Source organism: Mercenaria mercenaria, chromosome 11, assembly GCF_021730395.1.
Source record: "Mercenaria mercenaria strain notata chromosome 11, MADL_Memer_1, whole genome shotgun sequence".
Classification (NCBI taxonomy): Eukaryota; Metazoa; Mollusca; class Bivalvia; order Venerida; family Veneridae; genus Mercenaria; species Mercenaria mercenaria.
The window spans coordinates 21916084-21988172 of NC_069371.1; the positions used below are offsets into that span (position 1 = coordinate 21916084).

General features: G+C 35.7%; 2 protein-coding genes across 2 annotated transcripts; both read left to right on the forward strand.

The window, feature by feature from the left end:
- The first annotated feature begins 20833 nt into the window (after positions 1-20833).
- Positions 20834-37654, forward strand: LOC128546717 (uncharacterized). Its single transcript, XM_053517984.1, has 5 exons — positions 20834-21048; positions 21367-21402; positions 25597-25687; positions 30404-30470; positions 34908-37654. The coding sequence occupies exons 1-5, from the start codon at positions 20834-20836 to the stop codon at positions 36443-36445; spliced, it is 1947 nt and encodes a 648-aa protein (XP_053373959.1). The 3' UTR covers positions 36446-37654.
- A 19396-nt stretch (positions 37655-57050) lies between these two features.
- On the forward strand, positions 57051-67151 carry LOC123532176 (uncharacterized). The gene is made up of 6 exons (XM_053518724.1): positions 57051-58138; positions 58537-58693; positions 59413-59470; positions 61690-61750; positions 62581-62608; positions 65621-67151. Exons 1-6 carry the CDS (start codon positions 58136-58138, stop codon positions 66685-66687), a joined length of 1374 nt encoding a protein of 457 aa, XP_053374699.1. The 5' UTR covers positions 57051-58135; the 3' UTR covers positions 66688-67151.
- Positions 67152-72089: the final 4938 nt, after the last annotated feature.

A 72089-nucleotide genomic window follows, 5' to 3' on the forward strand; every position in this document is an offset into this window, starting at 1 on the left:
AGATTGTGTATCACAGCTGAGCTTACTGGCAAAAACAGCCCCCCCCCCCCCCCCCCCCCCCGCTATATAAAGAATGATTGAATGATTTAAATGTACATCACTGCCTGCTGAATGTTCCAAACTGGCTACATTTCTGCAAATACCTTTATAATTATCAACCCGAGAAACTACAACTTGTTCTCCTAATTTTTCCAGTGGCTAGTGTGAATTCCAGTGACTGAACCAGCAACTTGTGTGAGACTGAAAGGCATGCGGCCGAACAAAATTAGAAAAATGATTAAATCTAGTCATAATATCATAGATTAAATATCTTAACAGTATAAATGATTGCATGTATGTGCAAAATATGTCTCAAAACAATCTGAACCCAACAGAAGTGTGATATGTAAAAAAAGTGCACATCACAGCAACTTTTCTACGAACATTTATATCACAATCTCCTTTCCCCACATGGAAATTGTCAAAATGTAATATAAACGAACCAAGTCTTACATAAATCATATAACCTGTGCCATAACATGCAGTTTAAATAATTCAATCACAAACAGTTTGTTCATATTCCTTGCCTTCCTGTCTCCTAGATCTGAAGAAATGTTTACTGTTGTCAGGTAAAATTTACTACAATCTGAACTGAATATTTTCACTGGGAATACAGCTTACTGTACCAACTATTATGAACAAAATCCTGTCAAATTTCATGGTAACCGATTATTAATGTAATCCCACTACCACATGCTTCAGAATGTAGTCATTATGGTAAAACTGGCTGAAATAATATTATTCTACTATAATTCTATTTTCTATCTTTTTTTTCCGCTTGCCGTTGCAATTTTACGAATTCTATCACATTTTACAATATCACAGGAAAAGTACATAATTTTGATTGATAACATCTACAAAGCTATTATATACCCATTCATAACACCGAACAATAGTCTTCGGTCAAATCTGAGAAGTTGTAGACTTATACATTGTATATACAAAGGCGGTCAACTCCCATCTATGCGTCAAACTTCTCATTGTCCGAGCGCTCTAAAATCCAATAGAATAAGTAATTATACAAATCAGGACCTCAGATATGACGATTTATTTTTTTCAGGTCTGTTATTTCAATCTTCTCAGATCGTTCATCACGACTTTTATGTCGTGTTATTGGTACTGTTTAATTTCTCAGCATGAACATTTCGGCCTGGGTTGTTCCAATACTCCCGCTTTCATAGCTTTGAGTATTGTATAATCACCCCTTGGATATGGTGCCTGCTTTTTAATTTTGTATTTCGGCAGTTCCTGTGATATGCAGGCTCCATAACCTCAGATCCCCTTTCTAAATTCCAGTTTGTTTAGTTCTGCCCATTGTTCTCTCGTTTAGGGCAAACCCATTATTTTAACTGGGGACCATACGCCGCTTTTCATGGAATTACACACTAGTGTAGCATTGAAGTTTCAATGTGCACCGCCGCGGATGTTTCTAAATTGCTTTTTGTACTTTTAGCATGTGTAAATGTTGAGTTCTGCTCAACCCGGGGCTAGAGGGCGTGGACGGTAGCATGCAAATCCTCTACCGTCCATGAACAGGCTCAATCAAATCGAGCCTGCAACATTTTCTTTTGTGTTGTGTTGAGCGACCTGTGGAGTTTCCACATTTTCTATTTTATACCCAATTACGGGTAAAGGCAGCCAAGGAAGTCTAGTGTATGACCATCTGCCTGTTTTCCATCAAAAGCAATTAAAATATGCCCATTTCAGGCCCAGTCTGTTTAGTTTTCAAGTCCTACAATTGATGTTTTGCACAAATCATGATAGTATATATATATATCTCTTTTCAGACTGTGTGTACTGTGTAAATTCAAGATTTTCTGGATAAAAATGGATTGTAAATCATTTTATCTTTAATGTATTTCATTTCATCTAGGTACAAAGTTAACCAACTTTATAATGTTTGATAAATCGAATATATGCTACACTTCTTTGATCCGTTTAGACGTGGAAAAAGCTTTGATAGTAAAAATGTAAAATGTCAGAATATTGAATGTTGAACCTCAAATGACAATGTTTTTCATGTCCAATTATTTGAACCTACTCTAGTTCAGATTTCTTTGCCGTGGCTTAAATTTCTAAATAAAAAAAAAAAAAAAAAAATCGCGACATTTGTAATACACAATTATTTTTTTTTGCATACCAGTTTCAAACATAAAACTTACAAAAAATGCATTTCATGCATAAATACCTGCAAATTTAGAAACTTTCTAGAAATATGTAAACTGAATGTAGGATTTTTCACATTTTTCAAGTGGATGTATACATTTTACATATTCAGATTGCACGCGTGCATAATACACTTATAGATCCTGTCACCTCAGAAAAAAACAACTTGGCATGGATATTTCAAGCGATCTCTCGTTGGACGCCCACACAAATAGGTCAACTAAAATGGCAAATCAAACCCTAGGTATCCTTCGCAGGAATATAAAGGACACAGCTAGGATATAGCTGCGAAGAATGTTCTCCATACACACAGGCTCAAATAGATCAAATAAAAGCGGATCAAAGACAGCATGCTAGGCTATGTCCTACTTTGGCAGCACTTCCAGTGTCACTGAATGCTATACAGTATAAATTGGTTTTACTCTTAGATTCTATCACTGGTTGTGGATGCAGATGGGAATATCCGGCTCCAGGGAAACTGTTTAGGCAGTAACGAGACTCTGCCGAGTTACCACGTAATCAGTTATTCGAGAGTTGGATATTACCATCTGCACCTACAACCAGTGAAAAAATTCTTTTCTTGCTTGTCATATTCCATGAATAATGGTATAAAATAAGATCAAACAAAAGACTTTCTTGTAGGACTTTTTTCTCACAGAAGAATGAGTTTTAAAGCGCGAGATCCTTACGCCCGTAAACAGGAAATACGTCACGAAGTTACAAGGCTAAAGTAACGTAATAAATCCGGTTTAATTACATGTATATCATTTGCAATGAAATATCAATATGTTGTTTTCGTAAAATAACGCTTTCTGAATCGAGAAATATGCTATAAGGAATAAAGAACTACATTTGTATATTAAGGCATTTGATTTTCATCTAGTTTTACTACAAATATATAAACATTACTGCATGACTATACTAAGTAAACGTTGTTTAAGATGGAGTTTTCCAGCACCGATGAAAACACCGGAAACAATGTATGTGTATTAGTTTACTTAGGTTGCACTTTTTGCTAACGCTGTACAAAAGCCTTGTTTCTAAAAATGTCTGACTGACATGTGATAATTTCATAAAGAAAAGTTTAGTGTATTTTCTTCTTCTCGTGCAAGTTTGACGCTCAGAGGCAGTATTATATTTTATATATGTTTAATTTTATTCTTTTTGTTAAGTTAAACATTTAATTGTTCTTAGCATACATAAAAGTGCTTTATATTTTTCCGCGAAAGCTTGATATGTAGATTGAATGTCTTAAATGACAGCGCGTAACCATATTAAATACACATTAAGTTTATTAATTTCCATCGTTTGATTTTCATTTGCGATTTATTAATAAATGAAAGACATCTTATATTGTGTGTCTGCTTTAGATTAGCTATATTCAGCCTAAAGTATTTAAATCATACGGATAATTTCATGACATGTTAGTCTTGGGTTAGAAATAAAAATATATAATTGATATTGCTTGTTCATTATTTCCTTAGTTCAAGCACTGGTTTCCGCATAATGAAGCCTGAAAGATGATCAGTTCAGTCATGAATAATTCTTAAGATCTGTGCAGGTTTTGTTGTTTTATTAAGTAAATATTAAATGGCCATATTCAAATCTGACAGCATTCGTGCAATCTGTACATGTTTTTCCACCAATCATGACATTTCTTTCCTGGTACAGTATGTTTCTTCAACGTATTTAAGCCTGTAAATTCTTAACCTTGCCGCTTAACGCGCTGGTATTGTGCGAGACGCATTTCTTAATCTTGCCGATTAACGTGTGTTGGTATTCTGCGAGACAGGTAAATATGTTTATTCTTAATTCATGTTGTTAAGTATTTAAAACTTATTATCGTTATACAAAAATGTTTTGATATGATTTAATTTTAGAATTTGACAACAATTTTCATAGGTACTGATTATTCTATTTATACATATAATATTTGGAAAATCCTTTTCCAAGGATTTGCTGATTTATATATGGATACTTCCTAGAAAAATATACTTATTTAGTATAGATCAGCTCAAGCATAAACCGTAACGTCTAGTCTATTTTGTACAGGTAAACGTTTGTTATTGCCGCCTCGCATGATTCGTAGTAATTTTATTATGTATATGTTTTATTTTTATTGTTTTATTTGGTCCGTATATACTTATATATTTAGTGGAAATTCGCACTTTAAATAGTCAGAAGATTGTAAAACTAATATTTATATATAGATATATATAATATAGAATCCTTCTTCAAAACGCAGTATTCACTTGTTGAAGGAAGGATGATTTTCATTTTCCATAATACTTGTACTAATACAGTGATATCTATTGTTGATAATGTGATTCAAACCAACAGATTTTACAACGGTAAGATTGTTTTTACACTTGCTTTAGTGAACAATGTATCACTGTTACGGGCATAACAAGTCATTTTGTTCACTTTAACAAAGATTTATTTCAACATAAGGACCACCAGCAACTCAAACTTATTTATAATTATCAGCACGTTCGGATCGAAACTTTTTCTAAAATATAGAATTTGATCAAAACCTGATTTTCCAAAACCTCAGAATGTACTTAGAAAATCCAAGATATAATCAAAGCACTGAGAGTACTGATGGGGCGGTGCATTTCAGCTGTTTTTGTAACATTCTTAAATGAAAGTCAAATATTGAGATAGGAACCTGTGGTTTGCGCAAGAGACTTCGTCTGAGTGAGGATGACATTCATGCCAAATATAAGATAGATTGCATGATAAAATGTGAAACACCACATGTTATCAATTATATTCAACGAGTTTAATAAATTCAATGTGGATAGTCACAAATGTAAGATGAATTCTTTTTGTCACATGTTAGCCTTTCTTGTCGAAACACCAAATATTCGACTTTCTTCTGTTATATAAACAAGTCAATTTGACCGACGTCGCCTATACTATAAATGACGTCAATGTCAAAGCTTTATTACAATAGTGTAGTATCGTTTTTATTTAATGGCTGTATTACACTCCTGCAACGTCAAACATGTAATAAATAGAGAATATTAGCTTACTGTCATATAAATTTAAATTTATTAAGTGAGTCAGAGAAAATATAAACAAGAGGGCCATGAAGGTCCTGTATCGCTCACCTGACCTATTGACCTAAAGATCATCAAGATTAACATTCTGACCAAGTTTCATTAAGATATGGTCATTAATGTGGTCTCTAAAGCATAAACTAGTTTTTTCCTTTGATTTGACCCGGTGACCCAGTTTTTGACCCGACATGACCCAAGTTCGAACTTGACCTAAAGATCATCAAGATTAACATTCTGGCCAAGTTTCATGAAGATACAGTCATAAATGTGGCCTCAACAAGCTTTTCCTTTGATTTGAACTAGTGACCTAGTTTTTTACCCCGACCTGACCCAAATTTGCACTTGACATAAAGATCATTAAAATTAATATTCTGACCAAGTTTCATTACGATATCGTCATACACGTGGCCTCTACAGTGTAAATTAACTTTTCCTTTGATTTGACCTGGTGACCTAGTTTTTTTATTCTAGATGACCTAGATTCAAATTGGACCTTACGATCATTAAGATCAACATTCTGACTAAGTTTCATGAAGATATAGTCATAGATGTGGCCTCTACAGTGTTAACAAGCTTTTCCTTTAATTTGAACTGCTGACTTAGTTTTTGATCCAAGATAACCCAATATCAAACACTTCAAAGACTTTATTGAGGGTAACATACTGGCCAAGTTTCATTAAGATTGGGCCCAAATTGTGACCTCTGGAATGTAAACAAGCTTTTCCTTTAATTTGAACTGGTGACCTAGATTTTGACCCCAGATGACCCAATGTCAAACTCTTCCAAGATTTTATTGAGGGTTCCATTCTGACCAAGTTTCATTAAGATTGGGCCAAACATTTGACCTCTAGAGTGTTTACAAGCTTTTCCTTTGATTTGACCTGGTGACCTAGTTTTAGAGCTAAGATGACCCAATCTAGAAATCATCAAAAATTTTATTAAGGGTAACATTCTGACTAAGTTTCATTGAGATTGGCTCAAACTGTGACCTCTAGAATGCTAACAGTCAAATTGTTGACAATGACGACCAACGACCGACACAGGGCGATCACAAAAGCTCACCTTTGAGCACTTTGTGCTCAGGTGAGCTAAAATGAGGCTAAAAAATCATTTTTTACTACATTCAATTTGATCCGAGTCTGCCTTGCAGATAATTCTGGATATCATAACTAAATAAGGTCTTTTATATACTGGCAGCGATCATTTAGTTATGGAATTGTCCTCTTAAATTCAACTGTTTAAGATCAGCACATAAAATGCGAGTTCACTGTTAGAATATTGCAAAAAAGTAATGTCTTCATATAATTGTAATATTATTCAAATGTTTTGTCAAAAGAATTTTGATACTAAACCTACAATTATAACGATTTTATGCTGAAAATTACATTATTTCCCAGGGCTTTTCACCAGCAAATTGGGAAGAGGCCTAGGCCTTTAAAATTGGGAAATTTCTGCGCGATATCTGTCCAGATTGGGAAAAAATGCCATTTATGGAAAGATGTTGTTAGTGTAAAAAAGTTAAACAGTAATAAATATTTTAGACTCAAATTTAATTTTTACTGTTATAGATTAGACTTTACAGCACTTTATTTTTCAGACTTCCAAGTTTCACAAATCTAATCACAGGCCGTATTTTTGGTGTTATTATTACCGGTACCCTCGAATTTACACAGAACATAACGGATTAGGCTGGTAATGCGCAGTACTTTGCGATATAGTAAGACAAAAAATCGATACCGGACAACCGCTTCCCCGATAAAACTAAAATGTAAACAAATTAAACCATTGGTTGGTTTGATTTTGGGAAATGTTATCTTGCATATTGAGAAGTTTCTCTGCCGTATTTTGGAAAATCCTTGATTAAAAAAGAATAGGCTTAGTTAAAAATAGACATCAACAACACCAAATATACAATTTTAAATGTGTTCATGGAAAATATTGATTTATTTATTAATTGCCTAAGATTTAATAGGCGAGATCGTGTTTGTATACAAATCCGTTGTATATTCTATTTATAGAACTGATAAGAAAAGATCGGATGGACAGATGCCGAGCGTCCGTGGTTTTGGTAATTAACAGTGATGTTTTTCTAAAGGCTTATAATTTCTAAAATCACAAATGATATCAATAATTTTTTGATCAATGGAAAGGATATAAAATAAGCATGTATTGATCACTTTTAATTATTATTTTGAAATAAAACGGATTAATTATGAACGCTTAATAGCTTACCGTGTTTTCCTAAAAGTTGAGGGCATCTACGGCGCTATTTAAATCATATGTCATTTAAAACGGTTATTCATTTTCAAAAGATATTTGAATAACGAAACATGAATATCGTAAGCATTTCGTAACTTTTTTGATTTTTTAATTATATGCATTTCTCAAGTAAAAATCAAGCTTAAATAGATGTACATGTAAAAAGGATGGAGGACATTATAGCTTTTAACCCAACATACCAAACTCTTCCTGTTACCAGTACAAAATAATAAGTTTCCAAATATGACTTTTCTTATTTTGACTGGGGCAGTCTTTTTAAAAAACGTCAAACTGCAAGCAGGAGTTTCTTCCCTTCTACTTCAGAAATTTCCATGTTCAGGTAAGGGAGATCATTGCGCAGAAAATTGAAAAAATATCTATTATTTTATCCGTCCGATTTCTTTATTTTTAAAGCATCAACTTCAAATACTAATGCGGCATTATCGTTAATTTAACACATCTAAATGCACAGCAACCGAAAATTGCTTTTATAGAACACTCGCCCAAAACACACTATATGCAGTATTAGATGCGCATAATGCCACTTTAAATGAACGGAATTATTAAGAATTAAAAATTCTAATCCCATACACAATGTAAAATTATTTTTTTGCCCACCACCAGATAAACAGGTGTTGATGCGTGACGTCAGGGTGATCTATCCTATTTGAAAAGGAAAAACTTTGGCTACAAACAACAGTTGATTTCTTTCTTAATTAAGATTTAATTCGACATGGAAAAGGTTGGGAAACCAAAAATCGGTCATGTGGTTTACGGAATACCTAAGTTATTATCGATTCCGAAAATGGCAAATCGACGGGAAAACAGTTAATTGGAGTGGAATTTGTTGCACAAACATTTTGTTTTTCAGTGTACAGTAATAGAATGTGGTCCAATTGATGGGATACCAATTTGTAAATATGTGCGTTTTGTAATATTATTTAACCGAATGCGACTGGAGTCGTACACCTGTTGACTTTCAAAGAACAACTGGCTTTGACGATGGAATTTTATGCTCGTTAATGATGATCATCAAAGACATTCGACTACCTTACATAGAAATCTGAAGATTAATACGTCAAAACGTCATCTATCTATTTATACTGCATTACCCCTCTTTACGAGTATTATGTGCAGCTGCGTGCCTATACAAGAAATTTAAAAGTAGAATGGACAGTAGAATACACAAATACCTGAACAGCTGAATTATTGAATAGAGCCTTTGAAATAAATCAAAAATATTATAAAATAAGAGCTGAAAAACAAACGCAAACCGTGTTTAGCTTTGTGCCCGACCCCTCTGTTCTGCTTAACATGCTTGAATAATTTTGATTTGCTGCCATGCAAAATTTTGTCCGAAGTTCAGTTGTATACCGAATTACCCATCTTCACCAAGCAAACGAATGTCGTGACTTATACACACGCCATAACGCCGCTTGACAGAACAAATAGGCAACCCGTATCCTCGATGATTTTATTCAATAACACTCCATTCCAGATGCAATATCTTCCTAGATTGAATTGCAGAAAGCTAAAATCCTGAACAAATGCTAACATGAGTCACTTTCCGCTTCCTCAAGCGTTTCCGTTATAAACTTTTATGTAGTAATTGCAAATACGGTATGCATACACTATACATTTGTACCATGGTCTCACGAACCTAATAAAAGTCCAGTTTATAATAATAATCGCATAGATATGTCTTTTTTTGCAGTTATTCTAAAGAAAAAGATGGCGTCGTTTTAAGAAATTTTTTTTAAAAAAAGTAGTCCGCCAAGCTTACAAGTCACTGACCTGTATATATTTTTAGAAAATTCTGATTAAAACCAAGTGGGGTTTTCCCTCATGACGTCAGAGTGTAAAAATAGTCTGGCTTAACTGCCCCTTCACTGCCGTACTAAAATACATAGTACGACGGGAACCAGACTAGTCTAAAATAGCCGTAATATAGGTCATATTCATGCGCTTTGTTGTAGGTGCTCTTATTTATGAGAGGATGTAGAAAGTGGATGCGCTTTGCCGTTTTGCACTAAGAAGTGACGGGTTTTCATTTTCCCGTCTTAATTCCATTGGAGGCGGAGCTTACGCACCGCCCCAAAAACGATAGTGTCTTGTGCTTGATTTTTTGCTGGACTGATTCGAAAACTTTGGAACGTTTCATAATGTGCATCTATCAGAAAATCACAACTTTCATAACATTTTCTCGAATAGAAATTTTTCGACAATGTAGATTTTAATAAAACTTCACACAGTCGTAAATAAACGGTGAAATAAAATGAATAGGTCCGTGTGCTTATTTTTGAGATATTTGACAATGATTAAGGTGAACCGCACGTTTCACAAGACATTATTTTGAATTATTTATTATATCAAATGTTTTAATATCATATCTTAACTTGAAAAAGATAGAGCCCGCCCGCTTAGCGCAGTAGGAAGAGCGTCGGTCTACGGACCGAGGGGTCGCGAGTTCGATCCCCGGGCGGGGCGTATGTTCTCCGTGACGATTTGATAAAAGACATCGTGTCTGAAATCATTCGTCCTCTGATAATTCATGTGGGGAAGATGGTAGTTACTTGCGGAGAACAGAATTGTACTGGTACAGAATCTAGGAACACTGGTTAGGTTAACTGCCAACCGTTACATGACTGAAATACTGTTGAAAAAAGGCGTTAAACCCAAAACAAACGAAACGAAATGAAAAAGATAGTAACCATTGTAATAAACTTACTCTCGATTTGCCATTAATTCATAACATGATTTCCACGCCGAATTCTACGTTTTCCAGATAAATGACGTTACGCCATCGTCTTCGGTATATCAAACGTGCAGAACTACCTTAATACTGTTACGCTACTAAATGACCGCGCATTGTTTGCACATGTTAGAATAAGGATTTTTCCGTTTAGGACCGAAAACCGAAACTGCGATATATATGCAAAATCACGCTGAAAATAGAACTCATTTTCCTGTTGAATATCCTTTGCATAATACTATAAGAGAAGTAATAATGAAGACTTTATAAGTAAATCGAACAAGGAAATAAACAGCTTAATTTCTTCCAGATAACTTTCAGGTTTCTTTGCTAGACTATTTCTTGCAATATTCATATTTTTGACAGAAATAGCATTATATGCCTTCATTTTCGTGCTTTTTCAGATCGTTTTGTATTTTTCCTTATTAACATTGCAAGAATAATATATTAGTTTTGGTACGGTGTAAACCCAAACTTAAGAAGTCACGAAATGCATACAGGAATACATACAAGCGAATGAATTTCGTTAAAAGGTGAAAAGAATTTGACAAAAACAAAACAATTTCTTTATGTCATGTCTTGGGAATAAATCAAAATTGAGTTTGATATTTGGCAACATATCAGTAGAACGTTAATATCTTTATAAGTTTTATTAGTATCTAGGGGATGGTGTATTACCATTAATCCAGAAAATACTTGGTAGCCGCTATTTTGTCACCGGGAATCTATGATATCCTGTATATCAAGTGTAACACAGTCAGCGCTTCCGTCTTTCTTCTGGTTAATTCGGACAATAGATAGGTTCTGTGGCTCTGTCTTCTGCTAATAGACCAGTCCGGTGCTCTAAACCTCGATAGTTTTGCAGCACTATAAGGCATTGAGTACATGTTTGGTTCTTAAGGATGGATTGTTTTTATATGGATTTGAAAGAGCATTTGTCTTATGTTTTATTGTGTAACATGCCTTCTGTAGCTTTTGTGTATGTTAGGGATTCACCTGGCGGGACTACTGTTATTTACACTGCCCTCTGACTTTAGAACATGGCGGGGGTAAGAGTTAGGTGCATGATAAACCGGTTTAAACTCCCCAGTGGTGTTTTTATCAATGACCATTCCAAGGTGGTGCCCCATAGTGTTCCTTTATTTGTTCGTTTTGTCCTCGTTAGTTTACTTTGTGTATGAGTGATTGTGTGCATCGATCGTGTCGCAGTATGGGGAGGCTGTGTTTTGGATCGTCGTTATCCATGTTGGATATTTATCCTTACTTTTATGTAAAATAATTCAAAATAATAACATTGAATTCGCAGCAATGTAAACCTTTCAAAATCGAAATCAATCTACAAAATTCATGAACATGAACATTTCCTTCAGATACAGCGATGCTTTGAAAGAAAGTTTAGTTAAGTTCAGCATTTTAGAACATTATGTGTTTCAAATGCACAGAATTACTATAAACTACCTTATTTTCAAATAAGAATATCTTGAATGAAATACGCTACATGTGTCGTTCTTTTGTAATTTTCCCCAAAATAGAATGAATGATTTTAATAATATAAACGAATATTATAAGTGTTCATATATAAATTGGGTCATGTCTCCGTCAATATTGGTCAGATCAGGCTGAAATTTTCAACAAAATAGATAACATGCATGTTATGAGAATTCATTTATTTTATCTGATAGAAAACAAAACTTTAACAAACATGAACAAGAAATATAACTGAGTGAAAAAAGTCAATACCACAATTTTTATTACCAAACCAGACCGACAAATGTCGTTACTTTAGCATCCCGTATGTCCACCGCCACTGTTGACAACAGCCTGACATGGACGTCGCATGGACGTGACGTACCGTTGCACGTAATTTTGAGGAGGATTCGCTCACTCTTGAACAATTTACGTTCTTAGATGGTCAATATGTCGGGGTATAGCGTCGCGCAACCTGTAAATGACACGGACAACACAACATTACAAATCAAAACATACCGATGCAAATTTAATTTTATTTCTATGGATGTGTTCGATAAAAAATAAATTTAGGTGACTTTCAATTAGTCTGATACAAACAATTAATGAGAACGAATTAAACTTATGACGTACCTCTACTTGCTGTCGGTCAAAATTAAAACGAACGACCATCCGTAACAAAAAGTCTATAAATGAGCCGTGCCATGAGAAAACCAACATAGTGGCTTTGCGACCAGCATGGATCCAGACCAGCCTGCGCATCCGCGCAGTCTGGTCAGGACCCATGCTATTCGCTATCAAAGCCTACTGGAATTAGAAAAAACTGTTAGCGAACAGCATGGATCCTGACCAGACTGCGCGGATGCGCAGGCTGCGCAGTCTGGTTTGGATCCATGCTGGTCGCAAAGCCACTATGTTGGTTTTCTTATGGCACGGCTCAAGTACTATTACTACCAATGAATGGGTACAATATTTTAAAGGGCTTCTTAATCCCACCATTGCTGATGATAATAATATAAAAGATATTGATATAGAAATTGAGCGGTCTGATAATGAAATTGAGAATATATATTTGATACAGAGATTTAGGAAGACGAAGTTAGATTAGCCTTTATACATCTCAAACAGGGTAAAAAACCAGGCCCTGATAATATTGTACCAGGATTTCTTTTATATAAGGTATTGAAAACTTTAAACGTGTATTAGTTAAATTGTTATTAGCAGATGGTATTTTGCCAATTTAATAGACCTTTCTTACTTTTCTTGAAAATATATCCTTTGTATTTCAAAAACAAAAGGTTTGTTACTTTAGCGCCAAAAGTTTGCAGCAAATTTGCGGCAAACAAATTTGCATAATTGTTTGCTGCAGAGTCGCCGCAAACTAATTTGCATAAATAGTTTGCCAAATGCTCACCAGAACATTGCCAGAAGTTCGCCAGAAAGGTTTTGGCGAATTTGCGGCAAACTTTTACCATGCAAATTAGCTCATTTGTATAAATTGTTTGCGGCAAAATTTGCCGCAAACTAATTTGCATGGTAAAAGTTTGCCAAAAGAAAGTTTGCGGCAAATTCACCAAAACGTTTGCGGCAAATTTCCCGCAACGTTCGCCGGAAGCCTGATATTTTGGTAAAGGGGAAACTATAGAGGTATTTCACTGAAAATGTGTTAACTAAATATACTTTGGAAGACTTGTTTCAAGATTTTTTTTCGCCCAAATGTATCACAAAATTTCTGAAAACCAATCAGGCTTTAAGGCCGGATATTCAACTGTTGATAACGCATTTATTTATAAAGCTGTTATTGATAGAACTTTAAGAAATAAACGACGTGAACTTTATGTCGCATTCATAGATTTGGAGAAATGTTTTGACTTTTGACACTGTTAACAGAGATCTATTTTGGACTATACTGAAAGAGAATGATGTTAAGGGTAATCTGTTTAGAGCACTGAAAAATATGTGTAACAATGTGAAGACCTGTGTTAGGTGTAATAATACTAGAAGTGAATTTATATACAGTTTTGTAGGCTTAAAAGAAGGTTGTTTAGCCATTCCCATAATATTTTCTTTCAAAGTGACTTTCAATTAGTCTAATAAGAACGAATCAAAATCATGACGTACCTCTGCTTGCTGCACGTAGGCGTCCAATAAACCGACGGCTATTCCACGATGGTTGATTGATACCTATCCCATTTCGTGTTTTCCTTAAGTGTAGATTGATAACCACGCACGATAGAAGTATAAAAATTATTTCGTACCAACTCACGATTTTCTCGTGCAATGTGTGTTTTTCGTCGTTTCATAGTTCCTCGAGCTGTGTAATATAAATTTGTAAATATAATAACGGGATAATACTAGAAATGTAGCGAATAGCCAACACAAAATATTTGTTGCATAAATTCCAATAAATGAAAAAGATATATTGAAATGAAATATGCACACTTATAATATTCGTTAAGTGGACTGTTTATATAACGTTTTTTTCTGTTAAAGTGACAACATGTTTCAGCATAATGGTATGTATCAGTTTACATGTATGAATCATAATCTTTTACTTGTATTTGTGTAATCTTTTTTTCCAGAACAAAATGTTGGTGTTGTTTTGCCTGATAGCTTCTGCCCTACCTTTAACTCTTGTGGAAGGCAAGACTTGCGAGGCAGCCACGACAAGCCCTGGGACTGAATGTCAGTAAGTGCAGCGTTAAAAGGATTTTGGGTTAATTACCAGTATCGTATGTTAATCTTACATCTATCGTTAAGTATTCATAGATCAGTCGTTTGTTATTTTATCGATAACTTTAAACGTTTGTTATTCTCAATTCGTTAACGATGTTGTCGTTATGAAACAATGACTTCGTAGTATTTCGTTAGCCGTTCGTTTTACGCAATATTTCTGCTTTTTTTTTTCAAACTGTTGCGCACTTTGATTCTGATGTGTTCTTATACGGGACATGTTATATTAATTGCTACTTTAATTTCACTTTACTCGACCATCTGTCTTTTTTGTCGCATTGTTTTATTTGCATATCTCTAGTGTTTGTTTTATATAATTTATTCAAGAAATAATTAGTTCCATAGTGTGGTTTATCGTAGAATAACCCGTGTCTTCAGTTCTTATGCGTATGAATATATCACGAAGGCCGTAGGTTATTCTACACGGGTTATTCTACGATAAATCACACTGCGGAACATGTTATTTCGATTCTAACACGACATACTTGAAATCACAGTGTAAGAGTAAATGGTAATTACAGTTTACGCTCTGAACTACCCTTCGTGCATCGCACCTGGATTTGGCTGTTGAAATTTCCTCCCGCAAAATTGTAAAAGTTGCAGATTCATTCATGAAACTTTGCACGCAGTGTATAAATGGAATAGCCGAAACACGATGCGCGAGCAGCACAGTTCAAGGGTGGTTTATTGCAGAATAACCATAGAGGCTGAACACCACTAAAATCCAGCTGTTCTTTATTTCATATAAAATTCACTCACTTCATAACGGTTTTTCGACATTTTCTAGCATATCAGATTTTCAGAGACTTATATTCCCATAAAGAACTATATCGCTACTTTAGAAAAACAAAAAGAAAAGGTGGTGTTAACTTTTATATAAGAAAACTACAGTTCGTTAAATACAACCCCCTGAATTTACTACTTTTGGCTTCTTTCAATTTCTCTTTTCGTGACATTAAATTCTTACGCCGCCATTTTTACCTAGCATGCGATAGGAACATTGAAAGAAGCGAAAAATAGTAAATTCAGCGGGTTGTATTTAACGAACAGTTAAGTCGAACATATCTTTCAGTCCCAATCTAAATTTATTCCAATCTGACTTTGTTTAAATTGAAAATGTTTAAGTCGAACTTCGACTATTTAAAGTCGAAATGTTTACATTGGTCCAACCGACTTCGAGTTATAGAGTTTCAGCTGCAATATGAAACTACTTGATATATACATATCAAACAGATAAAATTCAAAATACCCTTGTTAATCTTAGTTTAAAAACTGCCTTAGAATCTAGTTACCTAAAACACTGAATTACTAATACTATGGCAATAAGCTCAACATTACAAAATGGTCTAAAATAATGAAACATGTCAGACCAAACATATGTTAGATTAACGAGAGCATTTTGAGTGATGGATAAATATCATCAATACTTTTAAACAATGGATAAATTTACACTGGCCTAAAATAGTTTGACATATAAAAATTACTATATACATGTCATTTACTAAGAAATTGACATCTTCGATCAAGTATTGCACAGCAGGTTTTTGCACTTAACCTCAATAATACTGGGTTTGTTAACACAAATTTAAGCTTTTCAGGATCAGACAAAGATTCAAAAGTTGAGTTACAGGAAATTGCCTTCAAAATTAAGGGTTTCCTTAAATCTTCATATAAGTTACAATTCAGTAAGACATGTATTTCATCCTCAACCGTATTACAAAGAAAAGGACAGGTTCTATTTTCAACTTGCAACCCTTCATATCTGCCCGTCTCAAGACGAATGGGAGCTACCCCACATCTGAATTTACACAATGCAGATCTATGGGATATAGGCAATATAAGTTGACAATATTCTTCAACTTTGTATTCAGGTTTCAGTGTACAATAAGTTCTGAGCTTATTTCGGCCTCTACCACTAGCACTTTCTACTCTATTTATACCAGAAAAATAAGCTCTTAGGTAATTTTCTTCAACATTTTTAGTGATCTTATCAGTGACATATTTCTTAGGTACATTTTCCGAGATATTGAAATCAATTTGACATTCCTCAAACTTTTTCTTGACATGGAAAAACCAATTTCTACAAGAAGTACCCAACTTGGAGCTAGCCCAGACTGCTATTCGTGTATTGAGTCTGGTCATTGCAGTGTTACAGATACGAGACACAAAGCCAGAAACAGTTTTCCACTGACATACCATAGTAGGAGTCCAGGCCATCTCCCCGGCAAGAGCCAAATTAGGGGTATATCTTCCAACTCCTAGGAAAAAGCGCATAGCACGATTATGGACCGCATCTATGCATGAAAATGACCTGTGCCCCATATGGCCGCCCCATAGCTGATGACGGGCCAAACAATATCATCATACAACTTGGTGAATACATCATATGGTACTCCGCCAATAAGCTTACATTTAGCAATGACCAGGCCCAGTCCGCGACTAGCACTTTGAGCAACTGCTCTGACAGTAACATTGATATCTAAATGATCATTTAATACAATGCCAAGGTAAGTATAATTGTCAGTTAATGCAATTATATCATTACCACATCTAAAAACAAAATCTGTTCTATGTTTATGAGCTGGTCTAAAATGAACAACAATACTTTTGGTAAAATTAATATTCATATCGTTTGAGATACACCAAGTATTTAAAGCATCTAGAAGTATTTGGAGATCTCTGGCATTTTCTGCCAATAAAACAATGTCATCGGCTAATAACAAAATACAAACATTTTCGTTACCGATATCTATACCAACATTGAATGATTTAAGGTAGATAGCCAAATCATTGATAAACAGGTTAAATAATATTGGCGAAAGAATACAGCCTTGACGTAAACCACAATGTACCTCAAACCAATCTGTAGAAAAGGCATTGACTCGTACAGAAGCTGAAACAGATGCATACAATGACTTAATGGCAGATAGCATTTTCCCCGTGACTCCTGTATCAATCAACCTTTCCCACAGCTTGGCTCTGTTGATATAATCGTATGCCTTTCGAAAATCAATAAAGGCGGCAAAAGTGGACAACTTCTGTGTTCTACGTGTGTCAATTATATTATATAGAGAAGATACTTGATCAATCGTACTGCGTTTCCGCCTAAAACCGTTCTGTTCATCAACTAATATATTATTATGTTCTACCCAATTACTAAGGTGGTCATTTAACACTGAGCAATACAATTTATACATTGCAGGGGCAAGAGCAATGCCTCTGTATGACAAAGGGTCTCTAGGATCCATATTTGATGTTTTAGGAATCGGGTTCACAATGCTTTTGCCCCACTCAGTTGGTGTTACACCACTATTAAAACAGGCATTAAAAAGTACATGTAAAAATACAACAGTGGTGTCATTTTTCAAAATTTCTGCAGGTATACCATCAACACCATTTGCTTTACCTTTCTTAGCTTTATCGACAGCTTTTTTAACCTCTAAGATTGAAATAACATCATTACAACTAAAAAATGTATTATTGATAGGTACATCTCTATCAGGCACATTTACATTATCATCATAAGACACACTATACAAAGACTGTAAATCTAATTTCCATTTTTGTAAAATATCTTCAAGTTTTGTTGATAAAACACCATTATCAAGTACAACTTCCATAGGAATATGTTTTGAGTTACTATGACCTACACCAATTTTACCAATAGATTTCCAAAACATATTTTTATCAACATTACATTCATTTAATAGTTCATTTTGCATATTAAACCAGTAATAACGTTTAGCACGTTGAACCTCACGGTCAAAATCTTTTCTTCGTATAACATAGTTATTTCGTAAAACCTTTTTCTCAGATAAAACTTTACAGGACAACCATTTTCTTTCTGCATCACAGGCACTAGCCCACAAGGAAGACAAATTTTCAGACCACCAAGGTTTACTATGTTTGTATTTTTTGCCTTTATGGCCACAATTAACAGTTTTAAATGGAATATTATCCTTCATATTACATTTTAAAAGATCACACCATTCAGCATAGACATTATCAATTCTACTTTGATTGGAAATATTATTTTCAAGTCTATGTATAAAATCATTCACATGATCAATTACATTAGAACTATTTAAAAAATCATCAGGTATACTATTAACATCATATTTAACATATCTGGAGTGTTGTATGCTAGCATAAGAATCAGGCTGAGAAACAGCATAATTAAATGGCAAACATATGTTCCAAGTTAAATTTGACTGGTCGGGCACTCCCTTTGTTGCAATAGTTTGTAGATTTAATTTATTGACCAAGTCACTCACATATAAAACTGAAAAATCCTTATACATTTGTAGTTGTTCTTGATTAATCAAACAATAGTCGACAACAGCTTTCCCTTTTGTAGAAATTGACGTGAAACCATTGAAAATACTGTTTCTACCATTTAAAATGCAATAATTTAAATTGATAAGAAAGTCTATTAAAAGTTCTCCATAAACATTTTTTTTTAATCTATAATTTCCCTTTCTGGCAAAATATCTACACCAGGTATGAAATCCTCAAGGTCACCAACTCTGCTATTAAAATCTCCGCAGAGGTATATGATTGTGATATACATCTGTTAAAAGTTGGTCAAAAATTAACGACATCAAAATATTTAGAAGTATTTTCAGGAGGCAAATAACACACACATGGTGAAAGAACAAACTTTTCTGCCTTATGTGTACGTTTCAGCCACAAAATACCCTCAACGGATTTCTCATAGATACAAATATCAAAAGTATCAAACAATTCATTTTTAACAAAAAATCCTGCACCGCCAGAACCACTTCTGGCATTTTTATTAATAATAGTACGGTTATGACCAAACCAAGTGTATCCTGGAATATTTAAAGATTCATTATTTAATAGATGGGTTTCGGCAATTCCTAAAATATCTAAATTACAATCTAGAAATAAAGATTTTCGTAGAATAAAATTATCAGTATCACAGTCCAAACTGCAGCCTCTCACATTCCAAAAACCAGCTGAAATCTAATTTCTGCGATTGTTTCTGTTGCTCCAGCTGCTACGACCACGCCCAGGTCCACCATTTCTGTATCTGTCTTATCCACCAGGTCTGTTGTTGAAGTCTCTATGGCCCCTATAACCCCGTGACCTATCACGAGAATAGGAGTCATCTCTGGAACGCCCGTCACTATGGTGATCTCCACTATCACGATGTTCCCGGTCATCACGGTAAGAACCGTGAACACTATCTCTCCTGCTAGAACGACTCTGATCTGAACGCACAACACGCGAGCCTTTAATTTTCACATCTTTATCATTTATAACACTGAGAATGGTGCGAAAATTGCTAGCAACAAGCCTTTCGACTTTACTTTGATCATGCTCTATATACACATCTTCATATTTTTTCACATTTTTCAACTCGCTTTTCTTCGACATGACTTTTGACTTATCACTATACGAATGGTATCTTGCCACCACTACACCAGGTTTACCATTGTTGGATTTCTTGCGTTCGGCGAATTCACACGAGACATCTTTGATCCTTAGCCCATCCTTGATCATGGAGTCAACCTTATTCGTAACGTCTTCTGAGTGATGTTCTGGTAGATCTCGCACTACGATGTTCAGCCCAATATCATGACTACACATTCCAACCATACGATGGGTGTTGGACTGAAGATCAGTGACTTTCTCACGAATGTCCTCCACTTCGTTTGTAAGTTGTGTCTTGATAGAAGATTTGAACTCCTCAACATCTTTGCGAATTTTACCAAGTTCACTATTTATTCTCTTGTCCAAAAGTTAGGACATTTTGTTGGAAATCTTGGTTTCAAGTCCAGATTCTAGCTTATCAAGACGATCAGTTAGCCCGTAAACCTGTTTGCCAGTCTTTGTGTTCATCACATTAAAACAGAAAGTTGACCGATTAACTCCTCTGCTGATTTAGCACCAGGGTTCGCGTGAACATCAGCACCCAAGACTACTGTTTTCGAAGGTTTAATCGGTGAATCCTTGTCATTGTTTTTCTTATTGTAGAGTACACGTTTGGCTTTCAACTGTTTCTTAGTTTGATCAAGGTCAAGGGAGCTGCGCGCCTTCTTGCTGGACAGTTCTACGGATCCAGCCGATCTGTGACGTTTCTTACCACTCGGGACCGGTGTGGATACAAGAACAATGGGGAAATTGGTCATGACTGAGTCAACAAATTCTTTTGCCTGAAGGTGAATCTTATCATGAACTTTATCACTGCCAGTGTTATTAGTGTTTTTCTCGTCCTCTTTAACACCTTTCCCTCTAGGAGCCATTGAAACTGATTGGAAAATGTAAATGTCTCACTAAGAATACTCAAAAAGCATCCAGAAAGACCTCTGACCATCAAAACACAAAAAAAATGTCTCTCGCAAATACCGGTGACAAACGTCTGCGGCCCACTATCCGAGTACTAGAACGTGCTCAGTATTACGCATGTAAAAGGTTTATGTGTGCTAAACAGAAAACATCTAATGTTGCAATTTTAGGAGACTGTGGTAGATACCCATTATACATAACAACATACAAAAGGTCAATTAAGTACTGGATGAAAATTCTTAAAATGCCCAATGATAGGTTTGTGAAGAAATGCTATAATATGATGCTAAATGATGATACGAATGGGCATGTAAACTGGGTAACTGCTGTTAAAAATTGTTTGATGAGTCATGGTTTTGGTCATGTATGGTTAAGTCAAAATGTGCAGTATGAGTCGGGCTTTTTAAAAATGTTTGAAAATAGGTTAAAGGATATTTATAAACAAGATTGGAATGTAAATTTAAACCTAAATGCTAAACTTGTGCATTATAAAGAATTTAAAAATGAGTTTGAATTTGAGCTATACCTGCATGTACTTAATTTGAGAAAGTTCAGATACGTTTATGTTAATTTTAGATTAGGTAGTATGGATTTAGAAATTGAGAAAGGAAGGTATACTAATACCGCAAGAGAAAAAAGAAAATGTAAACTATGCGATACCAATTCTGTTGAGGACGAGTACCATTTCCTGTTGCGCTGTGGATGTTATAGAGATCTCCGTGTATTACATATACCAAGCAAATATTATACTCGCCCAGATGTTAATAAATTTAATATTCTTATGTCTACAAGAAATGAAGAACTGATAAAATCAACAGCGGTATTTCTTTATTATGCATTTGAAAAAAGAAAGAAACTTTTACAAACTTTATTAGCGCAAGATATTTAGATGTTAGATTGATGGAGGTAAATACTTATGAAACAAATACCCATATTGCAACACTGTTATATTATATGTTTATATCTATATACGCACACTATACAGATTTTGAAAGCTTGTATATGTATATTGTATATACCTTGCATGGGCCGGAGGCCTTGAAGCAAATAAAAAATTGTCATTGTCATTGTCATGTCACTTCGAATAAACACTCGCCAAAATGTCAATTTCTGGAATTCAGAGTTGTCCTTGGTCTCAAAATGAGATCTATCGTCTGCAAATGTTCTATAAACGCTGAGTACGCTCTTTTTATCAAATTTTTCTTATTTATCAATTTAGGTATAACACCACTAAAAATTTTATGAGTACAGACTAAAATTGTAGCTTTTGCAAATCTGAATATAATGTGGGATGTCGCTCCTGCGCTAATAGCAAATCCTGAAATGACGCCGATATTTCCAAAAAAAACTTCATTTCTAAAACATACTATTTATGTATCTTTAAAAATTAAAAATATGTTTAAGTGTAGAAAACAAACAGAAAAAAGGTCATTCCCATCGTAAAGAGAACGACAATTTTACATTTGTTATCTGTGCAAGATGTGTCCTGCGCTAATACTAAATTTGAAAAGAATGTCTCTGGTAAACTAGGTTAAGTTTAACTCTGTTTTATGACTACAGACTAAAATTGTAGTTTTTGCAAAATGTCAGTACTGCGCTAACAGCAAATCCTGAAATGACGACGATATTTCAAATATATTTCATTTCTAAAACATACCATCTATGTAACTTAAAAAAAAAAGTTTTAAGAGTAGAAAATAAGTTAAAAAAAAATGATTTCCGTCATAACGAGAATGAAATAATACATTTGTTATCTGCACAAGATGCTTGTCCTGCGCTAATACTTCGATCAAAGCAACAAAGGAAATGAGAACATTGGATATTTCTCAGGCTGCTTTCTTTCTGGATTGAGTGATTCAATTAAATTGAGCCACGCAATGAAAAATCTAACATAGCGCGTTAGCGACTAACATGGATCCAGACCAGCCTGTTCATCAATGCAGTCTGGTCATGATTCATGTTGTTCGCTTTCAAAGCCTTAAATTAGCGAACAGAATTGAGCCTGACCAGACTGCGCGGATGTGCAGTCTCTTCTGGATCCATGCTGGTCGCAAACGCACTATGTTGGTTTTCTCATGGCGCGGCTCAATTCTCTTTAACAATCATAGTTTAACAGAAAGAGTTACTTATAGTTCAATATTTACAATATATATTATTTTTGTTGTAATATGTCTTTATTGTTACAAACAATTCAACGAACAAAAAATGAGATTGTAATTAGACCAATTAATCAATTAATTGTTGAATTCAGAAACAAATAAATACATAGGATATACTTATATCTTTACGATAAAAATCGACAAATGACTGCTTTAATTTATAAATACAGAATAAAATTTTAAAGGAGGTTAAACAACAACAACAACAACAACAGTATTATCAGTTTATCAAGGCTATCTTTCAAATTGAAGTTTGGTCATATTATGAACATTAGAAGATGAAGTTTTGTTCTAAACTATATAAAAATGCCAGATCAAGAAAAAAGATGAACACGCTGGGAATCGAACCCGGACCGCTGCGGCTATATAGTATTCACAATGAGCTTGAATATACAAAACGCTTTTAATTCTTAATCGTAAAAAGAAGTTATAACAACTAATTCTCGTCTGTTTCCGTAACGTTTTGTCTCTTAGTAATTAAGTTTCAAATCATTCTTAAGAAATATAGCATTAATATCCAGCAGTTTAAACAAAAAAAATATTTTTTTGTTGTTGTCGAACGATCTGAAGGCCGGCGCCTTAAATGCCTGTTTTTTTTTGTACACGTTTGAAAATTAACTTAATTTATAGTCTCAAGATTGCACACAATTGCATTAAACATAAAATGATTTATTTGTGTAAAATGTTTTATAACCGTTTAAAGGCAAAGAAAATCTCCTATATAAGTGACCCCCCCAGAATACCAGAATTTTTAATCCCCAATATACAAGATCCTATCTGGTCCAGTCTGATAAGGGTCCATAAAACCCTTGTAGACTTGACATGTAGCCTAATTATTGTCAGAGTATCATAAATGTTATTACCTACAGATAAATTGTTTATTTCCTGTGTTTTGCATTTTATTGATTGAAATGCATTTTTTTTGTTTTTAGAATGTACACAAAAGTATTTTAATTGATGTTGAGTAATGTCCCGGCCAATTAAATTATAACTCTTATAGCAAAGCAATTCTCACTTCATTAAATAATTATTTAAAATTTAATAAAAGAAATTAAAGTTTGTTTATTCAATGATTATGATCTTTTTATTAAAAGTAACAAAATAAAACCAGAAAAAAATGATGATTGCTGGATTTTATTAGAAATTAAAGAAGCGTTCAGTTGCATTTTTAATAGATAAAATGGAATATGGACAGAATGATTTTATATATTAAAAAGAAATATCCTTAAAACTGATGGTCGGCGAATTGTAATAAGGAAATAAGTTTATGAATTTTTCATCTTACATTCATCTTTCATCTAACATATTTCAAAATGCAAAACTAAACACCGCACTTTAACAATTTAAATGGTTCTCTTTTAATTTTTCACAAAGGTTTCGTAGGGTTGCAATTTTGTTTCGTTTATCCTTAGACGAATAATTACAGCAGTAGTTTGATGAAGATTCATGAAGCGGTTCATGAGAAGAGGTCATTAAACGTGTTTATATTTTTAGCTAAATTGGTCCCTACCCCCATTTGTAACAAAATAGCAGGAGATCTTACGATATTGTTACACATCGAGTTTGATAAAAATCCATTACATTTTAGTGGTTAATGCGAAGAAAGGCATATCTACTTTTAGCTATAGTGGTCCCTAATAGGGCCCAAGTTCCTATATAAATAAATTTGGAAGAGGACCTTATAATGATGCACCAGACCAAGTATGACAAAGATCACTTTTGCAGTTTCAAACACTAATGATATAATTATGTGAACAAGGGAAATGCATTCTTTGTAATTATTTACTAGTTAAAAGTTGTTGATTAGAATATTTTCTAAACATATACATACATTTTAACAAAGATTAATAACAACAAAATATAAAGGACCTAGATTCATTTGTTTGATACATACATACTATTTATAAAATCTCTGGTTACTTAAGCATTAATTATTTTATGCTATGTACATGGACAACACACAAAGAATTACATGCAAGTGTTTAATTAGAATATTTACAAATTTATGTATTGATTCATTTGCCAATATTAACTGAATTATATTTTCTTTCCTAATATGGTTTCACAAATTTATACATAACTTGTTAACATTAGACTTTCATTTTATCTTATTGGCTGAACTTGATCACATGATATTGTCAGTCTGGAGCTATTTGTTTTTTGTTGTGTTTAAAATCCCTCGGAAAATGACTTAGTTATTGACATGATTGACAACCAGAAATTTTTCTAAGTGCTACATTTATGCAGTGTCCATGAACATTGCATGAACATTTTGAAAGATATCCAGAGTGATTTCCTGAGTTGTCCATGGAAAAAATTTGTCAGCATTCTGGCGGTGTTATATAATAGATAACTTTTTAGAGGAAAACACCTACTTTCCATGTGAATTTTGGATTTGTCCACAGTTTTTCCACAGTTACTCTGGAATATGTACAGCCTAGCATTCCCACCACCATACCCTATACATCACCCATCAATATTTATTTAGTTGAAACTTTACAAATCAGGTGAGCGGTCTAGAGCCATCATGACCCTCTTGTTTTTGTTTTACAGATGTACAAAATAAAAAAGCAGAAATTCAAAGCAGACCAACTTTATATTTCTTGGGTATATTTAAGATATTGAAAGTAACACTGCATTATTTCAGAGTACCGACATTAAGCCAGGTCGTTAAAGCCAACAAATCAAGACCGCCTGTATCAGATGCACATGTCCAGAATCACTTCATACAATCTCAGGTAAGGTGGCTGTTCTAATTTTAAGATATTAAAAGATAAATATCTGCTTATACAAGCTTAAATACACTTGTAGTATTTCATATTTTTATGAAGTATATTGTTTTGCTCATGTAGGGATGTCTGTCTTTCAGTCGCTTGGTCAGTCCATGTCATTTCAGATCAATAAGTAGAAAACAATTTTGCTTACACTGATAAAACAACTCTTCTTCTCTGAGGAATTGAAAGAGCTGTAGTAATTCTTTTAGAAGACAACATCAATATTAAGCTATATGGAAAGCTGCACATTTGGTATAGGGATGCCTAGTCTTCTTCTGGTAATAATATACCTAGTCACACCCTTAAGTGTTGTCAACTGTTTGTTCTACCTTTTTCCATTAGAAGATATTATCCTTTATTACTCTTTAAATACCGTTCATGTTATACATCATTTTAGAGATTTCTGAGGGTGGTACTAATGTAATAGGAATGTTTTATTTTTTCAAAATATCTTCATTATGCCCCACTTCAAAGAAGGAGGGGTATATTGTTTTGCAGATGTCAGTCGGTCCATAGACCAATCCGTTTCCGGATGATAACTCAAGAACGCTTGGGCCTAGGATAATGAAAGTTGAAAGGGAGGATGATCATGACCAGTAGAAGACCCCTATTGATTTTGAGATTAGTAGGTCAAGGTCACAATGTCCCCAAATAGTTAAATGGTTTACAGATGATAACTCAAGAATACTTGGGCCTAGGATCACAGGGTTTCAGAAATCCCATGTCCGGAGCCCGGGGGCTACCAGAAAATTCTGTCGGGCTACTAAATTTTTTCAGAGCGTGCCCGGCGGGCTACCTTGAAACTCTGTATCGAGTAGCCCGGAAATCAATAATTTAGTCTTCAAATATAATTTTGATAGTTGTCTATAATCCCCTTGTTTATCAAGAGATACATGCCCGATGCTTTTATTATCTTAACACCTACTGTCACAATCGGCAAACAATTAACCGTTTAATCGTACACGCAGGCAAATGTTTACAAACACATGTGCAAGATTGATTTTAGACTGATCCAGTGACATTAAAGTCGCTGATCAGTATTGTTTAAAACAATATGCAAACCAGTCTTAAAATTACGTCATTTTAGCGCCACCTGCCAAAGTGTACTTTCGGTTTCGCTGACCTCAGTATTTATATGTATCGAGCAGTCAGAAAGAACAGATATTTGATACTGAGGCAGTTTAGTTCTTACACTGATTGTTTATGCTTTTCAATTTAAATATTTGCCTAACATGCAAAAAAATCGACCATGATTTTGCAAAATAACATAAAGTATACAGAATTTTGGACAAACATAAATTCAGATAAGTGAATACACAGTGTCAAGAACCTGAGAGACGTTATATACGCGGTTCTAGTCTGTTTATTAAACCAGGCAGATGTTTAGAATCAGACAGGATCAACTTTAAATAATTTTGAGATAAATTACAATTCATACAGTTCTAAGTTAGTAAGTCTAAGGAATTTGCAAGTTTATAAAAATTGATTTGCATTCCTTTTTTATTGTAATGTTGCATTAACTATCAGGAATACTCCTGATAATATTTCTCAGTTTAAAAACATGTAGTTTTATCTTTTAAACGGAGAAAAAGGAGTAATGATAATTGCTATTTAAGAGAACAAAAATTATAACGATGTGCGTATGGCTAAAATAATGAAACCTCTAATAATTTAACCATTCCATCCACTGTAGTATAGAAGCACATAGTAAATAAATCAAAATGGCCATTGCCAAATAAACTTAAATGTTCGGGCTACCAGATTAAAATTTTGGTAGCCCAATGGGCTACCAATAAATTTGCAGATTTCTGAAACCCTGGATCATGAAAGTTGATAGGGAGGATGATCATGATCAGCAGAAGACCCCTATTGATTTTTAGGTCAGTAGGTTCAACGTCAAAGTCACAGTGCCCCGGAACAGTTAAACGGTATCCGGATGATAACTCAAGAACGCTTGGGCCTAGGATCATGCAAGTTGATAGGGAGGTTGGTCATGACAAGCAGATGACCCTTATTGATTTTGAGGTCAATGGTCAAGGTCACAGTGACTCTGAACAGTTAAACTGTTTCAGTACGATAACTTAAGAATGCTTGCACCTAGGATCATGAAACTTAATAGGGAGATTGGTCATGACCAGCAGATGACCCTAACTGATATTTAGGTCAAAGGTCAAGGTCACAGTGACCCGAAACAGTTAAACGGTTTCCGGACGATAACTCGAGTAAGCATGGGCCTAGGATCATGAAAGTTGATAGTGAGGTTGGTCATGACCAGCAGATGACCCCTAGTGATATTGAGATCAGTAGGTCAAAGCTTAAGGTCACAGTGACCCGGAACAGCTAAATGGTTTCCGGACGATAACTTGAGACCACTTAGGCCTAGGATCACGAAACTTGATAGGGAGGTTGATCATGACCAGCAGATGACCCCTATTGATTTTGAGGTCAGTTGGTCAAAGGTCAGGGTGACAGTGACCTGGAACAGTTAAACCATTTCCAGACAATAACTTGAAAATGCTTGGGCCTACAGTCACGAAACATGATAGGTAGGATGATCATGAGCAGCAGAAGACCCCCCTATTGATTTGGAGATCAGTAGGTCAAGGTCACAGTGATCCGGAACAGTTAAACCATTTCAGACGGTAACTTGAGAACGCTTGGGCTTAGGATCACGCAACTTGATAGGGAGGTTGATCATGACCAGCAGATTACCCTTATTGATTTTGAGGTCAGAGGTCAAGTTCACGTTGACCCAGAACAGTAGAACTTTTTTTGCCAGATAACTAGAGAATGCTTTTGTCTAAGATCACATTTGATACGAAGGTCACTTATGACCCATAATTATTGTTTTGAGGTCAGTTCGTCAGATGTCCAGTTCACAGTGACCAAATAATTTCTGTTCCTTGTGCAGTTACTGAATGCATCAAGGGTGGCATTTCGTGTTCTGAAAGCTCTTGTTAATTTTGAATTTTTCACCAAAAATGATTTTAATGAGGTATTTTTTCCATTTTGTAAATTTCAGTTGTTTTTGACCATTTTTGTTGAGCCCGCTTGTGGAAGCGAAGACATAGTTGTCCAAATGGCAGTTCGGTGTATGTGCATCCATGCGTGCGTGCGTCCAGATTTGTTTGTCCGGACCATAACTTTGACATGCATTGAACAATCTCGTTTATATTTTGCATGAATGTTAACCTCAGTGAGACGGAGTGTCATGCGCAAAGCCCAGATTCCTATCTCAAAGGTCAAGGTCACAGTTAGAGGTCAACGGTCATGTCAGATCTTGTCAGGCCTTGTTTATATTTGACATGAATGTTTAACTCAATGAGATGGACTCTATTTCAAAGGTCAAGGTCACAGTTAGGGGGCCAGAGGGCGGGCTCGACATGTTGCCCGTGGGCATCTAGTTTTTTAATAAAGTCAAAACTGAAAATTTAAAATATTTTGGTGTTAAAAAGTTACAATGTTATAAATTTAGAATAGATCAAGATATTTTGAAAATTTAAAAAGTTGCTATTACCATCTTCTTGAGTTCTTTGAATGATCCACATGATCAACAACCTTTACCTTGCTAAATTTCTAAAATGGACTGGTCCCTCATTCAATTTGGGCAGCACCACTTATTATTCAAGGGGGTGTTCACTGAAAATTTACTGACTGAATAAGGAACGGTGCATACCATGATTTTGGTCTGTACTGGTCGCAAAGGCAGAGTCACTTGCCGCCAGCAGGCTAAAGGTTAATGGTATTGTTTTTTATGCCCCTGAAGGGAGGCATATAGTTTTTGAACAGTCTGTCATTCTGTCAGTCTGTCCGCAATTTTCGTGTCCGGTCCATATCTTTGTCATCCATGGATGGATTTTCAAATAACTTGGCATGAATGTGTACCACAGTAAGACGACCTGTCGCGGGCAAGACCCAGGTCCGTAGCTCAAAGGTCAAGGTCACACTTAGACGTTAAAGGTCATTTTTCATGATAGTGCATTCGTGTCCGGTCCATATCTTTGTCATCGATGGATGGATTTTCAAATAACTTGGCATGAATGTGTACCACAGTAAGACGACGTGTCATGCGCAAGACCCAGGTCCGTAGCTCAAAGGTCAAGGTCACACTTAGACGTTAAAGGTCATTTTTCATGATAGTGCATTCGTGTCCGGTCCATATCTTTGTCATCCATGGATGGATTTTCAAATAACTTGGCATGAATGTGTACCACAGTAAGACGACGTGTCGCGCGCAAGACCCAGGTCCGTAGCTCAAAGGTCAAGGCCACACTTAGACGTTAAAGGTCATATTTCATGATAGTGCATTGATGGGCGTGTCCGGTCCATATCTTTGTCATTCATGCATGGATTTTAAAATTATTGGGCATGAATGTGTACCACAGTAAGACGACGTGTCGCGCGCAAGACCCAGGTCCGCAGGTCAAAGGTCCTGAACTCTAGCATCGGCCATAACTATTCATTCAAAGTGCCATCGGGGGCATGTGTCATCCTATGGAGACAGCTCTTGTTATTAAGGAGAAATTAAGGCAAAACTGTTTTAGGGAAAAGCTGGATCAAAAAATAACTTCAGGTCACTATTAGAATCACAGATATTTTACAGTTAATAAGGAGTATTTGTTACTTAATGATGGAATTTTTCTGCAGTATTTGGCTGAAATGTTAAATGTTTTATTTTAGCCAGAGAATGGACTAGAGGAGAGATCAGAAGAATTCCTGGCCATTAGAACAGACTGTGACATATCATGTAAGATTTCATTTTCACAGTTTAATAGTAGTTTAATCATATAATATACACCAAGTTAAAACATATTATAGTAACTTTAACTTGACTACAAAAATGGAGAGCTGTTGTACTCACCCTTGCATTTGTGTCCTTGTCCAGATTCCTTAAAAGTTTTTATGCCCTTACACTTTATCTCTGTTGTTACTTAATGGAATTGGTTCAAACTTTAAACAGTTGTTCTGCATCACGCCCACATCATATGACACAAGGGCAATAAATGTCACACCAATACTTCACAAATTATTTACTTAGAATTTCAGGTTAAAGTTTTGTTGTACTATCACTCCATTTCTTATTCTAAATTCATATTACTTACCAGATTTGATTCAGATTTAAAAAAAAAAATGTTCAGCATTGTTACCCACATATGTTACATTGGCTGTAACTGTGGCAGAAATATTCAATTAATTAGGTCTATTTGTATGCTTAAAATTTCAGGGTAATATTTTGATGAACTTGTTAAAATATCCAATGCACATATTCACTAAAATAGTTTATTTTTAGATACTAACTTTAAATATAAAAATTCCTTATCAAATGAATTTAAGTTGACAAAATATATAACCTGACTGTGCTTGAGGGGCTACATTACATTCACAATTAAATGTCATGTATAACAGTCATTTGTTAAAAAAACTTTTAGGTCAGTTTTTAGGTCACTTGAGCACGAAGTCCTCATGGTGAGCTTTTAGGATCATTTGATCACTGTTATATTTCTGTAATCCACAATTTCTTTAAAGAACATCTCTTTAACCAGGGATTTTTTAAGGCTGATGTTGGGGCCGAATTTGCTTATTTTCCCAATTCTGAGGTTTGAATTTCCCAAAAATCTGCCAGAAAATACCAATTTTGTGGTAGCCTCAATTTTCAGGTTTCCAATACTAACTTGATTAGTTTCCATTTTGATTCTTATTCCTTATATTTAATCGAGTTAACGCTGTTCCTGTGTTACATATTCTCGTATCATACCCGTGATAAAACACTTGATAAAACACTGTACACAAGTGAAGGTTTTACTGACCGTTGTGTGTCTGAGTCTACTAGAAAAGTTAGTAGACACTTTCAAAAGACAAATAAAAAGAAAAAAAGACTTGTAATGCGAAATACAACAGTAACAATGCTGAAATAAATGTTGTTTGATTGTAAAACATATTTTTTAAATTTCCCAATTTTCAGGTTTTACGCGCCATTTTTCCCAATTGAATGGGCCCCGGGCATCAGGTTTGAAACGGTAAAAAAATCCCTGTTAAGCACTATACCAATTTCAATCAAACTTTACAGAAATGTTCCTTGGATTGTCTCCTTTCAGATTCCTTAAAATCTAGAATATCCTTGCTGAATTCCAGTTGCCATGTCAACTGAAAGGAAAAAAAAGTAAAACTCTTCTTACAAACCACTGGCTGATTTTGAAATAATATCACAGAAATATTCCTTTGGTGATCATGTACCATTAATTCCTTCAAATCATTCTGTATTGTTAAAACAGTCTTCCCAATATAGCTGTTTGAAAATCTTCTCCTCTCATATTGCTGGTTTTGATTATGTCTCCCACAAGTAGTTAGGGAGACAAATTGATTTAGTGCTGTCTGACTGTCAGTCAGTCCGTCCATCTGTCTGGCACAAAGTTTTCGACTCAACTCCTCTGACACCACTGTATGGATTTACACCAAACTAAACAAGAGTGATAACTCCAAAGCCTAGTTGTGCATTTCATCAGCATTTTCTGGTTCAATGAGTTTCAGCAGAGTTATGGTCCTTGATTCGTCAAATTTTATGATGTTTTTTGCCACTTTTCTTCTATCATTGGGTGGATTTCCACCAATCCTTACAGGAGTTATCAATGCCAAGCCTAGTTATACATATCATTGACATGTTCCTGTTCAGTAATTTTCAGTGGAGTTATGGCCCTTGATTCATCCAATTACTTGATGTATTGACCACTTCTCTTATACGATTGGGCTTCACCAAATCTTACCAGTGTAATCAGTGCCAAGTTTTATTTTGGCATGTTCTGGTTCAGTGATCTTTTGGGGAGTTATGGCCCTTTCTTTGTCAAATTGTATGATATTTTGGCATCTTCTCTTACACCATTTGGCAGATTTCAACCAAACCTTACAGAAGTTATCAGTGCCATATGGCAGTAGATTTGTCTGGAGCATCATAATAAAGTCCTTTACCATGTTTGTTCAATTGGGGGCACTTGGCCCCTTTTAGGGACCACTAGAGCTTAAAATAAAAATACCTATAAAGTACTTCTTCTCATGAACCGCTTGATGAATCTTCATCAAACTTGGTCAGTAACATTACTATACGGTCTTATGCCAAATTGTTTAATCCTTCCATCCGTCCATAACAATTGTGTCCACTCCATTTAACTCAAACCGCTTGAAGGATTTTCATGAAACTGTGGTCAAATGATCACCTCATCAAGACGATGTGCAGAACTCATGAGTCAGCAATGTCGACTCAAGGCCAAGGTCACAACTTGAGGTCAAAAGTTTGAGCCTTCCATTCTGAGTCCGCTCTGTATCTCCTAAACCCCTTGAAGGATTTTCATGAAACTTGGGTCAAATGACTACCTCATCAAGACGATGTGCAGAACTCATGACTCAGCCATGTCAGCTCAAGGTCAAGGTCAAAACTCAAGGTCAACATGTCGCTTGAAACAAATTCATTGATGTCGCCATACATGGACTATAAAATATACTTAACAGCGTCAATGCGTCCACCCAATACCATCAACTCTTTCACTATCCATAACAGCGGTGGGGGATATAGCTTTCTTTTGGACTGCCTTTTTCAAATGGGGGCACTTGGGCCCTTTTAGGGGCCACTAGAGTTAAAATAGAAATACAGTTAATACCTTCTGATGGTTATGTATTTTTGGTGTGTGACAGCAAAATATAGAAAAAACCTTGAAATAACTTTCGTTTTAATGAACAGCTTAAACGATTTTCACCTATCCTAGTTAGAAGCAAAGTCAGATGGTTAAGGTTTTCTTCAGGTGAGCGACTTAGGCCCATTTGGGCATTGTGTTTTGACTTTTTGTATCCATTCATTCAACTTTTTTTTTTAGTGACAAGACTTTTGAATAGTAGAGCATTGTTATTCTCCAACAGCTTCTGTTCACTAAGAAATTTTGTTGACAGTTTTACATATTAGGAACTATTTTACTGCATAATATATAATTTATAAATTTTGGGCATTATGAAATGACCATTCTGAGTCAAGTTCGGTATCATCAACTACAGTTTACAACATTATGTCCCGTTCCAACTGAGAAAATTTTGGTAAAGCTTTTGTAGGTAAGATGTGGAAGGGTTTCAAATAGTTCAGCGAGCTTTATTAGACAGCTCTTGTTTTTAGAATAGTTTGTAATTTTATTATCTGGTATTGATAGAATACACACCTAGGGATATTGGTCACACAAAGAGGTGATTTGTGACAATCTAAGGTAACATATTTATGAGCAAAGTTACACTGACTTTATAATGAATTATAATTGACTTTTTAAGACTATTTGATTTAGGACTGCAAGAAAAATCTTGTACTTATTTTAAAATCATATTCCTTTTTGAAACTTTTTATTTCATTTAATGTTAATGTATTGTTTGACAAGCAAAGATGTAAATTCCCATTACACCATCGTATGACTTTGTGTATCAGCATTTCTCTTCAAATCGTCAAATTTTTTAACCTTTAGCCTGCTAAATTTCTAAAATGGACTTGTCCATCATTCAATTTGGGCAGTACCATTTATTATTCGAAGGGGTGTTCACTGAAAATTTACTGACTGAATAGCGAACAGTGCAGACGATGATCAGACTGCACGGATGTGCAGGCTGATCTTGGTCTGCACTGGTCGCAAAGGCAGAATCACTTGCCCCCAGCAGGCTAAAGGTTAAGAAATATTATAAACAATTATAACTGATGCCAATTCACTTGTTCAATCAGTTTCACTTACTTGAAGCAAAACCTGCCGCTTGTCTAAGCCAGTCAGCTTACTTCCCGAACTGTTTGTTCTGATTTCAATTAATGCTTAAAACAGGATAAAAAACAATTAATATTGAACAAACATACATGCAGTTTGTGAAAAGCAAACCTACTTTTGTTATCTATGATGGCAGATTAAACAGAATTTGAATCCTGATATCTGTTTTGCTCATAAATCTGTTACCGTAAATCATCAGAAATCACCTCTTCATGTCACCAACATCCCTATGTGTAGAATAGGTTAATCAAACTCCGATTTGATAGGTGTATATGACTTCAATTAAATGATATACTCAGGATATATGAAATGTGTAATCAATTCATTTCACTAAACTTTGAGCAGTATCAAAGTGAGATATGTCCGTTTTGATGTGCTAGTAGCTCATGATCTAATTTATTTTTCAGTCGACAGTATTTCACCAGAAAGTGCAAGCAGCATAGATTGTATAGAAACAAATGAGTCCAAAGAGCCAGAACAAAGTTTGGAGAGTGTTCCTGCTGAAAAAAGTTATCAGCTATATGAAAGTGGAGGGGAAAGGGCAAAGCTGGATTCTGGGTTTAGTTCCCAGTCAGAGGTGGTCTCCATAAGTTCAAATTCAACATTTGATAGGCCCGAAGTCTTGGTCAGTCCTGCAAAAAGAAGGTACAGACTAAGTCAAGAGGGAGGTAGGAAAAAGGTTGGCTCACAGAAAAATGGTCCTGGTCCTGGAAAGGAAGATAGCGGATTACGGCTTGTGCAAAGACAAGCACCATACATAAAACCATACCCAAAATGGATGAACATTCCATTGAGAGAAGTTTTAGAACAGCAAGGCTACTATGTGGATTTCAATGGAAAAAAACACCTTTTGCAAGTCAAATTAGTGCCAATAGAGAACGAATCTGAAACAACACTGCAAAAGGAACTTAGTGCAAACACTGAAAGTGATCCAGATGTAGTAAATGAAATTTTCAATGAAGGGTCAATTGACAGGCCTCCAGATGCAAGCCTCAGTCTCGAGCAGGGTCGTGATCAAACTTCGGCTGTGTATCCAGTTGCTAGTACACAGCCGTCTACAAATTCCCATTACAATGATGGCAACATTTTCCCTAATCCGGGCAACCAGGCTGCATTGACAGGAATTGTCTCTGCTCCAAATATCTATGGAAAGGCACCTGACCAGCCTCTAGATTTAACAATTGAGAAACCATTAGATCTTTCCAAGAAGGAAAAATCAAGTAACAGTCTTCAAGAAGACAATTCTTTTCCAGTGCAGGGAAATGAAGAAGTGAATAGTTTTGATCCAAGTCATATGGACAGTGCTTCAATGAACGTGCGAGCAGAGACTGATATCACTGAATATCGTAGCCGGTGTCCATCAGCGGCAAGTGTTTATGAAAGAGAGTCAGGTGATGAACCTTATGACACTGACTTTATATCCGATCAGAGTCAAAATTATTCGGAACAAAACAGTGTTTCTGATGGTAATTTGCCAAGCCTAGGAAGGCTTACATTAGAATGTAACAGCAAGTCACAAAATTTCGCAATTCAAGATTCATCTGTAAAGCAAGAAATAGAAACTACTGTCAGCAGTCAGAGAACAACTCAGAGACGTCAGCAACATATTAGAGATTTAATTCCCGGTGGACAGGTTAGTCTTCAACAGCTAGTAGAATTGTATTGTCGGTATCAGCTTCAGAAGTCTGCAAATGTTCCAGTGCACACATCACACCTAGCTTCAGTCAAACATGAAGTGAACCCCACCCAACAGCAACAATTACAACCGCATGTAGTCCTTCCCCAGGTTGATAATGCTGAAGGTGAACAAGATATTCCCACGCCGGCTATGCCAAATCTTTGTAGTTTAGAGTTAGCAAATACTGAAGGCGGTATCTTTGAGACGGAACAGGAGCGTGTCAGGAACAATTTAAAAAAGAAGCTAAAGCAGAAACAAAATATGTAGGAGTGTTAGAATTTAGTCCATATTGGACTGTTTGTGTAGGATGGATCTGACTGTGCATTCGTGTATTTGTTCAATTATAATATCTTTGCAGTGACATTTCTTCTAAAGAAATGAAACCATACAGAATTTGTTCAATTTCTGGCATTAAACAGAACAGAAGACAATATTTTATGACACAAAATTTACTATAAAAATGTAACCTGGTAACATTAAGGTATAAAAAAATTGCCACTTATCCAGTCTAAAAGTGATTCTTTATTAGAATTGTTTATAAGACATAATTTATATCACCAAGTGCTCACTTAATATTTATTGAATATTTTCGCAAATACAGTGGAACCTGTCTATAAAGACCACCCTTGGAAGAGCCAAAATGTGGTCTTTATTGGGAGTTGGTCTTTATTCACAGGTTAAAATACACAGTTAATGTTAAAATGGGAAACATGACATGTAGTGTTTAGAACCAGGTGGTCGCTGTTCAGAGGTGGTCTTTAACACATGTTCGACTTACTGGATTTTTACATAATATAAAGTGTCAGACTGTACAAAGTTGTGCTCTTGACATCCAACTAAAATTGTTAACAGACCTTAGCCTGAAGGCATTGCAAGTCTACGCTACACTGTGTATGTCACAGAGTAAGTGGAAGCATTTGAACAGGAAGCCCTCTACATCTTGCTTTATCATCCAAATTCTTTTGCCTATTGAAAATACAGAATGAAACTCAGCTTTTTTCGAGCTCTTGCCTACAGGGCAAGTTAATCTGTATTTTTACTAGCCACAAGTGCATTTTGTGTTGCACAGATGTTGCACTGTGATGTATATAAATTATGAGCAGAAGTTATTTTGTTATTGTTCATGTCCAGTGATACCTTTTATAAAATGGGAGAAACTATTACTTGAAAATGAATAATGGTTTTTCACTTGCTTCAGGCCAATCTTCTGATTGAAACAACTTTATATTGAAGTCGCTTGTCTTAGGCAGTTGGCAATTGTTAATGATGAGTCATGCAGGCATACATTATAATAATATACCTTTGCTAAATATTGAAAGCAAAGCTGTTGTACAGGATATAAGTATTGAGACCACACTTATTATTCAGTTTACCAATTATTAGGATATTGTTGTGTATAATGAAGCTTTAAAATTGCCATTTGACTTTTGTTGTGATTTCTCATTTCTGAACTTTTTATACGCCCGTTTGAAAAACGGGACGTATTATGGGAACGCCCCGGGCGGGCGGGCGGGCGGGCGGCGTCCACAGACCTTGTCCGGAGCATATCTTCTACATGCATGAAGGGATTTTGATGAAACTTGGCACAGTTGTTCACCATCATGAGACGGAGTGTCATGCGCAAGAACCAGGTCCCTAGGTCTAAGGTCAAGGTCACACTTGGAGGTCAAAGGTCAAATTCAAGAATGACTTTGTCCGGAGCATATCTTCTTCATGCATAGAGGGATTTTGATGAAAGTTGGCACAATTGTTCATCATCATGAGAAGGAGTGTCATGCGCAAGAACCAGGTCCCTAGGTCTAAGGTCAAGGTCACACTTAGAGGTCAAAGGATACAAGAATGAAAACTTTGTCCGGAGCATTTCTTCTTCATGCATAGAGGGATTTTGATATAACTTGGCACAAATGTTCACCACCATGGAGGCGGAGTGTCATGCGCAAGAACCAGGTCTCTAGGTCTAAGGTCAAGGTCACACTTAGAGGTCAAAGGATACAAGAATGAAAACCTTGTCCGGAGCATTTCTTCTTCATGCATAGAGGGATTTTGATATAACTTGGCACAAATGTTCACCACCACAAGACGTAGTGTCATGCGCAAGAACCAGGTCCCTAGGTCTAAGGTCAAGGTCACACTTAGAGGCCAAAGGTCAGATACAAGAATGACTTTGTCCGAAGCATTTCTTCTTCATGCATGGAGGGATTTGATGTAACTTGACACAATTATACACCATCATGAGACGAAGTGTCATGCGCAGTTCCCTTCTTTAGAATTACTTCCCTTTGTTGTTACTATAAATAGCTTATATTGTAACTTTTTCATTACTAGTCGTAGGGAAAAATCGAGACCACTTTTCTGTAGTACAACATGCATGCTACATCCAATTTTGAGGTGTATTTTGACCAGTCTCTACCTGGTAAAGATTTTTGTGTGGACTTACAATTTTTTTTTTTTTTTTTTTTTTTTTTAAGATTAACTTCCCTTAGTTGTTACTATAAATAACTTATATTTTAACTTTTTTATAATTGACCGTAGGGAAAAACCAAGACCACTTTTCTGTGGTACAACATAGATGTTACTTTCCAATTTTAGGTGTATTTTAAGGTATCTCTACCTGGTAAGGAGTTTTTTTGTGGACTTAGAAAAACAAAACACTTAGTTATTACTAAACAACCACAAAATTAAAATTCCATTTGCAAATACAGGTGCTAGAGTAAAGAAATTTGCTGTGACGGGCGTATATTGTGACATTCTTGCACTCTTGTTTGTGGTATTTTACTTCTTATTGATTTTGCAGTTCTTGTATAATGTCATGTTTTGATTTCAAATTTTCTGTGGTTTATGTTTTATTTTGTATTTCCAGTTATTGTGTGTAATGTCATTTACTTCTGTCAGATTTATTGTGGTATATTTAATATGTCAAATAATGTTCTCGAATTTTTAGTTTATTAGTCCCCTACTGGTTGAAAACCAGTTTCGGGGACTATAGGAATGCACTTTTCCGTCATTCCGTCCGTCCGTCTGTCCGTCCGTCCGCAATTTCGTGTCCGGTCCATAACTCTGTCATCCATGAAGGGATTTTAATATTACTTGGCACAAATGTTCCCCATGATGAGACGACGTGTCATGCGCAAAACCCGGACCCCTAGCTCAAAGGTCAAGGTCACAATTGAAGGTCAACAGGGCTTTTTTCCTGTCCGGTCCACAACTCTCCCATCCTTGAAGGGATTTTAGTATTACTTGGCACAAATGTTCCCCATGATGAGATGATGTGTCATGCGCAAATCCCGGACCCCTAGCTCAAAGGTCAAGGTCACAATTGGAGGTCAAAGGTCAACAGGGCTTTTTTCCTGTCCGGTCCATAACTCTCCCATCCATGAAGAGATTTTAATATTACTTGGCACAAATGTTCCCCATGAGGAGACGACGTGTCGTGCGCAAAACCTGGACCCCTAGCTTAAAGGTCAAGGTCACAATTGGAGGTCAAAGGCCAACAAGGCTTTTTTCCTGTCCGGTCCATAACTCTCCCATCTATGAAGGGATTTTAATATTACTTGGCACAAATGTACCTCATAATAAGACGATGTGTCATGCACAACTTTCAGACCCCTAGCTCAAAGGTCAAGTTCACACTTAGCAGTCAAATGTTAACATAGCATGAACAGGGTCTGTATTGTGTCCGGTCCATAACTCTGACATTCATTAAGGGATTTTAATATCACTTAGCACAAGTGTTCCCCATGATGAGACGACGTGTCATGCGCAAATCCCGGACCCCTATCTCAAAGGTCAAGGTCACAATTGGGGGTCAAAGGTCAACAGAGTTTTTTTCCTGTCCCGTCCATAACTCTGCCATCCATGAAGGGATTTTAATATTACTTGGCACAAATTTTTCCCATGATGAGACAACATGTCATGCGCAACACCCGGTACCTAGCTTAAAGGTCAAGGTCACACTTTGAGATCAAAGGTCAAGAGGATTTTTTTTCCTGTCCGGTCTATAACTTTGTCATGCAAAGCAGGATTTAGATATCAGTTGGCACAAATATTCCCCTGGATGAGACAACATGTCATGCGCAAGAACCAGGTCCCTAGGTCTAAGGTCAAGGTCATATTTAGAGGTCAAAGGTCAAATTCAAGAATGACTTTGTACGGAACATTTCTTCTTCATGCATGGAGGGATTTTGATGTAACTTGGACCAAATGTTCACCACCATGAGGCACCCTTGTTTTTAGAATTACGTCCCTTTGTTGTTACTATAAATAGATTTTATTGTAACTTTTTTATTACTGGCGGTAGAGAAAAATCGAGACCACTTTTCTGTGGTACAGCAGGCATGTTACATCCAATTTTTAGGTGTATTTTGACCTATCTCTACCTGGTAAAGAGTTTCTTGTGGACTTACATTATATAGATTTTTTTTTTTTTTTTTTTTTTTTTTTTAAAGATTAATTTCCCTTTGTTGTTACTATAAATAACTTACATGATAACATTTTTATAATCAGCCAAAAAAATTCAATATGAAAACAACTGTGGGTTTTTATATATGCACATTTTAATCCAAGTGTGTTGTTATAACATATTGTATATGTAGTACAATATTGTTTATACATCATTGACAGATATCAGTTCATTATGTTATACTGCAGTAGAGAAAATTAGGTGCCTTCCAGTAGGGGACTTTGTATTGCATGGCAATACTTCATTCACTTGTTTATATCTGAATTTGGAATGTTTCTTATGATTCCAGTATTTACAAATATCACACTTATTTTTAAAATAACTCTTTAACAGTGGCATCACGTTTACCTCCTTATAGGGACCAAGAAAAAGTGCTATGATATTTCATCTGTTTTACGCACTGTTGAATCATGTAATTTTGAGGGTATGAAATTTTGTGGTTTTGGCCAAAACTGGTAATTTGTGTGGATATGAATTCATAGATTTCAAATTCTTAACATAAAAGTAAGTGGGAGTTTTACTTGTTTGTTCGGATTTAACTTCATGGATTGACCTAACCATGAAAGCCATAAAAATTACTTCTGGCGAAACTATTATTTTACAGTGTATGACATGTTGGATTCAAACTAAAATACATTGTAAAATCATGTTGTTGTTTTTTTAGCTCACCTGTCACATAGTGACAAGGTGAGCTTTTGTGATCACGCAGCGTCCGTCGTCCGTCCGTGCGTCAGTCCGTGCGTCCGTCCGTCCGTAAACTTTTGCTTGTGACCACTCTAGAGGTCACATTTTTTGTGGGATCTTTATGAAAGTTGGTCAGAATGTTCATCTTGATGATATCTAGGTCAAGTTCGAAACTGGGTCACGTGCCATCAAAAACTAGGTCAGTAGGTCTAAAAATAGTAAAACCTTGTGACCTCTCTAGAGGCCATATATTTCACAAGATCTTCATGAAAATTGGTCAGAATGTTCACCTTGATGATATCTAGGTCAAGTTCGAAACTGGGTCACGTGCCTTCAAAAACTAGGTCAGTAGGTCTAAAAATAGAAAAACCTTGTGACCTCTCTAGAGGCCATATATTTCACAGGATCTTCATAAAAATTGGTGAGAACGTTCACCTTGATGATATCTAGGTCAAGTTCGAAACTGGGTCACGTGCCATCAAAAACTAGGTCAGTAGGTCAAATAATAGAAAAACCTTGTGACCTCTCTGAAGGCCATATTTTTCATGGGATCTGTATGAAAGTTGGTCTGAATGTTCATCTTGATGCTATCTAGGTCAAGTTCGAAACTGGGTCACATGTGTTTAAAAAGTAGGTCAGTAGGTCTAAAAATAGAAAAACCTTGTGACCTCTCTAGAGGCCATATATTTCATGAGATCTTCATGAAAATTGGTCAGAATGTTCACCTTGATGATATCTAGGTCAAGTTCGAAAGTGGGTCACATGCCTTCAAAAACTAGGTCAGTAGGTCAAATAATAGAAAAACCTTGTGACCTCTCTAGAGGCCATATTTTTCATGGGATCTGTATGAAAGTTGGTATGAATGTTCATCTTGATGATATCTAGGTCAAGTTCGAAACTAGGTCACGTGCCTTCAAAAACTAGGTCAGTAGGTCAAATAATAGAAAAACCTTGTGACCTCTCTAAAAGCCATATTTTTCATGGGATCTGTATGAAAGTTGGTCAGAATGTTCATCTTGATGATATCTGGGTCAAGTTCGAAACAGGGTCATGTGCGACCAAAAACTAGGTCAGTAGGTCTAAAAATAGAAAAACCTTGTGACCTCTCTAGAGGCCATACTTGTGAATGGATCTCCATAAAAATTGGTCAGAATGTTCACATTGATGATATCTAGATCAAGTTCGAAAGTGGGTCACGTGCCGTCAAAAAATAGGTCAGTAGGTCAAATAATGAAAAAACGTTGTGACCTCTCTAGAGGCCATATTTTTCATGGGATCTGTATGAAAGTTGGTGTGAATGTTTATCTTGATGATATATAGGTCAAGTTTGAAACTGGGTCAACTGCAATCAAAAACTAGGTCAGTAGGTCTTGAAATAGAAAAACCTTGTGACCTCTCTAGAGGCCATACCCTTGAATGGATCTTCATGAAAATTGGTCAGAATGTTCACCTTGATGATATCTAGGTCAAGTTTGAAACTGAGTCAAGTGCCTTAACAAACTGGGTCAGTAGGTCAAATAATAAATAAACCTTGTGACCTCTCTAGAGGCCATACTTTTCATGGGATCTGTATGAAATTTGGTCTGAGTGTTCATCTTGATGATATCTAGTTCAAGTTTGATACTGGGTCAACTGCGGTCCAAAACTAGGTCAGTAGGTCTAAAATTATTAAAACCTTGTGACCTCTCTAGAGGCCATATTTTTCAATGGATCTTCATGAAAATTGATTTGAATGTTCACCTTGATGATATCTAGGTCAGTTTCAAAACTGGGTCACGTGCGGTCAAAAACTAGGCCAGTAGGTATAAAAATAGAAAAACCTTGTGACCTCTCTAGAGGCCATATTTTTCATGAGATCTTCATGAAAATCAGTGAGAATGTTCACCTTGATGATATCTAGGTAAAATTCAAAACAGGGTCACGTACCTTTGAAAACTAGGTCAATAGGTCAAATAATAGAAAAACCTTGTGACCTCTCTAGAGACCATATTTTTCAATGGATCTTCATGAAAATTGGTCAGAATTTTTATCTTGATAATATCTAGGTCAAGTTCAAAACTGGGTCACATGAGCTCAAAAACTAGGTCACTATGTCAAATAATAGAAAAACGACATCATACTTAAAACTGGGTCATGTGGGAAGAGGTGAGCGATTCAGGACCATCATGGTCCTCTTGTTTAAATTGAAACACTTCAAATCAGTTATACGCAGAACAGAATATTTTACTTTGATTTAGACAATTGAAGGTATAACCTCTTTTGTCAGATTCAAATTAATTAAAACACATTAATTCTGCTGTATATAATTTTTTCATTAATAAGTACTATGTACTGTACTACTTGCTTATGAAAATGTTATTTATTTTTTTCAAACCCTGTGTAATATTAAATATGATCAATGATTTTATGTATTTTACTTAGTATATTGCATGATTCTTTAAATATTATTAATTTATGCTGTGTAGTACATTGTAGGTCACTTGCTTATGACCTGATAAATTATTGTATTACGGCACAGATCAACTTCATATTCATGGAATACTTCAATGATTAGTGTATACTTTTCTTTAATGAAATCATGTCTAAATTTTCATTTTTGATTACTATAATAACCATTTGTTTTGTTGTAAGTCTGGTGTTTTGTCAATTTATGCAAAAAATATGAAACAAAAAATCTCAAAAAATAAAATCTGTGTTATGTATGCCTGTGTATCTGGTGTATAGTGTCTTAGTAAAAGGAATGATTTACTCCAAAAGTTTACTGCAACATCACTAGTTTACAATGTTCGACGTTGTCCTATCAATGACATTTTCAGCATTGCAGTAAGTAACATCTGAGGTGGGCCGGTGGTCTAGTGGTAACACGCTTGACTGGCAATCCAGAGGTCCTGAGTTCAAATCCTGGTCCAGACGCTGGAAATTTCTGAGATGCTCTTGAGTGTCTCACACCTAACTTAGAGGCCTGTACTGGTTCTTCCAAGAAAAAATGGCTTCGCGTGCATCGGTGCTATACACCAGGCAAGTTAAAGAACTAGACTGTCTATTCACAAAGACGTCTATATCTAAAAAGGATTTATCTCACTCTGTCCCTCTGGTCAGATCGCTCTGTGTCTGTAGGCCTACTAGTAGAGGATGAATTTCGCGCCCTGTGTGGCTGCGTTTGCTATATGTAAAGCGCTTTTGAATGTGTTTATCATGAAAAGGGCGCTATATAAATCTGGTATAATAATAATAATAATCTTTTAGCTCATAAAGGTGTTTCTTTTAGATAAGGCACTTGAAGGAGTCCATATTGTTGAAAAATTGATTGATAAATCCTGCATTCTAGGATAAAGCTTCTATTATTGTATAGACTAACCCCTTAGCTGTATATGGAGAGTGCAGCTCTACCTGTAGCAATGTCATGAGCTTGATTCTTGTGCGAGGTATTTGTTATCTAAGATATTTTGTCAGAAGCTATTTTGTCTTCCACCTCTGATTTATGTGAATAAATTGGCATTTACTTGCAGAGAACATGTTAAGAACCCAGGAACACTGGTAAAGTTATCTAACATAACTGAAATTCTGTTGAAAAAAACAGTCCTAAACCCAAGGCAAACAAAAATAGTAAATATGTGTTAACATGGAGACTATATGCTGTATTACACCTTTTTATACCCTGATCATTAAATATCCATGTGTACATATGCCAATGTGTGAATCAATCTTGTACAGTGAAAGTTCCAGCAATTTGGCAATCATTTCCAGTGAAAGCTCTATATAGTTGGCACTCATCACCAATCCTGTACTTTGAAACTTGCAGCTATTTAGCACTCTTTACCAATCCGCTACAGTAAAAGCTTTAAAGTTCCAGCTATTAATTGACAATCATTACTAATTCTGTATATTGAAAATTCTAGCTATTTGAGATTTTGGCAACCATTAGTAATCCTGCACAGGGAAAAATCAGTCTGTTTGGCAATCCTGGGAAATTCTCTAGTAAGTAGTACTTACCTGTCCCAACTCGTGAAAAGTTTAAGTTATACGTACTCTCTCTAGCAGTCACTACCACTCCTGCACAAGGTAAGCTCAGTCTGTTTTGCAGCCACTGTATCCTGCACTGGGAAATTTTTTGCTTATCTCGCTGTCTTTAACAAGCCTGCACAGTGTATTGGTGCTATACACCTGGCACTTTAAAGAAAGTTTTTTTGTGAAATGTCTATTGGCTAAGTTATATAAAGCTGGTATAATAATAATATACAATGAGAGGTCTCCAGCTATCATTACTACCCAGACAGCGTGCCTAAGACAATGCTCGTACCTCTCAGTGATATATGACCATTTTGTGTCGATTCACCGTAAAACCCAACTCGCAATGCTTGTACCAGGGACATCAGTCGTAAAAAGTTAAAAAGTCACGATATTGACCTCAAAAACGTCGTTTTAGAATACATGTTTATGGATAGTCAATAAATTAGTTAATTAATGGGAAAATTCTAAGTTTTTTTCATTGAAGATTATTTTACAGGTGTCTCGACATTTTCCCTTACTTTTAACCAAAACGTATTCAATCTTGCCTTAAGGAAAACAGACAAGTTCCAGTACACAGCGTTGACGTACGCCTAAAATCAAATCCAATTTAAAGAACGCAGACGCCCAATACAGCACTACAAATGGAAATACTGTATTACTGAGCACATATACACATTAATACAAAGGAATGCACTTTTAGTGAATATCAAAGCCCCACCAAAGAGAAATTACATACATGAAGAGTATCTTGGAACGGTCAATGGCAAAAACGCCTCAATGGTATTTGGACTCGATTACTGCGCCAAACCAGCCTTATAATATGTTCCTAAGTTTCGGCGTAAAAAAACTACTCCACACCAGATGAATCCCTACAAAGTCTATTTAAGACGGAATAAAAAGAAATCTTCAAATCTTGCCAGTCAGCAATTAATGCGAATTCTATTACTCCCGAAAACCTTTAAAATTTGACATGTTACATCAGTTTTACCAAGTTCAAAACTATACCACAAGTCAATGAATCCAAATCTTAGTTATACTTGAAAAAAGTTTGTTTTACGGCGTCTTTCAAATGTTGCCTAAATTTGTAAATTGATAAACAAACTGTTGGTGTTTGTGTAAGCAGTTACACAATTAGAAATTACCAGTAAATGCAATGTTCTTAGCACAGTCATCTTAATGGGTATACACAGCAATTCAGTTTGATGTTTGACTTATATGTTTTGTCATTACTTGTTACTGTGACCAGGAATCAATACAAAATACAACAATACAAAAGTTAATTAAGCATAAAACTCAACACTTTTATATGCTTACTTCAAATATAGAAGACATGTTCAATGGTAAAGTATATTTAGTAGAAATATTATCATAACAGGGTCATAGCAATTTGCACAAACATGTCTCAAAAGGGCAGAATTTCAATAAAAATAAATCTATCAGAAGATCCTTTGGAAGCATACATTGCAAACAAGACTCGATTTAACTAAGTCCCATAATACCGGCTTAGGCGGAATTCTGTTACATAGATATTAAATGGACTCCATGGTACCAAAAGGCCAGAAAATGTAAGAACACGGAATGACTTTTTACGGCTGCTACCACTCTCTTGCACACCGGTTACATTAGCATTCATTACATGGTGAGGAACGAACGACAACTCTGTTCGGAGATTGGGCTGCTACATGGTACTTTAAGATTGCTGTTGTGACAGTTAATAAAATCTAGAGGAAGATTCTGTATTAAATTGACAAATTTCAACTGATTGCAGAACACATCAGGATCCATTTTAATTGTCTGTATTCTTGAAGAATAATGTCAGTGCTGAATAAAAATCTAAAGAAAAGTGGTGGTCATAATTGTTGTAAGAAAGAAAAATATTGTCAGTAAAACACGAAAACTGCAAAATTAGCTGAAATGAGACCCCAAATTGTAGTGGTGTTGTATGGGCTAAGTTTCAATGACAAATTCTTTCGTGCTATTAATTCATTATGAAATGCTACCGTAAAAATTGCAAAAGAAAAGGAACATATAGCTCTAGAGAGGAAAAAATCTTAGAACTATTTGAAGATTTATGCGATACTTTTTTTTCGCGCCATTTTCCTATTTTGTTTCTGTATGTCTCAAGGTTAATACAGCTTCTTGAACCGAAATTAAGTAAATATTAAACACAAAATCTTCATGCAGGTTTAACTCGTGGATATCCGAGTTCTCCGATACTCAGCACATTCCTATGTGTGCATGCTTTTGTGTAACCCATATGCCTCGTCAAGCATTTCGCAGTCACCTGAAGAAAGTCACCCACAAACACATATCAGTGATTTGTATTTCGCCATTGATATTATGTCACTGTAGCCACATTTCATTCAGTGTCACATACAAGCGCCAGATAGCAGTCGCTGGAAAGCACATCATCTCAGGCAAATTCTTCAAAAGTGCATCAGCGTAATTGAATTTGTATTTTATAAGGAACTAACAACATTTGTTACACAATTTTGTGGATATATCCTATAATTGTTTTGCCTGTTCTTTTATAAACATCTGGATAAACGTTGGTGGACAATTCGAGCACGACTTCACACTGATCAATGTTATATATGTTCATTCATATACTCAATAGTTATATTTTATGCTGAATAAGCTAAAAGCATTTATCTATCCACAAAATAAATACATTATCTACAGGAAATAAATGTTTTTACTCGTTCCTTATATTCTTGAGCTTACAGTTTATGATTTGGTGAGAAGCTCAAATGATAATTACGCCGGTTTTCAGACATAGCCTAACTGGACTACAGGAAAGCCGAATGACTTTTACCTATAAGTAAGTCTAGTATTTGTTTACAGGTAAATATTGCTATCTTAGGCAAACAGAAAATGGAAAATTTAACTATTTCATTACACTATGTATTTTAAACAAATTGACAACTGGATGCCTAGAAATTCCCTATATGGAAGGCTTTAGGGCTTAGGGGTCAACTCATTATTACAGCTGGAAAATATTTTTTTGTCTGTTTTTATTGTAAGGGCGTCCGGGGTCTGCAGAATGACCACATCCGAGGGAAACATATAAATACGTAATTTACATAATAACGTTGGCTTACCCTCCTCCACCACCCCTGTAACATTAATAACAAGTTCGTTTCAGCTGATGTTCTTAGATGTATTTCCTTGAACAAACCTACTCTAAAGGTTAATTTAACTGTAATAACATGTTTTAAATATATAAATTTTAATAAAGTGATAGAAATAAATTAATATTCTAGGTGTCTTTGGGTGTTTTGGGGGTTTTTTTGTGTGTCTTGGGATGAAAAGACCTTCCAATGTAATGTGTTTAAGTACCATAGTCATCCTATCTATCTCCCGTAACCGCCAAACCCCTTGCGGGGACGTAGACGTTTTGCGCGTCAAAATCATAAAGAGAAAGAATATAGTGATAAAAATTTAGAGTGGAAGAAACTAAAAAATAACTTTGGTGAAATAAAAAGGTTAAAACTTGAGTTTGCAGGATAACTAGGGCGAGACATGTTCAAGGCTGCAAACTGCGGCACTGAATTGCTCTAGGGTAGGGAGGTGGGCGACACTGGGGGGAAGTTTGTTCCAATGGTACACAGTTCTCAGAAAATAAGAAAACTTGTAATAGTCAGTGGTTGCAGTAATTAACCTATAACTTAGGGAAAAGCCATAGCGGACACATCGGGTCATTGGGGTAAGGTAATCTACGATTGGGATAGCAACCAGATCATGATGAATCTTACAGAAGAGTGATAACCTAGAATCTATACGCCTTAAATCCAGTCGACGAAGGTTTAGGGAGTGTAGCATATCTGTTACACTAGAAGTACGGCCGTAGTCAGTCTTGATCCAACGGGCGGCTCTCCTTTGGACGCTTTCAATTTGGTCTATCTGGGTTTGGGTGTGGGGCGACCATACCTCGGAGGCATATTCTAGCTGGGGTCGGACTAGAGTCTGGTAAGCAATGGTCTTAATGGGTTGGGATTTGACCTTAATGTTTCTTCGTAAAAACCCTAGGGTTTGGTTAGCTTTTTTGGTTGACCTATTTATGTGATTGTCCCATGATAGGTCATTTGAGATATCCACGCCTAGGTATTTAGCTGAGCTGACCGATTCCAGTTGTACTCCATGTAGGTAATACTGGGTAGGAATATGATGTTTCCTTCTAGTGGCGTGGATCACTTAACACTTGAAGGGGTTGAACTCCATATTCCACTCCAACTCCCACTTTTCTAGAAGTTTTAGGTCATTTTGGAGAGTGACAGATTGGTCTGCAGATGACAATGTTAGATATATTGCCGTTTCATCTGCAAACAGACGGACTTTGGAACTGATGTTTTGTGGGAGGTCATTTATGTAAGCTAGGAAGAGCAGGGGACCAAGTACAGACCCCTGCGGGACACCTGATAATTTTAGGACTACTGATTGGATCTTATTATCTAAGAAACCTTTGACCCATCTTAGTGTGTTACCTCTGACTCCATATTCATGCATTTTTAGTAGGACTTTCTCGTGGCTAACCTTGTCGAAAGCCTTACTAAAATCTAGAAGTATAAGATCTACTTGTTTCTTATTGTAGACTGAAGTGACCAGATCATTTACTAACATAACTAACTGAGTAACGCATGACCTTTTCCCCCTAAATCCATGCTGTAGGTCATACAGAATACCATGGTTGGTGAAGTGCTTAACAATTGATGAGGAAACAATGTGTTCAAGAACTTTGCATAGGACATATGTTAATGGATTTGACCTATCACCTTTTTTAAAAATGGGGGCAACATATGCGGATTTCCACTGGGATGGAAGTGGTCCTTCCTCCAGGGATTTCTGGAATATGACCTCAAGGATGGGAGATAGTTCTACAGAGAGTGTTTTGAGTATTATAGGCTTGATTATGTCAGGACCACTGGCCTTATGGGGGTTCAGGTTGCTGAGAAGTTTCTCAATACCATTTGTACCTATCCTAATATCTGGCATAGTAGGGACTGAATTACCATCTGGGGTTAGTTTCATTATACTGAGCGAGGCGAGGTTTAATGGTGATTTGGGGCTAAAAAGAGACTGAAACTGTTTTTTCAGTACTGTTGCCTTAGCTTGATCATCCAGATGGAGTTTATTTTCATACTTAAGGGGAGGGATAGAGGAAGATCCCTGTCTCGAGTGTTTAATGAGCGAGTACAGTTTCTTAGTATTTGGTTTATTTGGGAGTGAGGCATCAGTGTTATTCAGGTTTAGGATGTGCTCAAGATACTGGCTATAAGCCTCTTTGACCTTTTTCCGCACTAGATGCTTTAAGTCTAGAAATTTCTTTCGATCAGATAATGAGCTAGTTTTGTTAACCTTTTTAAAAGCTCTGTTCCTCCTTCCGATTAGTTTCTTAATGTCCTGACTGACCCATGGAGGTGATCTCTTATAGTTGACTGTTTGGAAGGAATCCATTTTTCTGTAAGGTTGTTTAGGGTATTTGAGAAATTTTCCCATAACTCTTCTGTGTTTGGTGCGGAGTATTTACCTTCATTGGTCATAACCTGGTGGTAGTCAATTAATGACTGTTTTATTTCTTGCCAGTTTGCTTTTTTATACAAGGGAATTGTTCGAGGCTTCTGGTAACATATCCTTGCGGATGTATTGACTTTTCTTTCTACTATATTATGATCACTGATGCCCGGTATGATGTTGACCTGATTCACTAGAGTTGGGTTTGTAGTAAGGAATAAGTCTAGAATATTATTTCCTCTAGTTGGTAAGTTGACCATTTGGGTTAGGTTTGAATCATTAAATGTTTCAATAACCTGACGGTAGAAGCTGGGATATTTACATTCATGGGATGGGCTGCTGGTGTCCCAGTCCATTTTTGGGAGGTTAAAATCCCCAGCCACCCAGACATTTGAAAACTGTTTTATTAACCTTTTCAAGGGACTTAGTAAATTCTGCGAAACTGTCAATGTCTAATTCATGTGGCTTGTAATAAGCACCAATAACTAGGGACTTATTACCTCTAGTTTTGCTTTGTCATCTGTAATGCATGTATTGTATAATACCAATGGTTTTAAATGTAACTTTTAGTTCTGTGTGTGTAACTCTTGTTTTCTTTTTAGTTTTAGTTACGGAATGCTACATGCTGGTGATGCGAATGTTTTCCTCAACTGTTTGAAGTAGTTTTTAAATGCCTGTTGTAAACTGTGACTCTTCTTATTAATTTTTGTGTAGTGTCAGCTAATCTTTTTTATGTTGCTTTATCTGTATGTGGTAAATTGCTTTCTTTTTCCTTTTATTTGCTAGTACCTATGTGCTATTTTGTTTTAATGTGCTGTAACATGTATGTGATAATTTGTGATTTGTTTCTTATCTACTTAGAGCCAGATGCTTTATTTGTTTTAATGTGCTTTAACATATTTGCATTTTATTACAGCTGTTTTACTTATGTTGGGCTTATTTACATGTGTTTGTCGGAAAATAGCTTTAAGCTAGTGTTATATGTTTTATACTTATCCGACGTTAAATAAATCTTCTTGTATCTTGTACCTATCCTTGTGAGATACTATAAAATATTTAAACTGTAGAGCAGGAACCTTACATCTTACCTGAATAAAGTCACATAATTTATCAAGCTGGTCATTCATGATGATGATAATGATCATCAGTAATCACCTCACTCCAGAAGAGTATACTCGCAATTTGATTAAAATTCTGTACATGCACAGCCGCAAGGAACAACTATTTACATATAAAAGACTAAAAGTCTCTCTTTTTACACAGTTAAAGAACTAAGACTGGCATTTAGAGTGTGTTGATATTTCCAAGAGCAGCCTTAAAACCCTCTAGTGTAGGCTGATAAATTTACGGCACATTGAGGCAGGCTGTTTCAAAGGACAACAGTTCAATTCCCATATGTAAGTAAGTTTATCTGGTTATTTTGATACCTTTTAGGATTTAATACAATACCAAACTCTCAAAGAAATGCAAGTCATCCTTTGGTAACCTGAGTGTTTAATGCATGTCAGTTTTACACTCTATGTAATAGCTATCAAAAGCATAAAAATATATTTGATAAAATACTTTGCCTTTAAGAATGTTATACTATACACTAGTATATTATGTTTTTTTTCAAAGATTTCATTAACAACTAAATCTTCAGCTGAAAACCATTACAAATGCAAGTTTGCAGCACTTTTTAGTCCTGCTCTAGTTGATTCATATCATAATTACCTCCCCTTTTAACGTCTCCGCCATTTGCACAGATATTGCAACAAAAACGCAGCTCTCCTTTTCAAGATTATTTTTAAAAGTTATCATGAAAATTTTACGATTTTATTAAGGAGTTTCTAAGGAATGTTTAGTATAGTATCTGGCATTCCTCAAGTGTCCATATTAGGGCCTAGTTTATTTATTATCGTTAACGCTACCTTTATGATCTGCCAAATGTTGGATCTGTAAGATGTTTGCAGACGACTGTAAAATTTATGATCGTAACATAATGTGCAGGCAAGATCAGTTAGACTTGCAAGATGATATTGCAAATTTATTTAACTGGAGTAAAGACTGGTTTCAAGGTAATGCATAGCAAAAGTTTAGGGCACATCTATAATGATCATCTTTTATATAAATGCTTTGCTTTTATTGTAATGAAGTCAAAGAAACTAAATGGTTAAAAACCAATAAATCTCTAGGCGTGGATCAAATTCAATAACAGTGCATGTATTCATTTCATCCCAATGTTAAATTTTTTCTTCACCCTGCTAATATGTTATATGTATGACTACAAATCTGTCATAGTTTTGCATGTTAATTATCAAACTTAAGAAGCTTAGAAATCGTCATAATAAGTTTTTTATATTTCTTTTTAGAAAATCTGTTTAAGCTCTGCAAAAGTTTAAGCATCTATTTCATTTTCAAAATTCCGCATGTTTATTCAGATATATGAATATAGATATTAAATATAAATTTTCTGACTTACCACAAACATGAATATTCCTATCATCCTTTAAGAATCACCATGTATTTGTTTATGAAAAAAGTCTGTAATGCATAAAGATTTCCCTCTAAACATGTCCAAAATATCTGTTTGTAATAAACTTATCAGACTCATACCTTGACTGTACAGATAATGTTACAAATTAATTGATCTACAATTACCTGCTCTTATCAAAGCTTTTCATTAACAATTTACCAAAAGATTATAATCTTCTAAGTTCTTCCCACGATCATGCCGCGATCACTGGTCTTCCTGCAAATATCTTGTGAACTAGTATCAGATCAATAGCGGCATGCAGCAAATATCCTGCGAATTGGTATGTTCGTGGCATGTTCGCAGCTTTTTTACTTATTTCGTAAGGGAAAGTTATTTCATGAAATAAGAACTGACATGGATAGACAGAGTATACAGTCGGATTTATCAGCTTTATCAACTTGGTCAGATAAATGGCAACTGAAATTTAATGCTAAGAAATGCAAGTGTATGCATCTAGGGAAGGGCAATACTGGCACGCAATATTATATGTCTGATAGTTCTGGAAATACCTCTATTGAAAATATTAAAAAAGAAAAGGATTTGGGAGTTATTTTCGAAGATGAACTCAGTTTTAATGAACATATTGCACAAAAAGTGAAAAAAAGCCAACCAGTCATTGGGGATGATTTGTAACACGTACCTTTACATCCTTGGATGTTGACAATTTTCTTCATCTTTACAAGCGTAGCGTGGACCCGAAAATTTAAAAAAGACATCATTTCAGTTGAAAATGTTAGAGGCGTGCTGAAAAACTTGTGAGCGGAATGAAGGACTTCACATACGAAGAGAGCCTCAGGAAATTAGGCCTGCCCACTTTGTATAATTGACATGAAGGAGCCGATGTCATACAGCTTTTTATGATAATGCTTGGATATGACAAAGCCTACATTAAAAACATTAAGTTTTCAACATCTAAGTCTACAAGAGGGCACTGTTACAAATTATCAAAAAATCATGTAAATAGTCTAGTGAGTCAACATATAGGTTCTCTAACAGAGTCATCAATTACTGGAACGTACAATATGTCCCAACAAACAGTAGTAGCAAAGAGTGTATTAATGCCTTTAAGAGTGCACTTAACACTGAATGGAAAGTAGACTATAAAATATTCACCATCCTTACTGTATGCATGTGTAATATAACTTTTTACTGTGGAAATCTGAATAAATTGGGCCAACACGAGTTTCATCTCAGAAGACGGCTATCAACATCAAGGTAAATTGTAAAATTTTGGACATATTTTCGGACATATTAAGGACAAGACCATTCTACCTGATTGACATTCTGTATCCCATCATTTAGTCAGGGAGTCAGTGGGGCAGTGGTTAGCAGGTTGGACTACAACGCCAGCGATCCAGGTTTGATTCCCGGTTGTGGCTGATATCATGACTACTGTTAAGTGCTGGGTGATTTCCTTTTATTGGTACTGTTTCCAGCAGGATCGGTCTAGACTGGATGCTGGGGGCAAAAATATGACACCTACTGTGGGCTCAGCTGGAAATATATGTTGTTCCATCCATTCTAGCTATAAAAAAATCAGCTCTGAGATGTTTATATGCTGTTACGAATCCCTGAGCTGAAATGAATCCTTTACTGAAACCTAACCAGAAATCGTGCCAGGAGTCTGTCACACTATAAAGAGCGCTTTGCCCTACAGTCATCAAACTTCATTGGATGATTGCCCTGTGGTTAGTAGATGACCCTGTTACTGCTTCAAATTACTAGTCATGAGGACTAACACAAGAAAAGATAGTGTTAAACCCTGGCTTTTGTGTATGGAAGATTGTTTTGCAGATGTGCAAGCATTATGTCCCCTTGTGTAATATTGAGGTTATTCAATTTTGAATTCATTTTAATAGAAAAATATGCAATGTTAGCAATATGATTTTGTGGTTGTTTAGTTTTCTATGAAATAAATGTATCATAGTGAAATTCTGGATATTAAGGTATTAGACCCCTAATAGTAATGTTTAAAAAATGGCATTTGCTTGGTATATTCTTACAGTTGACAGTGCTTCGCACTGTGTTGCAAATTTTTAGAAACTTTTACCGTGCCGTTTTTTATAAATTTTGTGTGATTGATGGTATTTCCTCGAGCTCAAGTAGAGACAAATTTCAAAGTGATGGTCTTTATCCAAAACGTTTGCAGAGAATTCATTATACCATTATTTTTTATAAAAGAAACATTAAACTATCTGTAAACAGTTATAAAACTTAAAATAAAAATGTCAATATCATTTTTAGCTCACCTGTCACAAAGTGACTAGGTGAGCTTTTGTGATCGTGCGGCGTCCGTCGTCCATGCATGCGTCCGTAAACTTTTGCTTGTGACCACTCTAGAGGTCACATTTTTCAAGGGATCTTTATGAAAGTTGGTCAGAATGTTCATCTTGATGATATCTAGGTCAAGTTTGAAACTGGGTCACGTGCCATCAAAAACTAGGTCAGTAGGTCTAAAAATAGAAAAACATTGTGACCTCTCTAGAGGCCATATATTTCACAAGATCTTCATGAAAATTAGTCAGAATGTTCACCTTGATGATATCTAGGTCAAGTTTGAAACTGGGTCACGTTCCATCAAAAACTAGGTCAGTAGGTCTAAAAATAGAAAACATTGTGACCTCTCTAGAGGCCATATATTTCACAACATCTTCATGAAAATTTGTCAGAATGTTCACCTTGATGATATCTAGGTCAAGTTCGAAAGTAGTACACGTGCCTTCAAAAACTAGGTCAGTAGGTCTAAAAATAGAAAAACCTTGTGACCTCTCTAGAGGCCGTACTTTTCAATGGATCTTCATGAAAATTGGTCAGAATGTTCACCTTGATGATATCTAGGTCAGTTTCGAAACTGGGTCATGTGCCATCAAAAACTAGGTCAGTATGTGAAATAATAGAAAAACCTTGTGACCTCTCTAGAGGCCATATTTTTTATGGGATTTGTATGAAAGTTGGTCTGAATGTTCATCTTGATGATATCTAGGTCAGGTTTGAAACTGGGTCACGTGCCATCAAAAAGTAGGTCAGTAGGTCAAATAATAGAAAAACCTTGTGACCTCTCTAGAAGCCTTATTTTTTAATGGATCTTCATGAAAATTGGGTCATGTGGAGAAGGTGAGCGATTCAGGACCATCATGGTCCTCTTGTTTCTAGGGTGCCTCAAGTAAACGGATTTAATGAGACAGAATTGTAACTCCAACATTGAAAAATTAAGGTCGAATCCTGCGAGTCTGTTTTGAATTTTGCTCACTTCATTCAAAAATAACCTTTGGGCAGAAGTAAACCCTACCTTCATTTCTTCCACAATATGTAATCTAAAGAATGAAGGCAAAATAGAGAACTTTTACCGCATGTAACTCAGTATTTTTAAAGATGTCTAACTACCCCTTCTGTTTCAGAGGTAAATTCACTTTGAACAGCAAAAAATCGCTTATTAAATGATTTTTTTTCTACTTTTGTACAATAAATCAATAATAAGTCTTGAAAAAAGTAAAAACTTACTAGAAAAAAAGGAAAATAAGGGGGAAAAAATTTGGTCCCAGTGGGGCTTGAACCTACGCCCCCCTGAAAATTGCAGTCAAAGTAGGTTTATGGTAGGAATTGAATACTCTTCAATAAGGAGGTACTCTATTATGGGCCTAATACCTTAATTAGCAGAGGGATCAAGTTGTATTTTTGAAATGTATCAAATGTCCCTTAATTGCCACAAAATTACCATGGTTGAAATCATTAAAGATAAGGTTAATGTTTACTTTATGGTAGTTGAATTTATTATGGGTATTTATGATATCGATGTTTTATCTGATTTATTTCTTTGTACATTCTACTTCCGCTTTAGGTCAATATTTTTCTCATGTGTTTTCAGAGATTTATACCCACATTGACCGCTTAATGGCAAGTGGTTTTGTTAAATTTTCAGTTTTCATAGGTATAAGGTTGTAATAGTATATTATATTTGCTGTATGAATGCTCAAAAAGATTATTAAGATACTTCAAAGTGGCAATCAAACTTCCGCTTTGAGTTTGAATCACTTTCCCCTCAAGTCCAAAGGTTCAAGCCTTACTTGGGTTGCGTGAGGAAGCCATCTTGTGGCTTGTGGAATGTTGTTGGTTCTACCAGTGCCAAACATATTGCCACGAGGGACATCTGGTATTGATTCCTCCATTAAATCATGAAAGTCAAAGAATGAACTGAATTGCACCTGTTTTACTTAAACCTTAACCTGCCGGCTTAGCTCAATAGGGAGAGCGCTGATCTACAGATTGCGGGTTTCGTGAGTTTGATTCTTGGGTGGGCCTTATGTTCTCCGTGACAATTTGATAAAAGAAATTATATCTGAAGTCATTCGTCAACTACCTCTGTTTCATGCTGGGAAGTTGGAAGTTACTTGCAGTGAACAGGTTTGTACTGGTACAGAATCCAGGAACACTGGTTAGGTTAACTGCCTGCCGTTACATAACTGAAATACTGTGAAAAATGGTGTTAAACTCAAAACAAACAAAATTTACTTAAACCTTGAAACCTACCATACATTAAACTTTAATTTTGAGTGCTGACTTTCAACTTGCATTCACAAGTACACTTTAATAGCTTTCTTGGAAACTGTTGTACGTTTCTTAAAATGGTATTTAAAAAATCAGTTTTAATTTCCAAAGTAAGCCTTTGTTTAAGCTGTTTGCCCCCAAACTGACATTAAATAATGTTTTATGTTTTCCAGAGTAGCAAAAAAGTTGAAGTCAATGAGAAACTGAATACTACCAATGAACCTGTACTAATATGGTATGTTCTAATTTATTCTAAAATTTATTATGTATATCATAGTAATTTTTATGTGACACTTTGTATTTAATACGATCTGCCTCACCCCTTTAAAAAAAATCCAGTACTCTCCAGGTGTTTGTCAGTACTTTTGAATTGAGAAGCTTTCACCAGTTCCACTTCTCCACTGCACTCGCATTAAATTTTCTGTCTAACGGTAACTGTTTCCTGGTGAGTCTTGCAGTGCAATATTCATACAGTCAGTGTTAACGAATCTGTCAGTGAGCAGTTTAAACGCATTCCTCTAGACAAAATCTGATCTATTTATTGTACTGCTGCAGCTCTAAAGTTTTTGATATGACGGAACTGATAAACTTTCTAATTTAGCTGTTGTGTGATAACTTATGTATTATTTTCAGACTTCACAGCCTCCAGGATATCCAGATCATTTATATTGTAAATGCTCAGTTGAGGAAGATAAGCATTGTGGTTTTGGAAATGTCACCACAATAAGATCTACAGATGGGCAAAGATTTCCTATTGTAGTAGAAGATGAACACACACCACATGAAAAAGGTGATCTTTTGTTTGCAATTTGTTGGACTAACTCTAAGTTTTACTACATGTGTAATTTGGTCACCATTCCTAGAAGAAACTATTTTTGTCTTCACCATTTATTCAGCAATAATCTTGACAAAATTCCATTCATATCCAGGGGAAAATAGTAAGCACACTATATAATGTTCCACATATAAATGTAAAGCTATATTGCCCAGTTGCTTAAATAGCAAATGCAATTATGTAATGAATAATTTTGTTTATTGTCTTCTTTTATTAATGTTGGAAGTTTTCAGCTTTTATATAGAATAGATATACGTGTATTCAAGTATTCTCTGCTTGTTCCCATGGCATTAAGGTACAGCTTAGTCTAGTTTCCATAAAACAGAAAATGAATCTACAAAAATCTGCCCCTATCAGACATCTCAAGGCTTTGATTTTTACACTGTCTACACTTAATTTAGAGAGTTAACTGTACTTCATACATATCGAGACTTTGCCATTTGTATTATTTTTGTATATATATAGCCATGAAATGAGTAGGAAACGGTGAATCAATAGGAATAATTAAGACATATAATAGAGTTTCTTATATGTTACATATGTATAATTATGGAAACTTTATAAATTTTCTTGAATGTCAGAAAACACTGACCCAATAGGGCATGGTGGGGTGGATGTTAAAAAATGGCATTAACCATAACAATTTTATAATAATTACTTCATGACCATTTCAGGCAAACCTGAGGATGATGATAATTTTCTGCCACAAGGGCAACAAACTGATGATAGCAGGTAAAGTTTAGTGTAGATTTATGATAAAGGATCTTTTGGGCTTTAGCTCATTTACGAGGGTGATTGAATAAATACTTTCACTAATGGTCTTCCATAGACACCATTGTAAATAACAGCACTGAAGTTTCATGTACTAGATGAGGAATGTTTACTCAACATACCTGTGAAATGTCAATTTAATTCATTTACAGTTGACCAAGTGATCCATTGTTGAAGAATATATACTTGTATACATGGCTTCGTGTGAAGAAGAAAGCAATCAGGGTTTACATTAACGCCCATGTTTTTTTTTAGCTCACTGTCACATAGTGACAAGGTGAGCTTTTGTGATCACCGTTCGTCGTCCATGCATCCTTGCGTCAGCAATTTCTTGTCTGCACGATAATGGTTTCATTTATGATTTTATTTTAACCAAACAGCTTATTTTAGTAACTTTTTATTATTGGCCGTAGGGAAAAACTGAGACCACTTTTCTGTGGTATAACATTGTTAACATTGTAGAAGCCACATTTTTGACCCTATCTCCATGAAACTTGGTCAGAATGTTTATCTTGATGATTCTGAGGCCATTGTTAACAGGTGAGCGATATAGGACCATCATGGCCCTCTTGTTATAAATTGTGTCATATCCATGGTAGCTCTGTAGCGAGGTTTAGAATAGTTTTTCCTTGGGTTAGAAAACTTCAAGGGCGTGAATATAGTCTTCTAGACAGTAACCATCTAGGCATGCCTGTTGTTGTAGCACAAAGGAAAACATTGCTGCCGTTAGGGGTATGGTACTACTCTCGCACGGTATTTGTAACAATAACGTGTTAAATGTTATTATTGAGAAAAGGGGAATCTGGAAGTGAAACCATTATCAGTGACAAAATAGTTTTACTACTTTTGAGTCGTACTGACTACAAAGAAAACCCTATTGACCATGAAGTAAAGCTTGAATTACCAATAAAGATATAATCGACTTTTCCGATAATGTTTTCGTTATCGTTCTCTATTTAAACAAGAAGATGTTCCGTATACTGTTTCCCAAACAGCTCACACAATAGGCATTTATTCTGTATTCTGACTGAATCTTTAAAATTAAAAGTTTGTGCTACATGAGTTCCCTAAGTCGCAGCATTTAGATTGTGCCAAAAACTGCTGAAAAACTATTACAGGTGTACTCCCAAGAAAATTTCTGGGTTGCTCACTGGGAATGAAACTTTGGTTTATTATCGTAAGTCCCAGCAACGCATTAATAAAACATGGCTGAGTTAAAGTCAGGCAAGGCCGGTCAGTGCAAAAAGAACAAAAAGTACCAGTATTGTTCTATATACCATTTTCTCCAATTCTAGTGCTTGTTGTACAAATTCCTTGCAAAGAGGGTAAAACCGTCACAAGAAAGTTCTAATGAAATAAAGTACTTAAGCTGTAAAAATATTCAACCAAAATAATCACCCCAGCAAAGGTTTGAAAGGCATACATCTGATTTATGACAGTGCATCCATCCTCACAGTCTATCTTAGAACAAGCAAATGCTATTCAGTTTAAGTAACCCACCTAATTCTCCTGACCTATGTCGTTGTGACTTTTTTCTACCTTCCTTGCTAGAGAAAATGTTTGCAGGTGCTGTCCTTTGGTCTGAAATTTTTCAATGTCTAAACAGTATACCATGGGGAGACTACTTTGTACCATTAATGTCATGCATAGTAAGGCTCCAAATATATGTTACTGTGCAGGGAGGATACTTTGAAGGGATGATGTAAAAATTGTTTTGATTTCGTTGATAATTTAAGCATATAAAGAATAATGATCACTTTCGTAACTCAAGATATTTTGCTTCTCAACGACATATTTCATTTTTTTTTTAATGTAATGAAGTTTTCGATGGTTTAAGTTACACTTCTTCTTCTTCTTCATTTGCAACTACACTGTCAGACCAGTAGCCTCGATGAAACGTGATTTGCCGCAGATCCTCAGTGCCTCTGTACAGGTTCTGGTGGATTGAGGTATCTAGCAGCCAAATCACAGCTCACTCTTAAGTTTCACAAACTCAGCTCAATTACAGTCTCTTAAGGTATCATATGTTTAAATGTCATTAAATTTTCTGTGTTTGGGTTGCTCTAAACCCAGGATAAAACAAGCAAGTTACTCATCTCCTCACAACTTGGAATGATCAGTGTTTTTACTGAACAGTCCCATTGTTTTCTGTCTGTCATAACTTTAAATCTTTGTTTCAGTGTATTATCAGAACAAAAACAGTTGCAGCCAGTCACAGAGAAGACAGGAACTGTTTGTAAAGTAAGTGCGTGGTCATGTGCATCAGTAACTGTGAAAGGGGTACAATGACTGAGGAGTTAAGGTTACTAACTTCGAATGGTTTACCCCACCACTGCATGGAATATAGAAATCTTTCAAGCAAAGAAGCTGTCTAGCTGGCTAGGGAAATTTTGATGGTTGTACCAGATGATTGCTTGTGAAGGAAATAATGTTTGTAAAGGCAATGGGGTCTGCTCTACCATAAAAGCTGGTATAAAAGCTGGTATGTTGTCATATGAAATAAGATAGTGCCTGTGTGACTTAATATCGCAATTTCTCCAGCTGGCTTACTGAAGGTCAGTGGTTCTAACCAAGTCATGCCCTGATGAAATACATTTAATGCCAGTTGGTTCACTTAGGGTCTTCCTCGACCATGAAAAGCTGAAAAGTTGCCATATGACATGATTTTGTCAGTGAGATGTTAAACTTAACAAACAAATAGAATAAAATCTCAACAAGCATAATGGTTTAGAGGTTGAGGCTGCTGTTTTAATACTAGTTGACCTCTGAGTCCTCACTCCTTTATGATTCCTGATTCTGTGATGTTGCAATGAATCTACCAAGATGCTCATTTTTATCTGAAGTAATGCTAGTAGCTGCAGTCCTGCCATTAAATCTTGACAGTCAGCATATGACATTTAATTAGAGTGCAATAAATTAAGTATGAACATCTTATTTTCTATTGGCTGATTTTCATTCTTTTGTCTGGGTCAACAAATGAACCATATTTAAGAAAAGTATGTCTGTAAAAGGAATCTGTTACAAGGAATTCCAGTATTCTTTTTACTTAATAAGCATTTTTTTATACACAGGTTCTTCCAAGAGATGAAATGAAACCAGGTAAGCATTTATGAAAAATTATACTTTCCATGTCTGCAAATTGCAGCATCTTGATAATTTTGCTGTCCGCAAATGTGTAAAAGGCATATATATGTTTCAGGCTGTAGTTTCAATGCCAGGATCACTTAGTGTTCATATACAGTAGAATTCCGCTATTAAGACCACCCATGGTTCTTTGTAAAACTGGTCTTATTAGCGGTCTGGTCTGATTAGTGGACAAGGCTATACGGGGAAGGTCTGGCAGATAATAACACATTGGAATACAATCAAGACGCAATAATGGCAAACACAGTGTTCAATTTATATGTAGCTTTATTTTCTTTATGGCTATGTTAGTATCAGAAACGAAAGAAGACTGATAAAGATAAGTATTTCATTAGCCTTAAATACTTGATCACTGTGTTAATCAAAGAATTACGGATCAAACTGTGTATTAATTAAGGACGCACTTAATTAATAATGAATTTTGTTCAATTAAAGACAAGTACAACAATATCAAACCTTTTCAAACTTCATTCTCCGCTGAAATTCCAAACGTATTTACATTAATAATAACAAACAAACACCGTTTAGATCTAATTAAATCCGTTTTAATCCAGTCAATTCGATCAGCGGGCATTCGTCTAATTACAAACAAATTAATTATTTCAACAATTTCTTATGTTAAAATAGCGATGTAAAACACCAAACATCTTAAAATAGCAATTTCAGACAATCAAACAGTTTGATACGTTGTTTTGATAACATTTAAAAGACTTCTTAGCAATTAACGGATAAATACACAATGTACACGCTTAACGTGTTAACACGATGTCGCACGTGTTAATTCCCGCGGCGATTCGCGGTAACATACAAAAAATTTTGAGTGGTCGTAATTGCGGTGATTAATTAAGTGTGAAAAAATCAAACAGTTCTGAAATTGGTGGTCGCATTAGTGGATTAACGGTCTGGTCGCATTTTCGGACAAACGACCATTGGTTTTAAGAAGGAAATATTCCGTTCTTTGCAAAATCGGTCGTATTAGCGGTGCGGTCGTAGTTTCGGCGTGGTCGTAAGTAGGAATTTTACTGTAGTTACCGGTTCAACAAGACCATAGTAAATGCATAAATTTATTTTGCTTGGTTGAGTTATAAAACATGCTTCCTTTGCCGAGTGTTTAAGACTGCTGACTCCTAATCAGTTGCTCCTCAGACGTGTGGGTTCAAAACCTCACTTGTGGTGTAAAACACTTTGTATGTGGAATCTATCCAGCTGGATTAGAGATCTGTAGATATGTCTGCCCACCCACCCCCTCACTGGGGGAGACATATTGTTTTTGCCCTGTCCGTCCTTCCGTACCTCACACTTCATTTCCGATCAATAACTGGAGAACCACTTGACCCAGAATGTTGAAACTTCATAGGATGATTGTTAATGCAGAGTAGATGACCACTATTGATTTTGGGGTCACTCTGTTAAAGGTCAATGTCACAGGGGCCTGATAATAACTTGAGAACCACTTGACCCAGAATGTTGAAACTTCATAGGATGATTGGTCATGCAAAGTAGATGGTCCCTATTGAATTTGGGGTCACTCTATCAAAGGTCAAGATCACAGGGGCCTGAACAGTTTCGGTCAGTAACTTGAGAACCACTTGACCCAGAATGTTGAAACTTAATAGAATGACTGGTAATGCAGAGTAGATGGCTACTATTGATTTTGGGGTCAGTCTATTAAAAGTCAAGGTTTCAGCGGACAGAAATTGAAAATCCATTTCTGGTCAATAACTTGAGAACCATTGGACCTAGAACCTTCAAACTTCATAGGGTGATAGGATTTACAGAGTAGATGCATGGCCCCTGTTGTTTTTGGTGTCACTCCATCAAAGGTCAAAGTCATAGGGAGCTGAACATAGAAAACTCTTTCCAATCAATAACTTGAGAACCACTTGATCCAGAATGTTGAAACTTAATAGGATGATTGGACATGCAGAGTAGATGACCCCTATTGATTTTGGGGTCACTTGATCAAAGATCAAGGTCACAGGAGCCTGACCAATAACTTGAGAACCTTTAGGCCTAGAATGTTGAAACTTAGTTGGATGACTTGACATGCCAAGTAGATGATCACTATTGCAGCCAACCATCAGTGTCTCTTTGACTTTTGCTCCTGTCCCCTATTGATTTCTTGCCTGTACAACTATGCATTGGGGGAGACATGCGTTTTTTTACAAAAGCATCTTCAGGTTCTACCTAGATATGTTCCATGCCTGGAACAAAGCCTGTAGTGGCACCTTGGGTCTTCCCTACCATCAAAAGCTGGAAAAGGTCACAGTATGATCTTTAATTATGTCAGTGTATGAAAAGCAACAAAAACAATTACAAAATAGCTATTGTTATATTTATGTCTCCCACCACACAGTGGTGTGGGAGACATATTGATTTACTCCTGTCTGTGTGTCTGTCTGTCATAAAACTTGTCCGCACACTAAGTCAAACATTTCTCATCCAATCTTCACAAAACTTGAACAAAATGTGTTTGCCAATAAGTGCTTGGCCGAGTTCGATTACTAGCCAAATTGCTCAGGCACTTCAGAATTATGGCCCTTGAATTACCAAAAAAAAAAATGCTGAGATTTTTTATGCATTTTTGACCTCAAAAAAAGCCCTATACTGAGACTGACTTATTTCCTCATCAGTGGAGCCATACTTTGAGAAAACCAACATAGTGCATTTGCGACCAGCATTGATCCAAACCAGCTGCACATCTGCGCAGTCTAGTCAGGATCCATGCTGTTCTCTAACAGTTTTTCTAATTGCAATAGGCTTTGAAAGCGATCAGCATGGATCCTGACAATACTGCGTGGATGCCTAGGCTGGTCTGGATCCATGCAGGTCGCTTATGCTTTATATTGGTTTTCTCAAGGTATGGCTCTGTATGTTTAACTTGTAGGTCCCTAATCACTTGTAGATCAACTTTGTTCTGAAGAAAGACTACAGTTACTGAAGTTGTACTGTAATTATGTATTTTAGGATCCAGTGTTCAAGCTGATGATGATACCGTGACCCTAGCTCAACTAGGAGCAAGTGTTGAAGGTGAGGATGGAAAAAAATCAGAATATCAGACAGTAAAAAGAAGTATTGTTGATATTAGCTACTGCCCTACCACTGTTAATACCAGAAATATGGCAATTGGACAGTCCTATAACAAACTGAGTTACGGACAACATGAAGCTATTAGTGTTAGTTGTAGTTCAGGTTTTAACACAAACAGTATAGCTAAACCATCTTTGCTTTCAAGGTCTTACCCTAAACAAGACCAATACTCATACAGTCCAAATACTGTTAGAAATGACACAAAAGTTAACCTTAAGCATAAATTAATGGCCAAAACTTGTAATCTTACACTTCTAAATTCTAGTCTAGAAGTTTGTCCCTCTAAGCAGGAACAAAAATTTATCCCGCAAGTTAGGGACAATCTAGTGGAAAGCAGAATTTTGCCTGGGACTTCGAAAACATATGAAGCTAAAATGATGATTGAAAAATGGACTGGCCAAAATACTGTCCCAATCCCTGCTCGTGAATTATTAAATGGTGAAGAAGACACAAACACTAGCAGTACTTCTGGAGCAAGTGATAAAGTGAAAGACTGTTTGAGAAACAAAATTCAATGTAAAGTGGTTAAATCTGATCAGTCCACAAAGTTAGAGATCTCTCTTAATAGATACCTGAAAACTAAAAAAGGAAAAGGGTCAAGCAAAGTTAAAAAAACTATGAAAAGCAAAGAAATAGAAAATGGTTTAGAAGATAACGGGAAAGTCGAAGAAGTATCCACTTCTGGACTCAGCATTCCATCTGTTGTCTCCACTCATGGGTCCAACATTCCAATAGCCATCTCTACATCTGGACCCAAGATTCCTACTATTGTCTACACTCCTGGGCCCAACATTCCAGCTACTGTCTCCATGTCGGGGCCCAATATTCCCACTCTCACAACTCCACTACCCAACATTCCAACAACTGTGAACTGTGAAAGTGTTTCAGATGAATGTCCCAGTCCTAGAAAAAAGCCCAAAGAAGAAAGCTCAAGAAAAACGTAGGTCCTGTGTTCTGTATGATGTAAACTTTAGATGGAGAAGTAAAAGAAAACACCAATATGCCGTAATGTGAGGAAATTTTGGAAAGAAGTAAAATTTTAGGAAAGTAACTTGAAATAATTAGAATTCTGCCAATTGATTAATAAGATTATGTTGAGTACTTTTATGTAAAATTTAAACTGGACAAAGTTAAAAGATTCCATAGATATCACGTTTTAGAATAACAAGCATAGAAATGTAGGAAAAAGGTGTTTTTTTTCTCTTCAAGTTTGTTGATTTTGTTCATATAGAATACAGGACCTGGTGATTTGTATAGGGAGAAAGTGTAAAAGCATCTTGTGCTTATTGTAATGCGGAGTGAAAATATCAATTTAGCAAATTTGAAATATTTAGTAAGATTTTTTAAAAATTCAACTGTACTGGTATTTGAAAATTTATGTGCTGTTACACAGATATATGGCAGTGTTTTGGAATGAATTTATATTGAATATTGGGTACTTGCCATTCACACTCTTAACAAATAGTCAAAATTAATTTTGCATCAAACTGGAGATTATCATGCTTGATACATGCATTAGATTTACTTTTGAATTGTTTCGAATCAGATTTTTTCCCATTATTCAAAATGTGTTTTTGAGTTTTGTGAAATTTTGTAGTGCAAAACTGTTCACTAAAGTCTGTTGAACATTTTCCAACCTAGCTTATTCTCCTTATGTCCTTCCATATGAGCCGTGCCATGGGAAAACCATCATAGTGGCTTAGCGACCAGCATGGATCCAGACCAGCCTGCGCATCCGCGCAGTCTGGTCAGGATCCATGCTGTTTGCTTTCAAAGCCTATTGTAATTAGAGAAACCGTTTGCAAACAGCATGGATCCTGACCAGACTGCGCGGATCCTTGCTGGTCGCAAAACCACTATGTTGGTTTTCTCATGGCGCGGCTCATATAGTAATTTGTAGGGAAGTTGTCAGCTACTTGTGAATCACATGATACTTTTTGAAAAGATTAAGACTACTAACAACTTGTAAGTTGCATTCAGTAGCTTTAGCGTGTGTGCTGAGAATAGCTGTGAATGGCCTTTTATAACACCTAGATAAAATAACTTTATTTCTTGTGTAGCACCCTTGCATCTTAACTTTTCCCGTAGTTTATCATCACCAATCATTGCATTTTAATATACCTGTGACAGAAAATAGAAAGGAAGTGATAAAACAGCAATGATTTGTTTGCTAGATTTCCACTGCACATGTCATTGAATAGTCTGTTAGCATCCTGAAGTCAAATTCAAGATTACTGTTCTTGAAATATAGAAAATTTGGAAAATGTAACTCTATTGAATTTTTAACCAACAGGTGAACTATAATAGATGAACTGAAGAACTAGAAATGTGTTCATGGGACACAGATGCCCCCACTATATGACAAAGGACACAAATTTTTTCCTAGGTCAGGGGCCATAACTCCTACAATACTGAATGAATCCGGATGCGAAACCCTAGGTGCACAACTGCAAATGCTGACCAACATTCCTTTAAACTTTAGTTACTCTAGGTCAAATACTTTTGGAGCTACACGCAACACAACATTAAAATGACAAATTTTTAACTAAGTCAGAAGCCATAACTCCTACATGACTGAATGAATCCGGATGCGAAACCCCAGGTGCACAACTGCACATGCTGACCAACATTCCTATAAACTTTGGTGACTAGGTCAAATACTTTTGGAGCTACGTGTGACACAACATTAAAATGACCAATTTTGTACTAAATCAGGGGCCATAACTACTACACAACTGAATGAATCCGGACGCAAAACCCCAGGTGCATAACTACACATGCTGACCAACATTCCTGTAAAGTTTTGTGACTCTAGGTCAAATACTTTTGGAGCTAGGCGCGACACAACATTAAAATGACCAATTTTTACAAAGTCAGGGGCCATAACTCCTACACAACTGAATGAATCCGGACGCGAAACCCCAGGTGCACAACTACACATGCTGACCAACATTCCTGTAAAGTTTTGTGACCCTACGTCAAATACTTTTGGAGCTACGTGCGACACAACATTCTCGGAAGGATGGATGGACGGACAAGGGCAAATCTATATGCCCTCAAAAGTGAGGGCATAAAAATGGCATGGCTTTGAAACTGTTTATTCTGGTTATACAGTTGCAAGGAACAGTTTCATTTTATTGTCAGGGTCTGTTTTCTGTATAAAATGGGTAGATATATTTTACAGGCATTTAGGCGTTCATATATTCCTGTGGTATTGTAGACATGGGACTCTGAAGTGTGATGCACCACTTCATATCAAGGAGCTCTCTAGCAGAACTTTTTCTGACATCTGAACTGCTAGCTAACAATATTATCCTGGCCTGGCTGCCTTTAAACCTCTAATAAATGTTGTTTTCTTCTAGGCATTTATCTCTGTTCAACACTGATTTTCAGGTGTTGACCAAGACAATATTGTCAAACAATGAATAAATGATGTCGCATTTATAGGCTGATGTTATTTGTGGAATGCTTACATTTCACGTAAACATTCTTCTGATTTGTAGCTTGAAGCTATCAAATGAGACAAATTGGACCAGATGACGTCACAGTCAAGACGTTGCCACTGATATTAGCATTTACTTATTTTTTGTCCGAGGCAAATTTGATTTTGACATAGGGGTCAACTAAAAATCCTCTTTAAATCTACATTATGTAACAGTTTTGTCAATTTTTTATCATATGTGAAGGAATGAGAGAAATTTTCCAGGTATTTTTTTAACACCCCTTGTATTTAATTGTTTGCTCTACTCAACCCTGACATTTCTCAACATAGTATTTTTTATATATTTTTTTTTTTTGCACTGGTATCAACATTTTGAAGAAATTTTAATTCAAGTGACTTTAAACTTTCACCCATAGTCTGTCGTAACACTGGAGAATTATGCAAACATTGACCTCAGCTAAATGGTAAAAGAAGTTATTTGGCAGTATACTAAACAACCTCGTACATGTTTTATAATATGTCTTGAATGTTGTATTTAGCATGTTGTTTTAATTGTTTGCATGTATTACTGTTACTGTTAACCATTGTTATATGTTATATGATAAATGTTTAATGCTTTTGAATATTGTGAAGTCATTTAATTTTTGTTGCATTCTTTTTTGTTTATTGTGAAAACTAACTTTTTCATGACACATTGATTTGCAGACATGAAATAATTGGAAATTTTATTTGTTCCTGGTGATGAAATTTAAAAAAAAAAATACTTTCCTGAAAACAGTGATTTCATAGTACAATTTAGCATTAATATACAAATGTATTTGAGCCGCACCATGAGAAAACCAACATAGTCCGTTTGCGACCAGCGTGGATCCAGACCAGCCTGTGCATCCGCGCAGTCTGGTCAGGATCCATGCTGTTAGCTTTCAAACCCTATTGCAATTAGAGAAACCGTTAGCGAACAGCATGGATCCTGACCAGACTGCATGGATCATGCTTGTCTGGATCCATGCTGGTCGCAAACGCACTATGTTGGTTTTCTCATGGCATGGCTCATTTGATGTTATAATAAACCTGTTATTAAACCCTTGTTGAAACAATTTACATTTTATTATTACTGTTGTCTTTTATGTTGGATATTTGTTTCACCCTGTTAATTGTTACTTTTGTAAAATGTTCATTGTTGCAGTAATTGCTTTATTTAAAAGAATAAATCAGTTCTGTTTCTTTCCTGTGGTTTATTTTTTTGTGCCACAAAAATGTTTGGGTGGTGGGGTACTTAAAGTTGCCCTTGTCTGTACATCTGTCTATCCGACCGAAATTGTGTCATACATATCTCAAAAAGTATTTGACCCAGAGTTTCCAGACCTCAAAGGATTGTTATTCAACATGTGACGTTTAGTCCAGTAAAGCTAGAGAAAGGTTGGAACTAATTGCAAAAGCTGCATGAAAGTACATACTTATAGCTATTTCCAGAAAAAAATCGCCGTCCGTAGGTGCTAAGGGATTTTCTCTACGGGCTGTTAAACTTTACGTAAAAAATTTCATTGTTACATAGAATTCGGAATTTTTAACGGCGCTAACTGTACACCTTAGTGACGTCATTGGGTACATGTCAACAAGTTACAGCCGCCATTTTTTTAAAACTCGATGCAACCTTTGGTTTGAATTGCCATTTTCCAAAAGAATTATCGAGATGTGAACAAATATAAGTGTGTTTCTGACGTATTTATAAATAACTGACATGTGTGTAGCAGGATATCTGGCTCACTTTGTATTTTGTCCCGATTTCGCATTGTGTTTGCTGGCCGGCTACCGGCAAATGATACGATGGTAAAATTGAATGTGTCTCTTGAATCCTACCAGAATAAAGTTTTATTAAGTTGCTGACTAAAAATATACACCAGAAAGTTCAAATATAGCAGTTTATCCAAAAATTGTTAAAAATATAAATGGTTCCACTGTTTGATTTTTTGTTGTTGTTGTTGTTTTTCCTTTATGTCATTATACAGCTGACAATAGTCTCTGGGTGTATATAGTTTTCTCTTTGTGGAAATTATTCTCTAGGTATACTTAACACTTAATAAGTCACTGTGTGAAGTTGGTCGCTTTAATTTTTAAAATCTTTTGGTGTCTTTAATAAATTGCTGAAACAGCTTCTGAATTTCTGCCCCAAACTCCCTCCTCCCCTCTACATTGCCTATCAGAACTTTCAGGTTTATATCTGCCACCGGTTCACCGTGTCTGTTTGAAGCCTCTTCAACTTCTGTTTCTAGTTTCTTTCTCTGTGTTTCATATTCTGGACATTCAAATATGAAGTGTCTGGTTGTCTCTACTTTGTCACAATTTGGACATGTCTCTTGAACATCCTGTAATATTTTCGACATATGACTGTTCAGATGGGAGTGTCCTGTTATAAGCTGATTTATAATACATTCTAGCCTTCTTTCAGAATTATAAGGTTTTCTTGGCTGTACTGTTGGAAAAATCTCCATAAATTTTTCATTACCTTCTGTGTTTTCATATCTTCTCTGCCATTTTTGCTTCACATTTGACCTTAAGTTTTTTGCTAATTCTTTCTTATCTACTTTCCTAGTGTTTTCATTCTCTTGCTTTCCTATCATTTCACTTGCTGCCTCCTTTGCTAGCTTGTCTGCAATTTCATTTCCCTCTATATTTTTATGTCCTGGTGTCCAGTGTATTTGAATCTTGTTATTCTTGTTCTCTAGGCTTTGTAATATTTTCCTTGTTTCTATTGTTAATGCTATGTTGGACTCTGGTATTGTGTTTGAAAAAATGGTTTTAATTGCTGGCTGACAGTCTACAAACAAGTGAATATTTTTTTGTTTGATGTTTTTTTCCTCTAAAAATGTTAAAGCCAGATGAATTCCATTAACTCTCCTACAT

What these genes read in the sequence shown, in the direction of transcription:
- LOC128546717 (XM_053517984.1), top strand. Translation starts at nt 20,834, where the DNA reads ATGTCTCTCGCAAATACCGGTGACAAACGTCTGCGGCCCACTATCCGA. An exon ending in ATCACTTCATACAATCTCAG is followed by an intron (nt 25,688 to 30,403) that starts GTAAGGTGGCTG and finishes GTTTTATTTTAG; the next exon opens with CCAGAGAATGGACTAGAGGA. An exon ending in AACAGACTGTGACATATCAT is followed by an intron (nt 30,471 to 34,907) that starts GTAAGATTTCAT and finishes TTTATTTTTCAG; the next exon opens with TCGACAGTATTTCACCAGAA.
- LOC123532176 (XM_053518724.1), top strand. An exon ending in ACACACACCACATGAAAAAG is followed by an intron (nt 58,694 to 59,412) that starts GTGATCTTTTGT and finishes TGACCATTTCAG; the next exon opens with GCAAACCTGAGGATGATGAT. An exon ending in AAGAGATGAAATGAAACCAG is followed by an intron (nt 62,609 to 65,620) that starts GTAAGCATTTAT and finishes TATGTATTTTAG; the next exon opens with GATCCAGTGTTCAAGCTGAT.